General features: G+C 42.4%; 2 protein-coding genes and 2 pseudogenes across 2 annotated transcripts; 3 read left to right on the top strand and 1 right to left on the bottom strand.

Moving 5' to 3' along the window:
* Positions 1-40,633: 40,633 nt before the first annotated feature.
* Positions 40,634-41,687, bottom strand: LOC147454166 (uncharacterized; annotated as a pseudogene).
* Positions 41,688-44,092: 2,405 nt separating this feature from the next.
* Positions 44,093-48,345, top strand: LOC147454165 (uncharacterized; the record flags this gene model as incomplete). The annotated part of the gene is given in 16 exon segments (XM_086517014.1): positions 44,093-44,125; positions 44,218-44,367; positions 44,458-44,576; positions 44,629-44,706; positions 45,269-45,519; positions 45,658-46,000; positions 46,050-46,193; positions 46,393-46,477; positions 46,560-46,587; positions 46,723-46,783; positions 46,871-47,023; positions 47,100-47,149; positions 47,232-47,305; positions 47,449-47,530; positions 47,630-47,698; positions 48,290-48,345. Coding segments are annotated over 16 exon segments (1,776 nt in total), but the record flags the coding sequence as incomplete, so codon positions are not given.
* A 12-nt stretch (positions 48,346-48,357) lies between these two features.
* LOC147454164 (uncharacterized) lies at positions 48,358-49,487 on the top strand (annotated as a pseudogene).
* Positions 49,488-67,200: 17,713 nt separating this feature from the next.
* Positions 67,201-69,474, top strand: LOC147454163 (uncharacterized). The gene is made up of 2 exons (XM_086516192.1): positions 67,201-67,867; positions 68,899-69,474. The coding sequence occupies exons 1-2, from the start codon at positions 67,340-67,342 to the stop codon at positions 69,253-69,255; spliced, it is 885 nt and encodes a 294-aa protein (XP_086372318.1). The 5' UTR covers positions 67,201-67,339; the 3' UTR covers positions 69,256-69,474.
* The last annotated feature ends 2,615 nt before the right edge of the window (positions 69,475-72,089 follow it).

Below are 72,089 nucleotides of genomic sequence, written 5' to 3'. Positions count from 1 at the left end.
CACAATGCTCCCTAAATCGGATTAAGAACCTAAGTAACCATTGATAATTAGGAAGGCATTCCCCATGGTATTAAAAGGAAGATCTCTAACACCTAGCTTGGTCAAACTAGCTTAGTCGGACTGCTTGATTTTTAAACCTAGACAAGTGATTATGACAAAAATTACATTGAATTTAATGTTTGATACTAAACAAAGGCACTGAATATTATGCTACCAATCACAATCAAAGCAGACAAACATGGATGAAAAAAAGATAAGGGGCAATGCTAATGGACAAGAAACACCTGTTTGTCTTGATGGTCGCACTTGATTTGAAGTGTGAACGAGAGAAAGATTCCACCAAATCCTAATAACAGCAACACGTTCCTGTACACACTAGGAAACACAAAGAATACCTCTAGTGGGAAAAGGTACCAACACTTATTGAACACAATTAAAAAACATAAGGAACCCTAACCTAATTATTTGCACTCCCCCTAGAGAGTCAAGGGAATAGGATATTGTAGAGATTGGGGGGAAACCCTAAGGCTAAACCCCTATCCTCGTCGTCGAGATAAACAAAGTCATCATCCATGAGACCATATGTGCCATCCGTGTATTCATGTAAATCTTGTTTTTCATCATAGGTACCCATGTTTACTAAGAAGGTCACTAGATGCCTATAGTCATCTTGGTCAAAAGGGTAGGCTTGTGCAATGGGAGAAATGCTCTCTACTAAGTATGGATCAGTCGTGGTCAAGAGACGTATCAGCCATTCTAACTCCTCGAAATTCCTCTCACATGCTAGCGTACCTACCAAATCCCATTCACATGCAAGCACCGGAAAGACCATGTGAAACATTTGTGAAAAGTAACGAGGGTACCTCTCACCCAAGGCAGGAGTGGATGACTCTAGCGTACTAGCCATATCTGTACACGCAAATAGATGATGGTTAGAGTGCAAACATTACAAGGGTCGTGTTCTTGTGCATAATGTGTTTTTATGATTTTGTGTTATGGCTCTTGCTCTTTTACTTTTTTATCTTGTTTTTGTGAGTATAATGCTTTATATATACATTCCCTAAGATTGGAGATTAAGAGGTCAGGGAGGAAGGTTGAGAGGGAAGCAAGTGAATGATGGATGTCAACAAACACTCCCCCCTTCCTTGGGTAGATCATACCTTTTGGAGTGATGTCGTCACCTTTTGAAACCAATTGTTCCAAGTTGTTATGGGTGAATGGTTTAACCAATAGTTTTCGACCGCCCTATGCATTTCATCTAGTTGCAAGGGTGGTAAGGTACTCTCCCATGATTTTATTTGGTACATTGTTGTAGGTGGTGAACTTACAACGGGAGATGCAAACTTTTTCTTGCTTGTATGGATATGCACAATGGTAGGTGGAGGTTGTATTGAAGCTTCTATTTCCGTATAGGAACTACACGAAAAGCAAGAAGCTTCATTTGATTTCGATGTTCCTAAGCTAGGTGGAACAATCGTTCTTTCTTTGGTACCCAAACTAGCTTTGGAGCAGGTGTGTAGGATTCCGTGATTTTTTCCTTTCCACGATCTTCAATTTGTTTTGGAGCCACAGGATTGAGCTCACATGGGCCCGGTGACAAGTAAGAGCACAATTTACATTTTGGCATCCAGATTTGATCATTTCCTTTATAGTAGCATTGGGCTTCCAATCCAACGCAACATTTCTTGGGGCGAATGGACGTCTCTTATCAGGCTCCTGTCTTTTAGCACTGGCTATGGTCGCTAAAGAAGCTTTAGGGACCCACCTGTATGTTTTCTTTGTTATATTGGGATGGGCCTTGTGTGTCTCAAGCTTTATTTCAACTACATCAGTTGAAGCTCTAGAGAGTTGGGCTATGGGGACATATGGTTCAACCTCTTGGACATGCAATGTTTTGGGTTTTATTTCCTTAAAAGGCAATATCTCAGGGACTATGGCTTGAGTGGCAGGGTTAAGAGTTGGTTTCTGTGTTGTGACACCCCCTGTCCCCCAATCAATAGTGCATTTGGTGGCTATCTTCCACATGCGTCCTAGGTTTATATTACCCTCCATAGTTCCAGCAGGCATGACCAAAAAGTTTTGAGCTACAACCCCATTGTCATAACTGACAGAAGTGTGCCAGATTCCAAAAACCGAAGTTTTTTTCTTGTTGACACCCTTGACTTGGATAATACTCTTAGATAGAGGTGGCTTCCCTAACTGACACCACACCCCATATGATAGCATATTATATTTAGCACCCGTGTCCAATAAGGCGTTATATAGAACTTTTCCGTAGGTGTTGTTTAGCTCAATAGGGTATAGTAGAGGTGTGTAAGAGTCCAACCAATCCTCGTCGGTTTCAACGTGGAATGCATGTGTGACTCCAAGGTTAGCCTCTCGTTTCCGTCTTATGCATTTTTGTCGCTCCTTAGCCTCAGCTTGAGCTTGTATCTTCTTCAATTCTGTTTGTGCCTTGGCTACCTTTTTTGTATGGATGGCACGTAACTTCTCTTGGCTTAAAGGATCATAGTATCTTTTAAATTTTCTCCCATTGAGGAATCCAATGGTTTCAACTCCATCAAGAGTCTCCACATGAATGGTGTCATAATAATCAATATCTAATTCTCCTAAATGATTTTCTCATGTTAAACTGATCATTTAATATGGGGAAGTGCCAGGGGAGAAAAAGCTAGAATATTGGTTAAGCTAGCAGACTAGCCACAGTAGGGATCCAAAGGAGGGAAAATAGCGGGATCCAAAGGGGGGGTCATCTGCAAAAGATCCATGTGCAACAATGGGCTAAAAAGACCCTAAGGTTCAGCCCATTAAGACTTCCAAAATGCTAAGGTTCCAAAACTCAAAGGTTGTGTCCAAAGGTCAACCTTAAGGGAATTGGATGCTTTGTGTGTGTACAAAAAAGTCTTTGCAATCCCTACATAGGAGGGGGCGAGCCTAGCATGTAGGGGATGAGAGAGAAAGACACACACACACACACACACAAGCTATCTTTACACAAAGGGAATGAGGGACACATGTCAGCTCCCTAGGCCAGATGCCCACAAGGTGTACCCAATTCCTATTGGATGGCCTTGGAGGTGGACAAATGAGAATTAGGCTAGAGTAAATCTAGTTTAATTAATTTAAAAACACTTAATAAAAGAACCAATGAGAATTTAGTCCTCTAGAAGACTATTGGACAGTCTCCCAAGGGGTCCAATGAGCATTCAACAGCCTAATGGCTTGCCTGATTCCTATTGGCCAGGAGGCAAAGGGGTCCAATGAGAGTTTAGTTGAATTATTAAATTACCTAAAGCTCTCACAAAAGGAAAGGGGGGCACATGTCAGAAGACTATCACTTATGCTGCTTAATAGTCATTGGCTGGCCCTGGGGAGGTCCAATGGGAGGATAGCAAGAGCAATTAGCAAGAGGGCTCGCCCAAGAGAGAGAGGGGGCTGATTTTTGCAAGGCATTATCACACACACACTCTCACATAGTCTATGTGAGAAGCAAGAAAAAGACTATCTCTTCCCAAGCTTTAATGGAGAGCTCATCACCTACTCCAAGCTTGTGAGATAGAAGCCTTACATCGACACACTCTTGGCATGTGGATGCAAATCCAACCAGAATAGGGATTTTTCAACCTTGCAGTGCGCCTGCCTTCGTGCAGCTAACGGGGCATCACCGTTGAGAGCTATGGTCTTAATAGTGGAGTCCTATGGGGCTTGCTTACGGCTTAACCACTATTGAGCTATTAGAAGCTTGACAGGAGCCGGTGCTGTTTTGGTGTTGAAAGATCCTCTCTTCTATTTCTTGCAATTAATGGTATTCAAGCCACGGGTACAGTAGCTTGAGTGCTTTTTCTAAATGGGTAAAGAGGAGTAGCAACTAGGGCTTGAAGTGCCAAAGTACACCTAAAAAGTTTACACCTAAAAGTTGTTAGAATGGCTGACAATAGTAAAGAGAGTGAAATTAATGTTGATAACTTTGATTTTGCTAATGAGCAAGCTACTAATGATGCTCCGATGCTTGTTAACTATCTTGTTTCTAGGCTTCAACAAGCCATGGACAATCCATCTCTCCAAAGTGAAGTGCAACGGCAGCTCCGTGCTCACGGGATTCTCCAAGCTCATCACCATGACGAGAGAACACCTAGGAAGCCTCCTTGTGAGACTCCCAAAAGAGGTCTCTCTCCGATTAGGGAAGAAGAAGAGAATCCATACGAAGGGCTCAAGAATTTACTTCTTGATGATGCAATTCCTTCCCAAAGGAGAACTCAAGAGTCTCCACCAAAGGAACGAGAAAGAAGTGAGTCTCCCGCCACCTCGGCGGAGATGGCTCCATGAAGACGGCGGACTAAACGCTCTCCATCACCACCAAAGCGGAGAAGACCATCACACTCTTCTCCACACCATAATTCAAAGAGGGATGATAAAAAGCAACAGAAGAAAAAGTGTTGGAATTAGGGTTGCAGAGAAACACACACAGCTTGGAGAAGACGAAGGAAGCTCAAGGCACACAATAGAGAGTGTGTTACTTAGTGTGCAATGGAAAGATAGATAGCCCTAGAGTGATGGGCGTATATACAATGCACGGGGGAAAAAACCTCCTAAAGAGGGAAAAAATGCCCCGGCGGTCCTAGTGTGTTCACACACATCACTACCACATGTATATGGTAACAAATCCCCCCTGGAGTGATGCGGTGAACGAGAGCTGGCACATGAGTAAAGGGAAGTGCCATGCCCTGAGGACAGGATCAGTCCACAAAGGGGAGTAAGCCCAAAGCTTTGCGGAAAGCTTCAAGCTTCTCACGAGACAATGCCTTTGTGAAAAGATCTGCAAGGTTGTCCTGTGTTGGCACATAAGCCAAGCTGATCTCTCCTGCTGAGAGCCTCTCCCTGACATAGTGGTAATGCACCTCAATGTGCTTTGTGCGAGCATGAAAAACTGGGTTCCTCGCAACTGCCAATGCGCTCTGACTGTCAGTGTAGATAGTGTTGGCAGTGTCCTGTCCAACACCCAAGTCAGCCATAAGGCGTCTGAGCCATACACACTCAACCGTAGCTGTGAAGACTGCCCTGTACTCAGCCTCACAACTCGAAGTGGCCACAGTAGGTTGCTTCTTGCTCAACCATGATATACATGAACTGCCAAGCATGAAACAAAAACCACTTGTGGACACTCGCGTGTCAAAACAACCAGCCCAATCTGAGTCCGAAAAAGCATGTAAGTCTGGTGGCAATGATCCCCCCTTGGGATAAAACAAGCCAAGATGTAAAGTGCCACTAAGGTAGCGGAAAATCCTCTTGACAGCCTGCCAATGCTTAGACCCTGGGCTATGCATAAATCTGCTGACCTGCGAGACTGCAAACTGAATATCTGGCCTCGTGTTGCATACATAAATGAGGCAGCCAACAGCAGTTTGGTAAAGAGTGACATCAGCAGGATCGCCAGTATCATGTAGACTCAACTTCAAACCTGTTTCCATGGGAGTGGCAATAGGTTTGCAATCCTCAAGTCCAAACTTACATAGCAATGTCTCTATGTAACTTTTCTGACACAAGGCAATACCACCATCACACTGCTTAAACTGTATACCCAAGTAATGATGCAACAGCCCCAAATCTTTCATCTTGAAAGTAGCATTCAAATCAGCCTTAAATTCAGCAATATGTCTCTCATTTGGTCCAGTGATCAGCAAATCATCAACATAAAGAACCACAATGAGAAATACATCATCCTCACGCTTTACATACAATGTGCTTTCTGTTGGACTGTTACGAAAGCCTCGTTTAACCAAATGAGTGTCAGCTTTCTCATACCAAGCACGAGGAGATTGCTTCAACCCATACAAAGCCTTCTTACATTTGCACACTTTGTCCTCTTGTCCTTTTATGACAAAACCGCGAGGCTGCGTTACATAAACTTCCTCAAATATGTCACCATTCAAGAAAGCAGTAACAATGTCTGATTGATGTACATCCCAACCAAAATGAGCTGCCAATGCACATAGAAAACGCACAGTAGTCATACGACAAGTGGGAGCAAAAGTCTCTTCATAATCTATGCCTTTTTGTTGTGCATAACCCTTTGCAACAAGTCGAGCCTTATGGCGATCGATCTCACCATCCGGCTTGCGTTTCAACTTGTAAACCCACTTCGTACCAATGGCCTTTTTGCCAGGAGGCAAATCACATAAAGTCCATGTGTCATTCTCTATAAGTGCATCATATTCTGATTTCATGGCAGCAATCCAATTTTCTGAATTCTGTGCTTCATCAAAAGACAGAGGCTCCTCAACATCATGTAAACTAGACACAGCCAAAGCATAACAATCTGATGCATAAGATGCATGGCGAGAGCCTGAACGAGTACGACTAGATAAAGGTGCATCCAATTTACTGTCACGCAAAGTGTGCACCAGCCATTTTGGCATACCTCTAGCCTGCTCATTTTCAGCCCTTTCCTCATCAAGTACATCATGTACATCTGCATCAGTAATAGGCTGTTCTAAAACATTTTCAGAAACCCCCATAGGCTGTACATTTGCCTCATTGGAACTTACATTCGTATTTCCACCACTGAAAAGAGGCAACAAAGTGTCATAAATGTCCTGTGAGCTTACATTACTGTCTCTAGTACATGACAGCAAGGGTTGAACAGAATCTTCCACAAACACTACATCCCGTGAAACCAAAATACGTTTTGTTTGCGGATGATACAACCTGTAACCTTTGCTTTCAGTACTATAACCAACAAAAATACATTTGACAGCCTTATCATCCAATTTTCTGCGCTGCACTTGTGGCACCAAAGCATATGCCAAACAGCCAAAAACACGCATGTGCTCAATAGAAGGTTTTCTATCATGCCATGCTTCATATGGAGTAATAGACTGCAAAGCTTTCGTAGGACACCTGTTAAGTACATAAGTGGCACACATGATGGCCTCAAGCCAAAAAGAATGCGGCAAAGCTTGACTTTTGACCATACATCGTGCCATTTCTGTTAGTGACCTGTTTTTCCTCTCAGCAACACCATTTTGCTGAGGTGTATAAGGCACTGTACATTGGTGTTTTATCCCACGACTAGCCAGAAATGCATTAAATTCATGAGACATATACTCCCCCCCTCGATCGGAACGGAGGGTGCCCATAGTACATTTTGAGACATTTTCAGCCATAGCCAAAAATTGTTTGAAGCACATAAAAACTTCGGACTTCGCTTTAAGCGGAAATACCCACGCATGCCTGGAGTAATCATCAATGAAAGTCACGAAGTACAGGTAATTGCCCAAGGACGGAGTTTGCATGGGCCCACAAACGTCACTATGCACAAGCTGCAACCTGCATGTGGCCCTAACTGAACCATCCTTTGGAAACTTAGAACGCTGCATTTTACCCAGAATACAGCCTTCACAAACATGTTTGATAGGTGCTTCAAGAGGTGGCAAAGAAGCAACCATATCAGATTTCTGCAAACGTAGCAAACTGGCAAAATTCAGATGACCAAAACGTGCATGCCAAAGTTTTGCATCTGAAATAGCCCTTGAATCTACAACAGCATTTGCAAAATTTTGTCCACACTTGTCATACAAAGTGAGCTTATACAGCCCACGGCACAAAAGCCCAGATGCAACAATTTCATCACCAAAACTGAGATCATGAACTGTACATCTGTCATCCACAAATTTGACTACAAGTCCAAGTCTAGCAAGTGCGGATACAGACAATAGATTCTTCTTGATCCCAGGTACATAAAGTGCATCAACAAGTGTGAAGGAACTGCCATTAGCAGCAGTGAGCACAATCTTTCCAACTCCCTGAACTGGATAAGAGGCGTTGTTGGCACAAGTGACTGAATTCCCATGAGGGACAGACTCGAGAGAGGTAAACAATTCACGATGTGAGGTAATGTGCTTTGTAGCACCACTGTCGAAATACCACACATGTGAATGTGCAGCAACTGACAAGCATGCATCATGGACAGCAGGATTGTAAGTGCACTCTGCGCTAAAAGCCCATTCTGCATCAACATCAGCATCACAATCTCCTTTCACAGAAGACTCAACAATGGCTGCATTTGTAGTGGAACCAGCATTTGCAGTGGAACCACCCTCTTTCTTCTTAGCCTCTTTGGCCTTCAACTTAGGACACGACTTGATCAAGTGATCATTGGCTTTACAATAATGGCAACGCATCTTCTTTTTGCCCTTATCACCAGAATTGCCAGACGAAGTGCTGCCAGCAGAAGCATTAGGAACAGAATTTTTGCCACTCGCAGCAGAACCATAAGAAGTGGCTGCATTACTGTTACCACCCTTTCTTTGAGAAGCAATAAAAGCCTGTTCAACTGCACACTGCCTAGTCCTGTTTTTTCTAGAAAGTGACTCTTGCAACAGCAATGTGCATAATGCATCAAACTTGACAACTTCAGGATTTCCTTGGGTCATCAGTCTCCAAGTACTAGCAAAAGTCTGGTAGGAATCTGGTAAGGCATCAAGAACAGTCTGCACAAGGGAACTGTCAGAAATGACTTCACCTGCAGAAATGAGTTGCTCATTGATATCCTTGACACTAGCAAGGAAAGTGTCCATATCATCTTCCTCATGCATAATCTTCGACTCTAGCTCTTTACGCAGCAAAGCAATTTTAGCCTCATTGCGGCTTGCATAAAGACCTGCTAGAATATCCCAAGCCTGTTTTGCAGATTTTGCTGAACGGATGTGAGGAATAATGGTGCGCTTCACAGACAACGCAATCAATGCATGAGCCTGCGCATCCTTAACATCCCAACGAGCTTGTTCTGCTGTAGGCAAAACAACTCTAACAGCTGCAATCCTTGCAGCAAGACCTGCAACATCCTCAATATCGCCTACATCTTCAGAACCAGGACGTACATCAATGCCCTGCACAATGTTCCAGACACCTTTTGACACAAGAACGTGTTGCATCATATAAGCCCACATAGGGTAGTTGTCCCCATCCAACCTGTCCTCAGCAGCAAACATCTTGAACACATCTGTGTTGTTGTTGTCAGCCATGGTAAATGCTGCACCTGATGTGAAAACTGCCCGAAAATAGGAGAAATGCAGCGGGAACAACTTGTGCTATATAGCACAAACCGTAGAAGACTATAAGGCACCTGTTATGCAGAAAACGGCACTGACAGAAAATCTGCACAAAATGACGAAATAACCTGTGCAGTACTGCCCGTAGTGGAAACGGAGGCCGAAATGAGCCCAAATCAAAATTCTGAGCAGACCGAGCTCTTCGAGCTCACCCGAAATATTTGTCGACCTGCGAACGCTCGCCAAAGCTCACTGAAATCGGAGAAAGTGAGCAGGCGTGTGCTGGAGCAGCTGGCGACTAAGCCCGGGAGGACGTGACCTGCTCTGATACCAATTGTTGGAATTAGGGTTGCAGAGAAACACACACAGCTTGGAGAAGACGAAGGAAGCTCAAGGCACACAATAGAGAGTGTGTTACTTAGTGTGCAATGGAAAGATAGATAGCCCTAGAGTGATGGGCGTATATACAATGCACGGGGGAAAAAACCTCCTAAAGAGGGAAAAAATGCCCCGGCGGTCCTAGTGTGTTCACACACATCACTACCACATGTATATGGTAACAAAAAGGTGAGAAAGAGGACACCCTCTTCTCCATCTCTTCATCCTCTTCCTCTTATGAAAGTGATGGTAAAGACGACGAAGATCAAGACAAGAAAAAGGCAAGAAGAGGTCACCCTCTTCTCCACCTATGCCGCATGGAAGAGGTCATCCAAGGTGAAGAAGTTCAAAGAGGGAGGGAAGAGCATCTCTTTCCTTACCTATGATGGTACCTTTGGTGCTACGGACAAAGTCTTGGCCTTTATCCAACAGTTTGATGTGGAGTTTGGAGATGAGGGCTTCACGGTCCTCTAAGCTACGCCATGTATCTATGCACTTTCAAAAGTCCGCCAGGAAATGGTGGTCTAGCCTACAAGCCAACGGTGAAGCTCCACGAACATGGAAAGATTTAAGAACTCCCAAAGGCCACGTACCATATCGGTGGTAATACACCATACTATGGTGGCCTCTCGAATCAATTTCCAAACGGGGGCTAAAAGAAATAATAAGCCCACGGAAAACAAGGGTTCCAACGAGCCTAAGGGGAAGGACAATGTCCAAAAGTCTCCTAAGGGCAACTCCAACAAAGCTAAAGAGAAGGGAGTTTACAAAGGTAAAAACAAACTCTCTCCTGAAGAGCTTGAGCGTTATCGCAAGGATAACCGGTGTTCAAGTGCGGAGAACAAGGTCATGCGTACCGCGCTTGTCCCCAAAAGAACAACCGCCAAGATCCTCCTAGAGCTTCCTTGGTTGAAATCCAAGAGGAGGAGACTCACCAAACTCACCACAAAGGATCTCCTCTATGCCATGCTTGGGGAAAGGTAAGAGAACATGATGATTTTATTCTCTTTGACCCTGGTTCTACTCACAATTTTATATCTATAGAGTTGGCCACCAAGCTAGGCATACAAGCTTACGAGATGGGAGATGTCCTACCCGCAGACAGTGCTTTCAAGGGGCAAGAAGCTTCAGTCACTCCCTTAATCGGGAAATTGAGGCTTCATGTCCAAAGCTATGTGGACAAAGAGGACTTCTTTATCTCTCCTCGCAAGCATGAGGATGTAATCCTAGGGGCACCATGGTTTGACTGTCTGGCTGCCAATGTTAAATTTCCTGAAAGGAGAATCTCCTTTAAGTTCAGGGAAAAAGACATGTATATAGATGCTAAGGAAATGGGTAACACTATCCCCATTGTACATACACCAGCTTTCAACAAGTCCATAAAGAGCTCTATTTTTGTGTACATGATTTTTGTTAAAGATTCTCAAAATGAACCTAATGCTTTAGCAAAAGAAAATAAAAGCAACCAAAAGGAATTAGAGAGTTATCCAATTTTCTCAAGGGGTTTCAAGATGTTTTTATTGACAACATCCCTTGTGAGCTACCTCCTAAACGAGGTAATGATGACCATGCAATTGAACTTCTTCCCTGAAGTTCACCGCCTAACAAACCTCCTTATAGAGTTTCTCAAGCTCAACAAGAGGAGATTATGCGGCAAGTGCATGAGTTAGTTGATAAGGGCATGGTTAGGCCTAGCTCATCTCCATTTGGCTCACGTGTGCTATTAGTGCAAAAGAAAGACGGCACATATCGTATGTGTGTCGACTATAGAGCACTAAATAGGATCACTATCAAGAATAGGTTTCCCGTTCCACGGGTAGAAGACCTATTTGATAAGCTACAAGGATCGACCTACTTCAGTAGGATTGACCTAAAAAGTGGCTATCATCAAATAAGGATAGTTGATCAAGATATTGTAAAGACCGCATTTCGCACCACATTTGGTCTTTATGAATACATTGTCATGCCTTTTGGCTTGACCAATGCACCAGCCACATTCAATCGCTTGATGGAGAAGTTGTTCAGGCCTCATCGAACCTTCACTGGAGTGTTCTTTGATGATATTATCAAGGATATATAATCGCTCAACTAAGGGGTTACCATCCCAACCTTCTTGAGAAGCTACTCGAAGACTAGGAATGACAAACTCCCATGGCATAACCGCTTCTTGGCCATACACCATCTTAAACGGTGTGCAGTTAATGGAAACTTTGTACACAGTATGATAAGCCCATAGAGCTGATGTAAGCTTTAAATACCAATCTGTGCGATGAGCTTCCACCATTTTGGTCAAGATAGAGATTAAGGTCTTGTTGGTGCTCTCAGCTTGGCCATTTTCTTGTGGATAATAAGGTGTGGACTTATGGTGAGCTATCATAAAGTTGGTAGTGAGTTCTTTTATTACTCCATTTATAAAATGAGTACCATTGTCACTCACAATCTCAAAGGGACAACCAAATCTTGTAATAATGTTCTCAAAGAGAAACTTGGCAATTGACCTCGCATCGGCCTTACATGTTGCCCTGGCTTCTGCCCACTTTGTCACATAGTCAGTGGCAACGATAATATATCGAGATTGAGTGCTACAAGCTGCCGGACTAATTGGGGCTACAAAGTCCAAACCCCATTTTTTGAATGGTTGGGTCACTTTAACAGGATGTAAGGGCATCCTATCCTTTCGTTGTGTGATCTTGTAACGTCGGCATTCATCACATCCTTTTGCAAAAAGTGATGCATCCTTGAATAAGGTAGGCCACCAATAGCCTGATTGCAACACCTTTCTAGCTGTTAGTTCCCCTGAGAAATGTCCTCCGACTATACCCATGTGGGCTTCTTGCAGTATGTATAAATACTCATCCTCACGGGTACAACGTCTAAGAATATCATCCTTTCCAAGCCTGTAGAGAGTTCCTGCAATGAGAGAGTAAGGTTCACATTCTTTTAACAGTTTTTGAGCTATGTCTTTACGAAGTTCTTTGGGTGGAAAACCATTAACTAGAAAGTTCACAATCTTTTCACTCCATTCAGGTATGGTTTTGACTAGGAATAGAGAAGTATCGGGCAACTCATCATCAACTCCAGTAGCGGCTTCACCATTGGGTATGCGAGACAAATGATCCGCCATGACATGTCTTTTACCAGGTCTCACCACAACGGTAAAATCAAACTCAAGGAGAATTAACAACCATCGTGTAATTCTTCCCGTGGAACAAGGTTTATTTACTAGATACAACAAGACTTGATGATCAACATAGAACAAAAGCTTGTTGGCTAGAAATTTCTTCACTGCATAAATCATACCTAAACCTTCTCGCTCTGTAGTGGTGTAGTTTCTCTCGGCATCATTCAACTGACGACTTGCAAAGCTAATGGGGTAGTCCAGTTTATGTTCTCCTGGTTGAGCTAGAACACACCCAATAGCAAGTTTGATGCATCAATATGCACATGGAAAATTACATTCCAATCGGGCACTCGTAGAATAGGAGCACTAGTCAAGGTCTTTTTCAATGACTCATAAGCATGGTCACACTCTGCAATCCATTGGAACTCAATAAGAAGCTTGTACAAAGGACGAGCTATCTCGGCAAAGTTTAAAATAAACCGTCAGTAATAACCAACATGGCCCATGAACCTTTGAACTCCTTTATAGTTTGTATGTGGTGGCAATTCACGTGGTGGCAATTCAGCAATGGCTTTAATTTTTCTATCATCTGTGGAAATCCCATTTTTGGACACTATATGCCCTAAAATGACTCCATGTTTAACCCAAAATTGTCATTTGAAAGGGTTTAAGGAGATGCGATACAATCTACACTTCTCAAACACTTTTCGTAAGCATGATAGATGTTAAGTTTCCAAGAGGAATAAACACAAAGGTCATCTAAGAAAGCTTCACAAAACTCCCTCAAATATTCTCTAAAAGCAGTGTTTATTCATCTTTGAAAGGTAGCAGGGGCATTGGTTAAGCCAAAAGCTATAACACAAAATGTGAACACTCCAGATTCGGTTATAAAGGTTGTTTTAGCTTGGTCCTCCAGCGCAATTGTGATTTGATTGTAGCCAGAGTACCCATCTAAAAAGCTATAAGCTTCCTTCCCTACAACTCTTTCAAGCACATGTTCTGAATATGGCAAGGGGTAATGGTCCCTCCTAGTGGCGGCATTGACCTTCTTGAGATCCACGCACACTCTGAGTTTCCCATTCTTTTTTGGCACAATCACTATTGGAGACACCCATACGGAGTGCTCAATAGGGTATATGACTCCGCATTCCACAAGCTTTTCAATCTCTTCTTGAACAATTTTTGCATATTTAAGATTCATTGGGTAGGGTCGTTGCTGAACTGGTTTAGCCATGCTATTCATGGGGATTGTATGTTGCACCACGGAAGGTGGAACACCTTTCATATCATGATATGTCCAGGAAAATATATCCTTGAATTCCTTGAGAAGTTCTTTTAAGTACACACTCCTCAGTCTCTATCAGGTCTTGGGCAATGAAAACAAGTTTGAACTCTTCTCCTGGGTCTGCTAACTCTATTTCCTTAACTATTGCTGGACCGTCATAGACTCCATTGCTCCCATTGATAGGTTTTCTTTGAGCCTTTGTATACACAACCTTACGTTCCTCTATGGTGTAGGATTTGAAATGTTCAGGTGTGCAAGGTGTAAGTCTGTGGGGTCCTGTTGTTTTGTGGACTGTGATTTCACTTCCGATTCCTTTTGTTGTTGAGCTAACTCTCGATTTTGTTGTCTCCTTACGGTACGGCTCAACTTTGGCTTCTCTGTAGCCTCTAATTGTGCGATGTCAATGGGTTGTGGACTACACCACATAACGCTTTGAAGGTATTCACCCCAGTTATCTACCAACTTTCAATGAGCATCACATGCCCCTATATAACTAAGCCATTCTGCGGTAGATTTCTTTTCATTTATTCTAGCACGCACATTTGCTTGATATTGTCGCCTATTATATTTCTTACTCTTCTTGTCTAATTTTTGATTACAACAGATCTCTAGTGAAGAGTCACTAAATGAATCTCTTTTTGTGTCCCTTGGATAGATTGTCATCTAGGGTACCACTGGGCCCTGAATGGTTTGTCCCCACATTTGTACTAAGATTTAACTCAGATTCTTCATCCTCAGAGTCAATTTCAATTGATGATTCTGACCCCAAATTGTGTGGGCTATAGTCTTGTGAGGCGCTAATGGTTCTAATGCCAGTCAAACTTTCATCTTGTAGGTCATCAAAAGCTATATACATTGCTTCTAGCATATTTAACGGTACGAGTGGTGGCATTTCATTCCCCTCAGGTGTTACCCAGGTCGTCCCCCTTTTTCCCCAAGTGTCTATGGTTGCTGCTAGGTGGATCCAATCCACATTGTCCGACTCAGTCATCCCAGGTAGTCCATCCATATAACGAGAATCTTCCCCAACATCAGTGTCCTCTTTACACATGTAACAATACTGCAATGGGGCTGAGTGAACTGTGGTGTCAAATCTATGATCAATTATAAAACTGTTTCCTAGAGGATGTGCTCAACCAGTCACAAGATCCACTCGAATGACAGAATGTTGGAACTGCAAGTAGACATGGTTTTTAGACTAGTCATGCACCACTTTTGCTTCCCTCATGAAAGGACATCCTAAGATCATCTCCGATGCCATAGTGTGTTTGGAGAAATCCATAACAATGAAGGTAATCCTTATTTTATGTCCAAAGACCTTGATCTTGAGATCTTCTAGCATCCCAATAGGTTTAACGATAGACCCATTGGCCATCTTCACTACAATGGTTGTGGTCGCAAGGTGAGGTCTTCCCATAGTTTCCCAGCAATTTTTAGTCACAATGCTAACCCCAGCGCCACCATCAAGGATTCCCTTCACATTTAATCCCTTAGTAGTGATTGGTATTGTCTCATTGGATTCATCACCCTCAAAGTATTGTCCCAACTTGTTAACAGGTATTTATATAACAAGGTTCTCATCTAGGTTGGGTTGTGGATCTAAGTGTTCCTCCTCTATTGGCATCTCCCCAGCTCCATCCATCTGTGTAAATTGTGGTAGCCCAAACTTTAGTTTTCCATTGAGGAAGGCTCGAAGAGCTGAGACTAGCTCAGGGACTTTATATAGTTTGGACATGATGGTGGTTCTAACTTCTGAAGACATGAAATCCATCAATTTGGAAATGTTTAACGGCACCTTTTGGGCTTCAGTCCCTTGACGTGGGGAAGATGGGATCTCCATTTCTTTGATAGGATCAGGTAGTCCCTCTGTAAACATTCTTTCCATCAAGAAGTGAGTATGCCCACTTTCCCATGAATTTAAGTCACTTTCTTCTTGGATGACACTAGGTATGGCTAAGGGTCTATGGACTTGGTGAGGTTGTTGTTGCGTAGGGAGCACGGTGTCTGTAATCTGGATCTGCCTAGGTGCTGGTTCTAGATCCCTTTGGGTATCTTCTACCAAACTCCTTAATTGCTTGACTCACTCAATCTCCTCTGTACGATTTGGATAAGTTCCTATCTTCTTCTTGGATCTGGCCATTCTGGCTCATGAAGATCTTCCTTGTTGGTTTCTATCTTAGTGGTTGCTTTGGTCTCCATGGTTTCACCTGAATCTGAATCCTCTTCAGCGTCGTTCCTATATACGGGGTCGTCACCAGTCCCTATGTTGGTCTTTGAACTGGGGTCTGACTTCGCTGCTTTTTGCGATCTCTCCCTTCGTTTTTTCTTCTTTCTTTGAGATTGGGCAATTGATGCTGCATCTCTTTCCTCAAGAATATAATTTTGTTTTTGGAGCATCAATCATGTGAGTACGTTTACTAGTACCACAGGTGTACTTTGTGATGGCTCCTTGGTAACCTCAATCAAGTTTAATGGTGTGATCTTTGGTGCATTTGGATTATTTGGACATTGGGCAATCAAATGATCTATGCCACATCCATTACACATGAGTATCGGCATTGTAGACGCGCTCGCTTGATTGGTTTGCATTAGTGTAGCGTCCTTTTGTAGCCTAATAGGACACTCGGCTACACGATGTGGACCTCCACACTCATAGCATTGAAGAGGTGGTCTCTTAGCAATGTAATTTATATTTTGGCCTTTTGCCGCGAGAGCAGCTACTTGATAGACAGGTTTGACTTGTCCCCTATAGTCCTCCATGTAGTATTGTGGACTTTCTTCAAGCACATCTATCCCATAGGCAATATTAGGGTCTATATCTTCCTCACAGCCTTCCAAACAAGCAATAGATGACTCACAACCCACTTGATTCACAGAAGTGATTCTTGGATGTGGTGGTTGCGGTCCTAGCACTGGAGGTGATAAGGGTGTTGTTTGAACAAATTTCTGGGCCCTAGGGACCATGTGTTGTGTTGTTTGTTCAAGAGGTAGGGCCGGCATCAATGCAAGCACTCAAGGTGTGTCTGTCCATGCTAAGGTTGGTGGTCTATTGGCTATCGCGCGCTTAAATACTATGCAATACTTAGCTTGATGACCATACCTTCCATAGGCATTGCAATTCCCATTAAATTTTACTCTAAACATAGGGCATTCACTGGTACTATGAGGTCCATAGCATACTGAGCACCATTGTTGCTCCCTTCTTGGATACATATGATTGTTTTGCAGAGCACGCTTGTCTCTAAGACTCTCTTGAATAGCCTTGGTGAGATCTGCTAAATTCATCTCAGATATCTTTGGCTCCTTAGCAATAGACTTTAAGGTCATTGGTTGATGCCTCGATGCTTGCAAGCTAATAGATTTAGGCTCAACAGACACTCTTTCTCCTTGAATCATTAAATTTTCCTCCAATTGGATCGCATTGGTGGTGACTGCTTCCCAAGTGGTGATACCTCTAATGACTAGGCCATTGTAGATATCCTCATGTCGTAATCCCCTAATGAATCTATCAAGAAATTGTTATTATTGAAGCGCTCATTTGGATTACAACGAGAATTCAAATGCTTCAAGCGACTAATAAAGTCTCGCACCGAGTCTCCTTCCTCTTGTTGGGCTTTCTGGAGCTGAGAGGATACACTTCAAAGCACTCCCTCTCGTATGTATTCTTTCAAGAACAGTCTCCGGGTAAATCGTTTTTTCTTCCACCCTTAGGGTTCTATACCAATTCCCTGCCTTCCCACTTAAGGTTATGCTTAAAGCATTACTCTTATGCATGTCATTGTGTTCTCCTAGAGAATCACATATTTGTTCAAACACTTCGATATGCTTTCTCACATCCCCGTCTCCACTAAATTTTTGTGTGAGCTTGGCTATTTGTACTGCCTTACTTCTAAGCTCTCTATCAGGCGTGTTATGCATATTCTCAGTAATAGATCGACCAATAGCTTGAGAAAATGTTGCCAAGTCACCTAAGTGAGCAGGCACCGTGGGTGAAGGCACTCCAGAGACTATATGTGGAGTGGGTATTGGCATTGGGCTTGGCGCGTAGGAAGCCCTTGGGTTCCACGTTGGGTACGATGTTGTGCCATGTGGCAGCCCAAAGTGCATATGTGTGGCCCCAGGCATAGCAGACATCGGATGTGACATGCTAATGCTAGCCGGTATAGTCCCATGGAAATAAGAACTTGGGTGTTGTGGTTGTGGAGCATAGGTAGTTGAAACAATCGGAGGGGTAGGAACTACATGAGTACGAGGACCCATGCATATATACGATTGGTACACGCTTGTAGGTACTGCTGCAGGCATTGAGCTACCATGTAGTGGTGCTTTACTAACAAATGAGGTCCATGGCGTGTTTCTCGGCATGCCCATCATTGGGGTAGGCATGGTAGCCGTGGTGTAATCAAGGAAAAGATGAGCTAGACTTGGAAAGGTAAAGCTATCACTTGTGGGCTCAGATTGCACTGAGACCCCTGGCAAAACAACATATGGGGGATCCATTGGACTTACTGAGGGAGTCTCCATTTGCGATAAGTTCGGTTGTTTCGCCTTTCCTGTATCCAAGAATCTCATGAGACCCGTTGAAGGCATGTTTATCCCCTTGTTCTATCTCTCCAACTCAATAACCCTATGGATGACCTCACAAACTCTTTGTTGTTGATCCTCCACACTAGTAGCACCAATTGTGGATTGTAGGACATCTAACCAACCCACGTGATAGGTGTGACCTGTGTATAGTGTTGGGATCGTAGAGCACACACACAGAGAGCCAACACGAAGAAGGAGATAGACACAGTGTATGGCGGGGCGGTACTCACACTACAATGTGTAGTTATGAGTATAGTTATTATGAATGAGTAAATGAATGGCTGTACATGGGCGGCTGAACAACGGGCAGCCGGGCACACGGGCCTTTAACCCAACAATCTCCCACTTAAAGGCAGTGTGCCTTTAAAGTGGCCAAAGTACAGCAAAAGAAGTCAAGCCATACCCATCAGCGATCTATAGTGTGCAAACCGCTGTGAGGCTAACGACTTCATGAGTAGATCAACAGGGTTATCGTCAGTGTGTACCTTGACAAGCTCTATGCGCTTGTCCTCTAGCACCTCTCGTATGAAGTGATACCTCACCTCAATGTGCTTTGTCTTCGCATGGAAGACAGGATTCCGTGCCAATGCTATGGCACTCTGGCTATCACAATGTAGAATCGGAGCATCACCAGCCATACCAAGATCTCCCACTAGTCGTGAGAGCCATACGGCCTCCTTAGCAGCCTCAGTGGCAGCCATATATTCAGCCTCTGTAGTGCTCAAAGCAACGCATGGTTGTAAACGTGATGCCCACGAAACCGGTCCACCTGCAACTGTGTACACATAGCCGCTAGTAGACTTCCTCGAGTCCACTGACCCTGCATAGTCTGAATCTGTATATCCGCAAACAGACATATCCTTCTCACCATAACATAGGGACAACTCTGAAGTCCCTCTCAAGTATCTGAGAATACCTCTCACTGCATCCCAATGACGCTTGCCCGGGTTAGACATGTACCTGCTAACCACACCAACTGCATGAGCAAGATCTGGACGCGTAGCCACCATGGCATACATCAAGGAACCAACAGCTGACGCATAGGGAATTTGAGACATCTCTGTAGTCTCCAAATCTGTCTGAGGGCAGTCATCATGGCTGAGTTTTACATATGGAGGCAACGGGGTACTAATGGCCTTCCCCCCTTCCATATGAAAACGCTCAAGCACCCTGTCAATGTACTCTTTCTGACTAAGAAAGAGCATCTTGCGAGAACGATCACGAGTGATCCGCATACCCAAAATATGACTGGCATCCCCAAGATCCTGAAGTCGCGGAGCGGAGCGTGGGTCGACTCTCTCTCTCACACACACACACAGTGAGCTTACACAGTACAGTACGCAGAGATCTGTTAGAAGGGTTATCTCCCAAATCCTTAGTATTCACAAAGAATATGTTAGTATATACAAAGAGTTAGAGGTAAGTGAGTTAGGCGGGCGGCCGGCCATATCCGCATAAGAGGCCACTTGGGCTTTAATCCCAACAACCTCCCACTTAAAGTCCAATGTGGCACTTTAAGTAACTGTAAATCTATGAACATAAATGTACAAAGATTTACATGGCTGCCATCTATCCAATGCCCAATAACTCACGACAATGCACAAAGCCCTCTCCTGGAAGTCCCTTTGTGAGTAGATCAGCAGGATTGTCCTTGGTGTGGATCTTCAGCAGTTGTATCTGCTTGTCTTCAAGTACTTCCCTAATGAAGTGATACTTCACATCAATATGCTTAGTCTTCGAATGGAACACTGGATTCTTTGCCAATTGTATAGCACTTTGACTATCACAATATAACTCTGGCATATCTGCATTGATTCCCAAGTCTGCAACCAATCTACCAAGCCAAATAGCTTCTTTGCATGCCTCATTTGCTGCAACATACTCAGCTTCTGTAGTAGACTGCGTAACACAATCTTGTAATCGAGATCGCCATGATATGGCACCTCCAGCCAATGTAAAGACATAGCCTGATGTAGATCTCCTCTTATCCAAGTCTCCTGCATAATCTGAGTCAGTGTATCCTCTGACACTCAAATCCTGACTACCATAGCATATGCGCATACTCTTTGTATGTTTTAAGTATCTCATGATACCTTTCACTGCCTCCCAATGTTTCTTGCCGGGATTTGACATATATCTGCTAACCACTCCCACTGCAAATGCAATATCCGGACGTGTAGCAATCATTGCATACATCAAACTACCCACTGCAGACGCATATGGAATCTTATCCATTTCAGCCTTTTCTTCCTCAGACACAGGACAATCTTGTTTGCTAAGTTTCACATATGGTGGCAATGGAACACTCAATGCCTTTCCCTTCTCCATATTGAAACGTTGCAAAACCTTGTCAATATACTCTGTTTGAGATAACCAAATCAACTTCTTTGATCTGTCTCTCTCAATGCGCATACCAAGTATATGACTTGCCTCACCCATGTCTTTCATGTCAAACGATTTTGCCATCTTTGACTTCAAAGCTGAAATTTCTTCCAAGTGTTTGCCAGCAATCAACATGTCATCCACATACAAAATAAGGATCAGCCAACTTCCATCCTTAGCCTTCTTTGTATATAGACAGTGATCGAACTCACTACGTTTGTAGCCTTGAGAAAGCATAAACTGGTGGAACTTATGGTACCATGCCCTCGGTGATTGTTTTAAGCCATAAAGACTCTTTAACAACTGGCATACCAAATGTTCCATGCCTTTCTCAACAAACCCTTCTGGCTGCTGCATGTAAATTTCCACATCTAAATCACCATGCAAGAACGCTGTCTTGACATCCATTTGGTGCAACACCAAATCCAATATAGCAACCAATGCAAGAAAGCATCTCAATGTAGTCATCTTGACCACTGGAGAGAAGACTTCATCAAAGTCAATGCCTTGTTCTTGCTTAAAGCCCTTGGCAACAAGCCTTGCTTTGTACTTTGGCTGACTATCATGAGCGGTGATCTTATACCTGTAAACCCATTTACAAGGTAGAGCCTTTTTGCCCTGTGGTAATTTAACCAACTTCCATGTCTGGTTTTTATGCAGAGCTGTCATCTCTGACTGCATGGCCAACTGCCATTTTTTCGAGTCAACCACTTGTAATGCTTCCTTGTAACAAGATGGTTCTCCGCAATCTGTGAGCATGACATAATTTAGAGATGGCACATAACGATCAGGTGGTTTGGAGACACGCTCAGAACGTCTCACCACAACTGATTCTGCCTCTCTAGCCACTATAGGCTGTTCCTGAGCCTGACCATGCTGTCTTGATGTGCTAGCACTAGGTCCATCTTCCCTGAAGACAACTCTTCTGATCTCCTCTGTCTTCTCTGGCTTAGCATGAAACTTGGCTTCATTGAAATGCACATCATTGCTACGAATAAGCTTTCTGGACTCAGGATCCCAAAGCCGGTAACCCATCTCGCCCGATTCTCCGTAGCCAAGAAATATACACTTCTTGCTCTTTGGTTCTAACTTATTTCTGAACTCCTTAGGAATATGGCTATAAGCTTCACAACCAAAGACTCTGAGATGCTTATACGAAGGTGCCTTGCCTGTCCATAGCATCTCGGCCACTGCACTCTTATCCAGAACCCTACTAGGAGACCTGTTGATCAAATGGACTGCTGTAGCCACTGCTTCCGCCCAAAATCCATCAGGCAACTCAGCATTTGACAACATGCTTCTGACCTTCTCTTGTATGGTCCTATTCATACGTTCTGCAACCCCATTTTGTGAAGGATTATATGGTGCAGTAAGTTCCCGCTTAATCCCTTTTTCTTGACAAAAGTCTTGAAAAGCTTTGGAAACGTACTCTCCACCATTGTCAGTTCTCAAGCACTTCAGCTTCTGACCACTCTGATTCTCCACCAGCTGCAAGAATGTCTTAAAGACCTTGAGCACCTCATCCTTGTGCTTCAAGAAGTAAACCCATACTTTGCGAGAATAGTCATCTATGAATGTACAAAAGTACGCTGCTCCCCCTAGTGACAAACTAGGCATTGGTCCGCATAGGTCACTGTGTACAAGAGCTAACCGTTCGTCCCTACGATTCCTCTTTGATCTGTGCGGTTCCTGTGTTTGCTTACCATAAACACAATGCTCACAAAACTCGAAATCTTGAAATGAAAAGCCAGGCAAATAACCATAATGAGAAAGTATTTCCATTCCTCTTTTTGACATATGTCCCAACCTACGATGCCACAGTGACACACTTGGCTGCTCAATCACATTAATTACATGGTTTTTAACCTCTGAAACATGTAAAGTGTACAGAGTTCCTGACTTGCTGCCATGTGCTACAGTCATCGAACCTTTGGAGATCTTCCAAGCGCTGTTCCCAAAAACTGTCACATAACCCGCATCATCCAACTTCCCTGTACTAATCAAGCTCTTTCGGATTGCTGGAACATGTCTGACATTCTTGAGCCATAAAGAAGAGCCATTCTGAAACTTCAACTGCACATCTCCCACTCCAAGTATGTCACAAACCTGCTCATTGCCAAGTCTGACATAGTCTTTAGTAGCCACATATGATGTAAACCACTCTTTGTGCGGAGAAACATGTAAAGATGCCCCTGAGTCGATAATCCAATCACTCATAGCATGTCCATCCTCTGCAGTCAAGAAAACAGAATCAAGATTGCTTGTAAGGAAGATGTCACCAGCTGCTATACCAGAATCACTGTCTGAACCAGATCCTGTGACATTCACCTCTTCAATCTTCACTGAACTCTTCTTTTCATCTTGCTCAAAACTCTTTGTTTTGCCTTTTTCTTGTTTCCACTTCGTACAGTCTCGCTTCATGTGACCCTTCTTGCCACAATGGTAGCATTCTATGTCATCCTTTGACTTCGAATCACGAGACTTACTTCGGTTTTGTGCCTTCTTACCCTTCTTCTCTTTAAACTGTTGTCTCCCTCGAACGACCAAAGCACTATTGCCTTTGCCTTTGTCAATATTCTTCCTGTTCACTTCCTCTGTGAGCAAGCTGCCTTCTACATTGGCACTTGTAAGACCTTCTGGCGCGACAGAATTACTTAACGCTGTACGAAAAGTATCCCAACTGTCTGGCAAAGTGATTAAGAGAAACATAGCCTTCACTGAATCTGGAAAGACTATCTCCTGTGCTGTTAACTGGCTGAAAATTGAGTGAAATTCATTCAGATGATTTGACATGGCTGTCCCTTCCTTCATCTTCAAATCCACCAATTTCTTGAGCCAGTAAATCTGAGAAGCAGCACTTTGTTTCTCGTACATATCACATAGCTTTTGCCATACGCCATACGCTGTAGTCTCTTCTGCTACGTTGAAGTAAACATTTTCTGCCAGTGTCAGCATGATTGTGGAACAAGCTAACTCGTCAAGCTCTTCCCACTCATCTTGAGCCATACCTTCTGGTCTCTCCCCTTTGAGCTTCAGTGGCTTCACTTGTTTTTTCTGCACCAAAACCTGCCAAATCTGCTTTTTCCAGAATGGAAAGTTTGTGCCATCCAGCTTCTTTATGTTGTAAAGAGTCTCACTTTGAGAAGATGCCATATCTGCCAAACTGTTTACTCCTGAGAAAAATCCGGCAGAGTTTCCCCTGTAAACTGGCCTCTGTACACAGTAAACAAGCTATAATCAACAAGCTGAACACCTCTCCTCAGGAACTGTCAGTATTTTTGAAAATTTTTGACAGAGTCTCCCCTGTAAACTGAGCTCTGGGAACCAAAAGATAGCTCAAGAAACAATCATAAATAGCTGACCAATGACAAATCTAAAAAATCCCTGTAATATGCTGTCCTGTAAGCATACACTGTCTCCTCTCTGGGCGATGACAGAACCTGTATCTGTCTCAAGACTGAACCCTGAACAATGCCTCAACGGCCTGACGCATAAGATGCAATCCAGTGTCTACACAAAGTCATACATCCTAAGGGATAAAAGTCGCCGAAGAGGATGCGTGTAGAGGGGAACTCCAGCAACCTAATCCACCTCACACTGGGTAACCCAGCCCCCAGTGCTTGGCTTCAAAAAACCTCACACACGACCCTCTCAGATGGCTCAGCAAACTGCCCAGAACTAGCATACATCCTATAATAGACCAATCACTGTCCTATGACCGCTGCGGCGGTCTGTCTGCTAGCGTGACTCACAACTAGCAGACCCACAATCACAGTACATCAATCTGCAATACATGCCAGTGGTGTCAAGCCGTCGTATGGCCACACCTCCCCTGGAACCTGGCAAGCACAAGAAGTAGCAATGCAGACTGCAATATATATATCTGATGATATATATGTGTACCTGGTCTATAGATGATGCTCTGAAGACGAATAAGTGATGTATGTCGATGTCGATATTGATGTCGACCACCTCCTGCTTGCCAATCTACACAAGACGGATTTCTTTGCGGCTGAAATCTATCTTCTGCTGTAGTGCTTAGAACGAAATTCTGAGGGCATAAACGGCTTCGAAAGGGGGGTAAAACCCCAGGTCGCCTGGTGGAAACGCTCCCGGAACGCCGAGTGTGAATTTTCGAACTCCAGATCCAGAATCTGCCAGAAAAGTGCGCGCGCGCGCGATTGCGCAAATCCGCACTGAACCAAGGCTCTGATACCAATTGAAGTCGCGGAGCGGAGCGTGGGTCGACTCTCTCTCTCACACACACACACAGTGAGCTTACACAGTACAGTACGCAGAGATCTGTTAGAAGGGTTATCTCCCAAATCCTTAGTATTCACAAAGAATATGTTAGTATATACAAAGAGTTAGAGGTAAGTGAGTTAGGCGGGCGGCCGGCCATATCCGCATAAGAGGCCACTTGGGCTTTAATCCCAACAGATCCTTCATGGAAAAGGTCTCATGTAGCCTATGTTTCAAGGCATCCACATCAGAAATACACTTCCCTGCGATCAGCATGTCATCCACATACAAAACCAAAACAATAAGACTACCATCTACAGCCTTGCGAGTATAGAGGCATGGGTCCTCATAACTGCGTACATAGCCCAATGAACTCATGAATGCATCAAACTTACGATACCATTCACGAGATGATTGCTTCAGCCCATACAAGGTCTTAAGAAGCCGGCATACCATCTTCTTTGAACCATGAATAACAAACCCACTTGGTTGCTCCATGTACAAATCCTCGTGCAAGTCCGGATGTAAGAAAGCTGTCTTTACATCCATTTGCTTCAACTCCATGTCTTCTGTAGCTACCAAGGCAAACAACATACGCAAAGTAGACATCTTCACCACTGGGGAGAAGATCTTGTCAAAATCAATGCCCTTCTGTTGCTTGAATCCTTTAGCCACAAGCTTTGCTTTGTACCTAGGCTTTGCATCCATTGAACACAATTTTATCTTGTAAACCCACTTGCATGGTATTGCCTTCTTACCCTTTGGCAAAGGAGTAAGCTCCCACGTTTCATTTTGGATCAACGAATCCATCTCTGACTGCATAGCCTGCTCCCACTTGAGCTTGTCAACACTAGACATGGCCTCATCATAACATGATGGCTCCCCGCAATCAGTCAACAATACATAATCCATAGAAGGCACAAAACGCTGAGGCTGTCTTGCACGCCGCTCTGAACGCCTCAAAGACTGTGCAGGAGGTGCATCTGGCTGTCCCACATCTACATGATCTCCCAACAAGGGCTGATCTGGCTGTCCCACATCTACATGATCTCCCAAAAAGGGCTGATCTCCCACTTGAGGGTCAATGGGCTGCCCATGAGCAGCCATGGGACCATCATACCGATGACCATCCTCCTCAAATATCACATGCCGAACCTCAACCGTTCGCGGTGATGCTCTATACATAGAGTCCTCATGAAAAACAACATCATGGCTGCGCACAATCTTCCTGTCAATAGGATCCCACAATCGATAACCCATCTCAGCAGAGCTACCATAACCCAAGAAGATACATCTCTTGCTCTTCGGATCCAATTTGTTGCGTTTTGCCTTAGGTACATGTACATAAGCTTCACAGCCAAAAACACGAAGGTGACCATACGAAGGTGTCAAACCTGTCCATACCTCTTCAGGCACTTTGAAGCCCAAAGGAACACTAGGTGAACGATTTATCAAATGCACAGAAGTGGCAACAGCTTCAGCCCAAAATCCATTTGACAAACCAGCCATAGAAAGCATACTACGGACTTTTTCCTGTATAGTCCTGTTCATGCACTCTGCCACACCATTTTGAGGAGGTGTATAGGGAGCACTAAGCTCGCGCCGTATACCCTTCTCAACACATAATGTTGTGAAAGCATGAGACATAAATTCACCCCCATTGTCCGTACGTAAGCACTTCAACTTACAACCTGATTGGTTCTCGACAAGAGCCAACCATTGCTTAAATATATCAAACACCATATCCTTCTTACGAATGGGGTATGCCCATACCTTCTTGCTAGCATCATCAATGAACGTAACAAAGTACATAGCACCTCCAAGAGAAGCATTGGGCATCGGCCCACATACATCACTATGCACCAAAGCTAGCTTTTCCAAAGATCTGTGTGGAACACTTTTCTTATGAGAAGACCGAGCATGTCGACCATAAAGGCAATGCTCACAAAACTCAAAACCACCAAAATCTGAAACGGGAATGTAATCCGCACGTGCCAACAACTTCAAACCTTTTAGTGACATATGCCCCAAACGCTGATGCCATAAAGAAGCAGGAGGTTGCTCAGTGATCCCCACAATGTGATCAGCCACACTAGCTACACAAAGGGAATACAACGTATTCCTCTTAGCACCTTTAACCAAAACAAGGCTGCCCTTAGTGAGCTTCCAACCTCCATCACCAAAAGATACATTGAAACCAAGTGAATCCAACTGATCCACACTAATCAAGCTTTTTGCAAGAGCCGGCACATGACGCACACGCTGCAAGACAAACGTAGTAGAGTTTGGCATAGCCAAATGAATATCCCCAATGCCATGAATCTGCATAGAACGCCCATCGGCAATCCTGACAGTACCTGTGCTCGAAGCATCATAGTCATGAAACCACGACCTATGAGGCGTAACGTGAAAAGAAGCACCACTGTCAATGACCCAATCCATAGGCATACTACGCTCATGAGTGAGAAGAAAAGCGTCATCAAAATAGGATGCAAGCAACACATCTCCAAGCTCTTCACTAGTAGCACTAGTCGGAGCACATACATGGTCATCTTGAGAGCTACACTCTCCCTGTGTTGCATTTAACTCCTCAATCTTGACATTGGACTTAGGCTTGTCCTTAGCATCATAGTCTTTCTTCTTACCATTTCCATTTTCCCTTTTCCACTTGTAGCAATCCTTTTTGAAATGGCCTTTTTTACCACAATGAAAACATTCCACATCCTTTTTACTTGTGCCTGCACGGGACTTGCTTCTAGATTTACCCCTGTTGGACTTATACTTGTCCATAGTCCTGCCTCTGACAACCATTGCACTAGAAGACTTACTACCTGCATTATTCTTTCGATTAATCTCTTCCGTGAGAAGACTAGACTCCACATTAGTACTTGTCAACTCATTCGCAGGAACCGAGTTACTTATGGCTGTCCTAAATGTGTCCCATGACTCAGGCAACGTGACAAGTAAAAACATAGCTTTTACATTTTCCTCAAACGTAATTTCCTGCGTAGCAAGTTGGCTGAAAATTGTATTGAACTCATTCAAATGCGCATTCATGGAAGCACCTTCCTCCATTCGCAAATCAATAAGCTTTTTAATCCAATACACCATAGAAGCAGCTGAATGCTTATCATACATATCGCAAATCCGCTGCCATAGCTCATAAGCTCCACCCTGTGCATCTTTCACATTGTAATAAACAGACTTTGAAAGGGAAAGCCTAATGGTAGACCTGCACATCTCATCCAACTCCTCCCAATCATCCCTCTCCATGTTCTCTGGCTTAACTCCCTGCAACTTTAGAGGTCGAATCTGTTTCTTCTGCACCAAGACATCCCAAATCTGATCTTTCCAATATGAGAAGTTAGCACCATCCAACTTCTCAATATTGAAAACTGTGTCCTCTTTAGTGCCCATTACAACAAGAATGCAACAATGAGAAACCTGTAACCAACCAACAAACTGCCACAACAAAGTAGTGTTGCAAATCTGACAACACCTGCTGCTCAATCAAAGAGCAAACGCATAGAGTATAAATCAGCCCATAATATGGTCAAAAAACGTACGTAGAAATCCACAAACAAATGCATAAACCCGTGACACCTGTAACTCAACCGGCCTAGGCAAACCATGCCACAAAATGCATCAACAATGAGCTGTCATAGAGGCATAAACATACTCCATGTCTGAATAACCACAATAGAGACATAAGCTGACCAAGCTTACACAAATCCGTGAGCATAAATGGATCCAAGTGAGCATATAACCAATGCACAAGCTCAACGAAGTCCAATCTCTACTGTCAACCAAGTACCTGTCCGTACTCAAACCGCAACACTGCAAGCAAGAGCAAACCCGCTCTATGTATAAGTGAACCAAATCTCCACAATATCATGCATAAAGAGTGTCTGTCAAACTGCCATATCCACATCCATCAACATACATAGATGATGTCAACCTGTAGCTCAAGAACACGCATAAACAGACTGCCCAGAAGAGTAGAAGCTCCCACTCAAACCACAACCATATGCATGGCTGTCCCACAGTCAAAATACATGTTTTGTAACCACAGAAGAAACCTGTATCCAAAGCTCCCTGTAACCTGTAACCTGTACCCGTACCTGTACCTGTACGTGTAGTCGAAGAAGACAATGTCGCCAAACTCCCACTCTATCTGTGTGTATGAGGCCACTCCAAGAAGAGGCTACACACTCTCAAATGAGCTGTGGGCTCACGTAAGTGGAAGACACTACAACAATGGCACCTGTAATGGCTATGGAAGCTCTGGCAGCAGAAAACTACCAAAGAGAGATGAAAAACGTAGCTCCTAGTCTGTAGCTCGGATGGGATTTCTAATGGCACGAATGGCTCCGAAAGGGGGGTTAAACTACAGGTTGCCTGCTGAAAATACTCGCAGAGTGCTGAACCTTCCAATGCCAAGCTCAGAAAAACCTTCTGCTCTTTGGAAATGCGCGCGTGCGCGAAATCGAAAAACGGCAATGAAACAGCAGCAAGTTTCAACACACTCAACAATGATGATGAAGCTCTCAATGCTCTCACTACCAAGCTCTGATACCACTTGTTGGGATCGTAGAGCACACACACACAGAGCCAACACGAAGAAGGAGATAGACACAGTGTATGGCGGGGCGGTACTCACACTACAATGTGTAGTTATGAGTATAGTTATTATGAATGAGTAAATGAATGGCTGTACATGGGCGGCTGAACAACGGGCAGCCGGGCACACGGGCCTTTAACCCAACATATAGGTCGGGCAGAGTTTCCGTTTGTAGTTCGTACTCCCAGTTCTCATTTAAGAATGCTCCATCTAGGGTTGAGGTGCTAGGGGTGTCATTTGAGCTAGATGCAATGTTGCTTTCTAGGGGTTGGCCCTTAGCGGTTGCTAAGTTAGGAGCACTCGATTGCTCTCTTAGCAAGGATATTGACATAGGGGCTTTCGCTTTTAACTCTCTTCATTGCTCCACCTTGCATAAGCACTCGACTTCCTTTTCCCTAACCGCAATGATACATTAGGGGAAATATGAACCTTGCATGGGCCTTGTAAGAAATCCTAATTTTTAGGGATTAAGGCTAATGTTGCGTGGGGTTTAGGGGGCAAGGGCATTAAAGAAGGTAGTTTTGAGTAGGCTTTTCTAGACTTTTTTTTAGACAAATGTAGGATGTGGACCTAAAGGGTTACTTTCTCTCTCTAGCTTTTTTAAAAGTGAAGGAAGCATAGGGGTGTGTCCACATCAGCAAAAACGTGGGTCACAAAGAGTCAAAATTTGACGTTTTTAAAAAAAATTAATTTTTACTTGTTTTTTACTTAAAACTCCCTCCCAACATGTATACATATCCAAAAATCATTTTTTGACCCATTTTTAAACCCACAAGCTTAGAAAGTCCATTTTTTCAAAAATCTTTTTCCCCAAAAAGTAATAAACATTTTGTTCTCTCCTCCTCCTCCCTCCTCCCTCCTCTCTCCCTCTCCCTCTCCTCTCCCTCCCTGCCCCTACCTTCCTCCTCCTCCCCAATCTCTCCCTCCCCCCCCTCCCTCCTTCTCTCCTCCCATCTTCCTCAACCTCTCTACCCTTCTCCCTGTATCTTTTCATCATTTGCTTCCTCACGCAACAGCTTCCATGGTGCTCACGGACATCACAAATGGTTTGCTTCCACCACCATGTACTCCGCACACCAAAAGCATACATATTCGCTTACCCACGGCATTTGCACCGAAGACCACTAGTGAAGGTGATCAAAGGTCATCACAGGAACGTCGCACCGCTTGTGAGACCAATGTTGACATTTGGGTGGATGGCCATTTGTACCCTTACGATCCTATAAGCCGCTTCCATCCACCGTTTAATAGCCTTTTCACATTTCTTCAATTTCTTGGGAGGGGAGAAGCAGGCTTGTTAGGCTATTGCAAGCGGTTGTGTATGGGTGCAAGTGCTTCTTTGCATATGTGGATGCACGAATGTCAAGCTCTTCACCTCAAGATAACGGCATTACAAGAGAGTGTTGCCTCTTTGGAGAGGGTAGTTAAAACTCTTGAACAACAAATGCAAGAAAAGGAGTCCCACATCCAGAAGCTTACCAACACCATCACATACTTGAAAGAAACACCCCTTGGTGCAAGGGAACGCAAACGCACGTATTCATCCATTGAAACTCTTGCACATTCGGGAGGAGCACACAAACGACGAGTTACAACCACAAGGTGATTTGGTCTTTACTTGCATGATGCATTCTTACTTCACACTATTTTCTAACATTTATGTTTATTTGTTGCTAGAAACTTCATCCAGGAGGCATGCGGTGGAACAAGCCAAGATGATCGAGTCAACCTTCTCATTAGTTGTCTCAATACCCAAGACGTGATTTCTATCTTACAATCACTTGGAGGTAAGCACATTAAGGATGCAGTCACCAAGGACCTTAGGCGTAAATTAAGAAATGTGGTTAGTGATGATGACGTTCAACAAGCTTGTGATGAGGCTGGAATCAGCACCAAAGCATATCAGGCTATTTTTCAACTCCTAAAGGATGCCCTCAAAGAACATGGCATTGTGGAAAACCTATTTCCCGTTCCTCACAAGGTCAAGCTCACAAAAAAGGCCACAAACGAAGATGTGTTCTCCCGCATTGGGACATACCTACACATTGAGGACACAATGCCAACTTCCCTTTATGCTTCGTGCGCAACAAAGACAAGGGGAAAAGGTAAGAAACAATCCATAAGACCTTCGGAGAAGGGCTTTCCTTACACAATGTGGAACAATATTTTCCTGGATCTTAGAAGGCTTCAAGAAGCCATGCTTAGATTTTATGAGTTACCTGAAGAAGGTGACACACTTTACTTTTTTCTTTGGTATTATTCTTATCATAGACTCTGAAGTTTAAGGTCTTAGCACTATTTATTTTGTAGTGCTTGGCACAAAAGTCGCTTTTGTGCTGAAACTTGATGAGTGTCAAATAGTGAAAGGCCGAAGGTTAGAGAGGCTAAGTGTCACTCTAATGAACGAGGCCCTTCTGCAAACCAAGCGAAGGGATTCAGTCGAGCCATCTCCCACCCCATCTTTTAGCGTGCAGTTAGAGAAAGACATTTGGTGGTTGGGTGCTATTGAGGTGCCCAAAGAGACCAATGGAGTACTTTCATGGATTTTTGAGAGAACTCCATGGATCACAGAAGTAATACACTCCCAAATTACAGGTCAGAAGTTGGAGATTGAGGGTTTTGGTAGTTATGATGTGGAGTGGCACTTAGGTGGGGATTTGAAGACCATAAAGTGTTTGCTAGGCTGCAAACAAGGGGCTTCTTCTCTCATGCCTTGTCCATTTTGCACGCAAGGGTACAAACCTAATGGACAAAAATCACATAAGAGCACTGCAAAGGCCGGTTCCATGCTTCCATGGCAAGGGCATGGAGAACAAGGGTTAGATTTTCATGATGTCAGAGATGAAGGTAGAGAATGGGAAGCGTCTATTCTGAGATATCCCATGCTCAATGCCCCAGACCGTGATCAAAAGGACCACGCTTGGAATCCAATCTTTCGATTTCCTCTATCGAATGTACATTTTTTTACATTACACGCATTCATGTGCATTTTTGATAGGCTATTGAAGCTCTACATTGACTATGCTTTCACAATGAAACCGTTGGAAAAGTCCCAGGAAGTGATCGAAAGAGTGGAGGTACTCTTGAATTCCATTGGTTGTCACGGTGGAAATGTGTCTATCGTTGTTGCAAAGAACATAGGGGAGGCCCATGAAATTGCTCAACAAGTGTCAATGAGTGGACAAAAAGCTAGAAACTTTTTGAAGAAAGTTTCCCAAGGAAAGCCAAGTCGATATGATGCTCAAAACAGCTCCAACCAACAGGCAGGTAACCTTTGGGAGCTTTGGAAGGAGTTATGCAAAGCTACTACCGACAATGATTCAAATGGCGAGCTTGCAAACAAGCGCAAGCAAGTTTGGGCACATTTTGATAAAATGGTCAAGCTTATGGGCCTTAACAGCACAACAGAAAAACAACGCCAATCATTTCAAGAAGCCTGAGCTGATTTTACCAAGGTCTTCATCCTTTCTTGGGGTGAAAATAACATCACACATTACATGGTAAGTCATTTTACATGGTGTATTCATTACAAGGGATTGTTTTTATTTAATAATGTGGATCGTTTACTCATGCGAACAGCATATCTTGTTTGCGCATGGTGCATTTTTTATGCACAAGTATGGACCGCTTGAAATTTTTAGCACTCAAGGCATGGAGAAGTCCCATTATCAAGCAAGGGGAGTGTACTTCAAAAATACTCGACATGGTGGTGGAATGGTGCAATCCAATTATTTGGAGGAGATGTTCAATTGGTTTTTTCGCACAACATTTGCTCGTAAGCTCACAATGGAGCGTGCGCGACAATCCAAGATTGCTATTGAAGTGCGGAAATGGAGTCATCAATAGCATAGCAACAAGTGGCAAATGTCGCAAGGTCCCACCAAGCATGCTACATGGCGGTGATGCAGAGTGCGACAAGGATCAAAGTGGATACTGCGCGAATCACTAAACGTGAACGCAGGGTCCAACTCTTAGCGACATGTTTATTTAAAAAATAATACTTTTTAAAAAAAATTAGTGTGAACAGGGCTCTTTTTAAATGGGCCCTTATAAATATTGCATGCTCTCATAAACCACTCATTTCTTAAGAACAGGTGAGCTCTTACCAACGAAATGGCATGCACCAAACAAACCGCGAAAGAGCATCTGCCTGCCAACAAAAAAACCCTCCAAGGATGTGAGAAGCCATCATGGCTTAAAGGCACAAGAAAACGGCCACGAACGCCTGGCCGTTCCAGGAACTCATCTGGTAGTGGGCATGGTGGTAGGGCACGAGAGTCATCAAGGACTGTTGAATCTCCACCTCCTCAAGATATAACACCTAGAAGGAGAATGAAGCAACGTGCCCAACGCTGGAGAGAAGAAGAGGGCCAGCAAACAACAGAGTCCGATAGGGAGCAGTCGTCGCGCCACCAATCACAAGCAGGACCATCCAGGACTCGGGTGGTCCATACAGACACTGAATCAGAGAGTGAGCCACCATGGCTGCGAGATAAAATACCACGCACACACCGGGTGGCCGTTGGGGGGAAGACATTGCCTCGAGGCCAGGGAGCTCTCCCCACATGACAGATCGGCAGCCAAGGGAAGAGGAAGAATCAGAAGAGGCTGCAGAACCAGCCCCTAAGCATGTAAATAGGCGCAAGTCTAAGTTTTTCAAGAAGCCTAAACGCCGCCCGCCAGCAAATGTGCAAGTGCTCCCAAGACAACCGCAGCGGCGCCGAAAAATAGCAAGGGCATTTGCAAATCTGCCACTACCAGAAGACGACGGAGCTTTTGATTCGACGCGCCTCCTTTGCTCGCACTGTGAAGGAGGTGCTTCAAAGCTATGGAAATCAGTATAGAATGCAAGCAATAGCGCTAGAGGCTATTCAAGAAGCTGCAGAGGCCCACATCATTTTGGTGTTGGAAGATACCAACCTATGCGCCATTTATTCAAAGCGAGTGACAATACAGCCAAAAGATATGCAGCTTGCACGTCGATTGTGACGAGACTTCGAGCATTAGCCGAAGCTACCCCTCTTTTTGTATTGCACACCCTTATCTTTGTAATGATTTGACTTTCCAATGACAATATGATCAACAGTTGTGTCTACTGTGTCTATTATCTTTGTAATGAAATGATTTTGTGATTTCAAGTTCTGTATGTAATTTCAGTCAATTTCAGTAAATTTGTGCTTTTTAAGTACCCTTGGGGGTAGATAAGCCTATAAGGGGCAAAAAAAAGCCTAGCCACAAGGGCGTGCAAATGGCTCATCCATCAGTTTTGGATGGGCCATTTGCGCGCCCTTGTGGCCAGGCTTTTTTTTGCCCCTTGTAGGCTTATCTACCCCCAAGGGTACTTAAGAAGCACAAATTTACTGAAACCTATTGGTTTTGCAACATTATTTTACAGGGATCCTTGTGGACACCCTTTTTTGGCCATTTCAAGCTTTGAATTCCCTATAGGATATCAAAAAAAATAACATATTGTGAAACCAAGTGTCTATGCAACATTAATTTGGAATTTTCAAATGTCCAATGTAATTGGACTTTTTGGTGCAGGGGTGTACTAGGTAGAGCTAAAGCAGGTGATAGTGTGAAACTTCATTTCATAATTGATTTCACCTTTTCTAGTGTCCTTGAGTGTGAACATATGCTGGAATTGCCATAAAAAGGGTGCATCTAAATTAATGATGCAAAACCAATTCATTTCAATAAATTTGTGCTTTGTAAGTATCCTAGGGGGTAGATAAGCCTACCAGGGGCAAAATAAAGCCTGGTCACAAGGGCGCACAAATGGCCCATCCAAAACTGATGGATGGGCCATTTGTGCGCCCTTGTGGCCATGCTTTTTTTGGCCCTTGGTAGGATTATCTACCCCCTAGGGAACATAAAATACCTAAATTTACTGAAATTGACTGAAATTACATACAGAACTTGAAATTACAAAGTCACCAATCAAAACAATTTTCATATCACCAATTGAAACAATTTCAAGATTGACAAATCACATTCAAAAGAATTTTCAAGATAGAGAGACAATTTCAAATATTTCTTATTACTTCCAAAATGGTGATTTTACATCATGTATCTGAGGAGTTCATAATTTGTTTTACCATTTCCTAGCGCCTATTTTGCACGTAAGGCAACTCCCCAATCAAGAGGGACTGCGCTATGGCCTTTGGGTCAGTTGAGCCAATGGAAGCATGTATCCCTATTTGGGCAAGCACTTTACCACGAAAGCCAGTGCCAAACGCTGTGCATACAAGGGATCTACGCACTAGGAACACTTGATGCGCAGTTTGAGCAATGGTGCTCAAACACAAAAACTTGCTCAAAGCTTTTAACGACCAAGTCATAAAATGGGCTTGGGGAGTAAATTCATTATGGATAATGGCCACATCGCAAGGGGGGAGTTATCCTAGGTAATGCGTAAGGGAAGCTTGAGGTCCGCTTGCCACCCGTCCTTGCAGCAAAATCATCAACCTCCACGACATCTTGTCATAAACCGATGAAGGTTGAGAAAAAAGACAATGAAGGATAAAATAGTAACATGAGAACTAGGATACAGTTTACCTCCTGCTCCTTGTCGTCCTCCTCCCTGTTTCCCTTTGCATCCAAGTCAATGCTCCCATGCACCACAGATACGACCTTTGGATCATCAGATGGGAGGTTGCATAATGGCATAGGCATCCTAGCAGCCTCAACCTTGGCTTGCGTGGCTTGGAATTCTTCATCAGCCACATGCAACTGCTTTGCTGCCAAGACCTCCGCACATACAACTGCAATAGTGTCAGCAACAACAGAGTCCCCATCTGGCAAGAGCTTTCTTTCTAGGGCATCTGGCGTATTGTCTAAGGGACATTTGGTGTTGTTGCATAGCACGCTCAAGCATTCATCCATGCGCAGGCCAAATGCTTTCTCCAAATCATGCAGGAACACATACTCCTCCCCATCCACTAACACTGAGGAGAAGCGGCTGATTTCTACCTCTGGGATAGCCACATCCGTCAGTGGTAGTGGCACTGGAATGTCAGTAGGGCCAGCCGCAACTATGGATTTCTCAACCACTTCCTCAAGACCCCTAGGGTACTCGAGCCGGTGTGCCTTTCCTTCCGCTACAGGGTTCATGGGGATAACCTGCTGCTCCTTGGTGTCCTTGATAAAGGACCCAACCTGAAGGTGTGGTAAGCGGAGCTCCTCCAAATCAGGTTTCTCGCTCACCAAGAAGATAAATGTTGCGAGCCGAGAAAGATACTCCACCCCCAACTTGCGCTTCTTGAGCACTAACACCCCTGGGGCTTGCTCGTCCAAGTAATGGCCTGCATCGGTTGCAATTTCTTGGAATCGTTGCAACCGCTAGGAGAATGGGCGATCACCTTTGTGTATATAGCGCAAATGATCGCAAGGCACCCAGATCCCTACATGTGGGGGCATAGATACAGAATATTTTATGATGTGCTCCTCCATGAACGCAAAAATCTCAGCAAATGCATCCATGTGAAGGGAAACTGTGGCGTCAAGGTCAAGGAGATGAGTAAAAAAGGTGTGGAGGTCCAACTTCCCTTTGTATTTGGTGTCCTCGAGGAAGAGGATGAAGCGTGACAAAGGGGTGGATGTGGCTGCAGATGCAGAGGCTGTGGAAGCATCCATGTCTAGCCTGGGGTGTAGATAGAGAGTGGAGGGGCTCAAGAGTTGCAAAAGTGAAAATATTGAATGAGTTAGGTGGTCCCCCTTTTATAATGGACCCTTTTTTTAAGACATTAAAAAAAGGCACTTTCACCAAAAAATGATTTCTCATCCCAATGCAAAAAATTATATTCAAAGGCATGATTTTCCGAAGCAAATCATGTTGATTACAACGGGGATCAATTTGAAAATTGCAAGAGTTACAAAGTTATAAGATCGATAGCATAGTTCCATCCATCCCCCAGTCCTCCTCGACCTTCAATTTGTCTTCCATTCTCTTCCCAATCTGCGGACATTCATTACAATAAGCATCCAATGATCAACAAACCATGATGTATTGAAAATGTGGTGGAAGGATTCTCACCTTGTGACCTTGTAAACGAAATTGTGCTTGTTAAAGGACCTCAAAACCCATAATAACCAAATGTTCTAGAACATTACTGAGAGTCCAATGCTTGTTCACTTGGACTGCCTCCAAAGCATCGTTGGGCATCTTCACTGCAATGTCAAAGCTTGCAATAGCGCCGTCTACACTCTGTAAGGGAGTCCACACTCCAAGCTTGCACATCCAACGATCATAATGAAATCGTATGTACAAGGAGGTGTGGATTTCAAATAGCGCATTCCAATACCTGAAGCTCCAACCTTACAATGGTTATGGTCCCATTGTGCATGCCCTCCACAAAACCCCATTCCTCTTCTAAAAGCCTTCCTAATTCCTCATAATGCGCATATTTACATACAAGCATTGTGGTAGTCTCCACAAATCCAAACTCTTTAAAAATGTGCACAAAACAATGAATAGGCAAACACCAACTCAAGCCCACAGACCTAGAAGCTTTAGAGTATTTCAAAGAGTTTTGGACGTCCATTATCATCTTTTTCTTGAAAGATGCTACCAACCACAAATCTGGCACCGACCACTCCATACTTAATAAGGAAGTTACTTTGATGGGTTCAAGCATTCCAAACGCTTGTGTAGAAGTAGGGACAATATAGGAGTGAGAATAGAAGAAAATCCTTCTTTGAACCAGTTTGGTTGGGCAAAGATGTGGGAACATTATTGCTCCAATATCCGCATGTATAGCATTGAATGTGCCGGAGAGACTTAGTGGCTGCTCCACCAACGTGGATGGAAATATGACTATAAATGCATGATAAATCTTAAGTATGAATCCATAATAACATTACACTGTGATTTCACACCTAGCTTTGTATTCTCAAAACATGTACTTACAATGTGTTGGAAATCGAGGTGGTTGTTGCAAATGCATGGTTGACATTGAGAAAACATGTTGCACAATGGCTACGGTCCCCTTGTCTTTGCGGTTCTTGAAGCCAAGGAGCTTTCCTTTCCAATGAAGATCCAAGTTTGCACAATTCCGCACACGATGAGGGCCAATAGCATATGGTTGCATGTATACCCAAGCACCTTTGGTGAACTCTTGTGGCACCCACTCATCATCTACACCTCTAGTGTTGTGGCATGTAAGTGTTGTGACCTCATCCTTTGGCCGCCTTTGCGAAGTAGAGTTGGCCATGGTTGAGCAAAGAAAACTAGGAGGAGAAGGACCTTGCTTGTTGCTACAATGTAGGTGGAATAAAGTGATATGAGAAGGTGGTTAACCCTTGTGGCAATGGGAGGAGAAGGTGGATAACCCTTGCTTGGTGTGGCAATGGAAGGTGGTAGGGGAGGAGAGAGGAGCTTCCTTGCTGCAGCAATGGAGATGGTGTAGAGAGAGAGTGTGTTGGAGTAGAGGATGAGTGTGATGGTTGCAACCAAGGGGTGCTACCATTTAACGAGCCTTGAAAAGCGAGCGAGGGATACAAAGCAAGCAAGACGAATGAGTTGGAGATATCTTGTAGCTGAAATCCTAGTAATACTCGACTACGCTTAACTTTATTTTTATTCCATGTTTGTATACAAACTGTGTACGCTCCATTTTCTTTTTTTGCTTATTCCTCAACACCATGCAGGAAATTTACTAAGCATTTTCAGTTCTAGGTTATATTTATCCCCACTCTCTCCTTAAGTTAGTACTTACCACACACTTTTTATTGATTAGCTCCAAGAGCGTGTTACTGAAGTGAGAAGAAACCAAAGAGTCCCATAAAATTTATCATTAGTAAAATGGCCATAGTCATCCGAAGGCCAACCCATAAACTACCTATATACCTGCACAACAATCATGACATTCTTGCCATATATTTAAGGCATAAACATCCATTACTTCTTTGTCATTGAAACCATAAACATAAAGCTTTTCAAAATAAGAAAGATTATAATTACAATCTTCTACAGAGACACACATATAATCCACTCACACTTCTCATACATAGATCATGACTAGAGAGAGAGTGTGTTCAAACATGAAAAATGACACTCTAAAATAACTAATGCACAAAAGCAAACTTTTCCAGTTCTCATTAAGGAAACAACCAAAAAGAATACTCTTCAAATTTCTTAGTAACTCAACACCTAAAGTTTGCCGACTAAAAGTGAGAGAATCTGGTTTGATTTGACTCATTGCAAAGAGCTTTTGACTGCAAAAACGTACACATAAATAACTTGGTTTTTAATTAAACATCATGATCTCCATACACCACCTAGGTTAAGTGGAAATAGAGAAAGAGGGAATAGAGGAAAGGGAGGGGGGGAGAGTAGGTTGTTGTGGATAGCTAGTACAAAAAAAGTAAGTTGCCAAAATAGGATATAGATGATAGATAAAAAGAAAAACATGCTTAAATCGCTAGCATATGTTTTCCATACAAGGCCTAAAACATCTAGTTCTATATAGGATGAAGTTGATAGCTAAAAGGTGAAACTAGCTTAAGCAGCCACTAGCACACATCTTCCATGCAAGGCTTGGAATAACTCTATATTTGAGAGAGCAGCTTGATGCATAAATGCATGAACATTTGCATCCAATCCAAGAGTCCTTAAAAATACAAAGTATATATGCTTGCATGGAATATAAGTACTTGCCTTTGCATCCCGTCTCACAAAGTCCTCACATGTACACCGTGGAAATTGACTTATTGTGATGGAATATGAAATCCCACGTGCTTTTGATCCCTCTGATTCCAAGAAGAAAACGTGCACTTTGTTTGGGACTATTATACTCTCTCTAAGAACAGTTGCATGAATTTTAGTTGCCAAGCCAATCTTATCCTTGAAATCTTCGGTGAGTTTTCTTCTCCACTTGAACATTCTACCATCCCTCTTTTGTGGCCATGCTGCACTTGCAGGAGGTTGAGATCTAAAGCTTTCTACAACTGCACCTTCTTGAGAGCCATCATCCAAAACAAAGCCTGACTTTCGCAATAAACTTGTCTCTTCTAAAGATAGAAACGTTCCCTTTGAGATGGGCCACACCCCAGGTGCAGGACCTGGTGGAAAAATAACAGATCCATGCACATTCCAAGCATGTTGTACATTGCTATTGCAAAACCAAATGACCTGCTCATGTGTGCCACCTGGGTATCTTCTTCTTCCCTTGAAGCAAGGGGCAGGAACACCATGCAATGTTGTTCCCCCATTTATGTTGATCTCAACCCCACACCTCTCACCTACATCAACAAGAAAAATTTAAGACCATAGAGTAAAGGTTAGCGACCAAAAATGATAGATTCAATGTTGTATTTCTAACCTGTCTCCTTGATTAACCCAAAACAACTCACTTTAGCCTTAGGAGGTGCTCTCCTAATGGCCCAAGTGGTCTCTACAACTTCAGACTCCTTTACCTGTTGTACTTTGAAGCTTGGACATTGTGGAATAGCTCTAGAGGTTGTGATGGTATTATATTCAGGTCTATGACTGTCAGTCTCATGAATCGGAGTTGAGTGATCCAACTTTCTTTTTCGACGCAAACTTACTTGCTCCATGGGCTGTCTCATATACTCCAAAGAGGCAAGGCCTACTGCATCCATTGTAGAAGCAGTCAAATCAATAACCTTCTTCTCAATAGCTCGAGTTGTGTGTCCTTCCATTAGCCTTTCAGCTAGTTGTTTCAAGTCCGGACCAGTACCATGATATTTTCCATCCATAAAAGACTTATATTTTTCACTTTTCTGCACTGCTAAGCATAGGTCAATAGCGGTAGCCTCATACAATGAGACATACTTTGTTGCTCCATGTGCAGCACGAATACTTGCATGTTTAGATTCAGATAGGTTAGTTGATGGTACAAATCCCAAATCCTTGTGTTGTGTAAGAAACTGATCAATCCAATGTGATGCTCGTGCATCCCACCATGCAAGCCATAGCTGTAAGCTTTGTAGTTGTCCCTCAATAATGTGGTTGTCAGTCCAATAGTTTTGTATAGCTTGCTTACATCGTTCCTTCTCCATCTCAGTAGGTGCACTTCTCCACTGCCTGCACATATACTTTGTGCTCTTCTTGAAAGGCTGGCTTAATGCACTTCTTAGTGTGATCCACCATATTTGTCTCCCAATGAAACTTGCAAGACCTCTCTTTCTCCTCCACCTTATTATTTGGACCACCAAAGTAGACTGTGCGCACTACAATCCAATTTTGTTGAGCCTCATCTGACATGAAACCTCTAAATTGAGGAAGTGGAAAACCATTTTGCACCATTTGGTTGTTTAACATTTTCCAAAATTGAACCTGAGCATGGTGATCTTGCACCTTAAACTCACAAGTTGCGATTGTGAGCAACTCACGTACATGTGGATCATATACATGGGCTCCCATTGTGCACCACCCCTTCACCCGATGCACATGATCAAAATGCACCCATTGGCCCTCCAATGAGCCACTTGCTTGCATTCGATTAACAAGGTCCACTCCTGAACCTGGACACTTAGATGACATCTTAAACACATGTGGCTGGCTATCATCACCAAGTTGATCAGGAAAAAGAACACTTTGGATAAATGGATATATGCATCTTTGTTTCAGTCTCAAAATAGCATCCAGCCCACTGTCCCCTTGAAGAAAATATTTTCTAGCAGCCTGGATGGACCTTCTGATTCGAGCTTTTTGAGGGATGGGAGTAATTCGATCTAGCACTTTGTGCAAGTAACCCTCTAAAGAAGTCTTGTGAGAAGCACCATCCTCATGAATCAACAGCTCCATGATCAAGTCCCTTGTGACTGAGACTTCAATTTGCTTGCATGTGCTAGAAGGCTCAATGGTTTCCCGTGTGAACACCTTATTGTGAACAACCTCCTCCACCCGTTTTGATAACCCCTTTGCCACTGGATGATTATGAAAGCCCATGTGTATGGCACATCTTGTTGTGCCATCTCTATCTCGAGGGATACAGTAGTATATGAATGCTTGACAAGTTTTGATACATTTTGGTGATTCACCACAGTGCTTACAAAGAAGAACTCCATTTTCTTTGTTCAATGGTCCAACAGGTGGCGCAAATTGAAGCTTGCCTTTCCACTGAGTCTCATTCACTGCTCCAAACATATCTACACAAGCACAATCAATGTTATAACACCTTAAGTGTCCACAACACCTACTTATTCTCACTATTCCTTTAAAGGCATCAACAGAGCTGGTCTTGTATGTTCTCCAAACATGTCCATCAAGCCTTTTCTCCATGCCTTTCATGTTAGAACCATCTTTGCAAGGTGGAAGCTCAAACAAACAGTAGCCATCATATTCAAGCGGAAGCTCATCAAGTTTTTGACTAACTTGTGCTGAATAAAGAGCAACATGAAGAGAGATAAACAGTGGAAGCTTCTGAAGACTTGAAAGAATTCTAATCTCTTTTTCTACTAATTTTTGTACTTGTCGCTTTTCTAGCTTGTAAACACCTCCATTGTTATCATGAAGCTTATACCCATGACTTCCATCCTCTAATGAAACTATAGAAAGAGATACAACTACATCATCTATAGAAGTTGCTTCAGATAGAATAATGTCTTGGTCTGCAAGTTGAAAATACTCCTTTAGAGCAGTGAGACTAATATCACACATCTCTGTGTCATATCTAATTGAGAGAACTCTTTCTTCATATGTAATAAGAACTGAGTGAGGCATTGTAAGAGTGAAGCATCCAGAGACAAATGCAGAGCTCAGGACAAGATAGGTTCGCTTTTAATATCCAAAGCCAGATCCATAGAAATCATTTTCTTGAGCCTTGAGAAAATATCGAGAAAAAGGTTGGCATTAGTAATAAATGGGATGGCATTTAAAAAGTTCATGCAATCATCTATTTGATAGGGACGGAGCAGGATCTGTTCGTGCAATCATCTATTTGATAAAAGAACACAATCCACAAGGAAAGTAAAAGCTTTTGTCACAATTTACGAGGAAAGTAGCTTTTGATTTATGTTCACTTAAATTTTAAAACATTTCCTTTTGGTCTATGCTCATTAAAGTTTTAAAGCATTTTTTGTGAATATCAATTTTAATTTTTAACTAATTTTGATTTTTAAATAATATTGTGTAGAAGTCACGCTCTTGGCAAAAGCTCACCATTTTTGGTTGTAGCTAAATAAAGAACTGAACTTTGTTTTTGCACTCTCCAAGAACTGCTCACAGGGGCTCTCCAAGAACTGCTCACACAGGGGTCTGTGTTATTGCATTTGGAGATGCTATTCTAACAAGGCCGGTGAGGAGAAATGAATCATTTTGTTTTCATCTGCTCACCAAGGGTTTCATTGTTGCATTTGGAAAAGCAAATCTCAGAGCATCGGTGAGAGAGGGGACTTTATTTTGCTCACCAAGGGTTTTGTGCTTACATTTGGAAACGCTTTCATGGCAGTGCTAGTGAGACATGAGTGTGGAGTTAAAGGCTTTGAAATTTGAGGTTTTGAGGTTTTGAGTCCTCACCACAGCTTTGAGGTTTGCGTTTGGAAACGCAACTTGGAGAAGCTAATTGAGGAGAGAAGATGTGGACAGATTTTCGCTCAAGGGTTTGACGTTTCACTCAACAAGGCTTTAACGTTTCACTCATCAAGCTGTGAAAATTTCACTCACCAAGGCTTTGACGTTTGCGTTTGGAAACGCAACTTGGAGAAGCCAGGTGAGGAGAAGCTTTGGAAACGCCAGGTGAGGAGAAGGTGTGAAAAAATCTCTGGCAGTTCGCAAACTTCCGCCTATTCGCAGTTCAAGATTTTCGCATTTCGCTGATTTTCGCAGTCAAGCAGTTCGCAGATTTCGCAGTTTAGCAATTTGCAGATTTTCACAGTCCATCAGATTTGTGCAGTCCAGCAGTTTTTCGCAGATTTCTGCAGTTCGCAGAATTTTACAGTCCAGCAGTTTGCAGATTTTCACAGCTTGTAGATTTTTGTAGTTCGCTGATTTTTACAGCTCGCAGATTTTTGCAGTTTGCAGATTTTTCAACAGTTTAGCAAATCTTCGCAGTCCCAAGCAGTTCCAAGTCCGCAGGTAAAATCTATTTAATGGTTAGGCTAAATGAGAGAGAAGAGAGAGAGAAAGAGAGAGAGAGGAGAGGATGGGATCATTAAAAATGAAATGACTTGGGCAATGACTTGGTGGGAGTCGGCGCTTGGGATACATGGTCCCTCTAACTGCCCTCCATTGCATTGCTTATTATGAGAATGGCTTATTATGACAATGGCTGTCGAGTCCCTTTTGCCCTTTTGCTTATCGACCCGCAACAATAATTGAGAGAGAGGGAGGAGATTACTTTGTTTTGTCGGTTGTCCTCTCAGTGACCAAAGGCAAGGGAGCATGGCTCTAAGTTAATCTTTTGTATTTTGTACATGCAACTTTACTGCACTTTATCCTTTTCTAAGCTATGGTGTCCAAAGTAGCCAAAAGTTTCTCGCAACAAATTGTGTGCTCACCATGGGGTTGCATCTTGCGTTTCCAAACGCAAGTTTGAAGCCTCTGGTGAAGCAATGAATTCATTTATTTTGCTCAAAAAATGACATCAGTGAGAAAGATCTCAAGCAATGTGGTTTCAACTCAAAGCTTATGATTGCAGGTTCGCAATGGGAAAATCTGCAAAGAGGAAGACAACAAAGTCAACATCCGCCGAGCAAAGTCCCAAAAAAAGTTTAAAGAAGAAACTGGATTTTGTATCAATTGAAGCTGAAGAGATTGATGTTGACACAAACCCTTTACCTCAACCAACAAATGTCATGCAGGACAAAGATATAAACTCTGAAGTTATAGAGGATGATGATGAAGATGGAAACAATGCTCTTATAGCAAGTAATATCCAGCTGGCTGCAGGTGGTGATGTTATTGGTCGTTGCAGGGTATTGCCAGCTGATAGGTGTCCTCGCATACCTCTATGCAGGTTACTGCCACATGCCAAAGTAAGAGGTCTCCGAAAAGATGTAAGTTCACTTAAAATTGCATTTGCTACAGAGAACTATATGCCAGAGAAGGGAACATTTTTTGTCTCCACTTGTCTTTGCAATGGGGAAGAAACCTTGGTAACAGATATCATTAAGGCTTCTTGGGATCCTATGTGGCTGGAAGCAGATATGGAGTTTGAAAAAGAGGTATCCTTAAAAAGAGAGCTAAAATTTATGTCAAAGAAAATGTTTTATGTGTGGGAGGGGAATCACAGGACAAAGGCTTGGATGGAAGTTATAACCGAACTTTTTAAAGAGGATAAATCAAGACATGTGAGAGTTATCTGTACTCTCATAGATCCAAGGAAGGTTCCAGAGATATCCCTTCTTGCTTCTTTGCAACGCATGAACGTGTAAGTTACTTTTTTTTTGTAATTTTGATTGTGCATTGTTCTCTCAAAGGTTTAATTAATAACTTATCATATCCTTCTTAAATGAGCATGCAGTGATTAAACCATTGCTTCGAGATGTGCTAATTAACACCAACAACATATGTGGGAGTGATACAAAAGAGTATATTGAGTCTCTAAAAGAGGAGGAGAATAAGTTAGTCAAAGGTTGCAGAAGCAAAGAGTCATGGTTTCCATTTTCGAGAGGTTACTTGGCAAGGCTTGTGTTTCAGGTACTTAATTAAACTTTTTTTGTATAGATAGATTTGGTATATGAAATTATAACTTTTATTTGTAAGCTATGTAAAGGTTGAATATAACAAGGAAGTTGCATCGGCAACGGAAACAATTGAAAGAACTATGCTAGAAGAACAAAGGGAGGATATGTTACGAAAGGAGAAGTCAAAGATTCAGAAACGAATTTCGGATAGAATTGGCAAGGTGTGTTTATTTTCACAAAACAAGTAATTGAGTTTATATTTCATTTTGAGAATTTAGGTATATATAATTAAACTTCTGTCAGGTTTTACTTTGCATACATCCCAAACTGGGTGAGCAATGGAAAAAGACATTGTTTGATTTGCAATTTGAGGGTAAAGATTCATATGTGACATCGTAGAAACTTAGAATGCTTGCAACTTCTGATTTACAATCTGAAAAAAGAGTTAGAATTTTGAAACTATTAGAAGCTCCAAGATTTACAAGGGAGCAATACTTGATACCTACAAGAGAAGCTGATTTTAAAGGGTAAGTCAATTTATCATTTAGAAGTATTGGAAGACATTGGTATGTCTAAATACTAAATTCATGTTTTTGCATGTTAATTTGTGACAGTTGGTTGGTGAGAGAAATCTTTTTGGATAGGGTTGAAAGCGTGGCCATGTCCTTACTTGAATCTTCACTTGAAAGCATGGAGGAGCCACCGACAATGCCACTAGACCCTACTTTAAGAAAGTACTTTGATGGAGTGAAGTTGGAAACCCATAAGTATATGTTTCAAATGTTGAGAAGTAGAGATGCAAGAGGGGATCTCAAATCAAGAAAAAGTGGTAATGAGACGAAGGAGAATAAGTCCATGGAACTTGAAAAAGCGGCACAACGTGTTGTTTTTAGGTAAATTGAATTCTCTTTGCTTTGATTGTTTTTTATGTCCATTGATGTGAATGTTTTTTTTTAATATATGTGTCTATTTTAGGTTTTTTAAACACCTTGTTGTCAAGAAGTTGCTTGGTGAAATACCAAGTGTTTGCAAGGCATGGTGTAAAGTGGGTGACTCTCCTCTATGCATGTTTCCTTCTACCATGCAAGGATTGAGTAAATGGGAGATAGAAAACTGTCCATGGTGGATAGAATTTCCTTCGGGGAATCGTTTGGAGGAGGAGATTGATATGTATGAATTGCATGATGGTAAGAGATCCACAGCTTCTACGGCTCCTTTGGACAAAGAGGCTACAAAGAAAGCATCAAAGAAAGACATCACTAGCAAATCAAGAGGTTAGTCTTTTCTCCTAAATACAACCATTTGATACAAGTGTTACAAGCTTTTGGGTTCTCTTTGAATGTGTGTCATTTTATGGGTTTTCTCTATATTAGGTTATGGTGAGAAAGACATTCATACTCAAGAGATTGCAGAAATTCTTGTAGAAAGTGATAATGTATTAGGTGAGTTTTTTTATATAAAAAGCATGATATCTTTGTGTGCTCTTTTGATTTCCTAAAGAGTATTTATGTGTGTGTGTGTGTGTAACTTGCAGAAGACTCAACTCTTGCAAAGGAATTTGTGACATATATTCACAATGGGCCATCAAAGATAGAATCTTATAGAGACACATGTTTTGAATCTATTTTTGGATGTTGTGTTGGTGACTATATTGAAATGGGTAGAGATTTTGAGAAAGGAAGAAAGAATGAGGCATATGGGAAGATGCATGAGTTTTTTAGCTTCCATGCTTATAAAGACCATCATTATCATCATGGAGGGAAAAAAGTGAAATGGACAGCAGGACTTGTTTTGATAGACTTTCCCACAAGTATGGTAGGAATAGATGTTGGTGAGGAGGTTCCTTTGTGGGATATGTTGACAGAGGCTCATGTACGCTATGGTATCTCCATAGGGGCTGCTAGTCTTGCTGATGATGGTTGGTTGGTCATGATTAGCCCATTGGATGGTAATCCTACTTACATTGAATTTTTCTTAAAAGATTTTATTTTTGTTCTTTTCTTTTTTGAAAATTTTGTGGTTGAAACTTGTAGGTCCTTGCCTCACTTGGATTGAAAAGTATGCATATTGTCAAGGTCTAGTCGTGGCAAGAAGAGTGGTGATGGGAAGAAAAATACCATATGGAGGTTGCAAACAAGGAGAAAACACTCGCAGTGTGAGTAATTGCATAACAATTGATAATACCAAGCTCTAAAAGTAATGGTTTGATGATTTAGTACTAATACTTTTCTATTGTGATGTGCATGATAGGTACGATGCAGCATACTCATATTTGCTCATCGAATGGGTTACTATCCAACTTTGTATTTTGAGGATAGTAAAGCTCTTTTCAAAGGTAAGGCATTGCAAAGTGATGATGATTTTTGGGCTCATTACATGCCTGAAAGTAAGAAGACACAACATCCACAATCCTCTAGATTGATTCGTGGAGCAGTTCAAAAGAGTATGAGCTTCATGGCTTGTGTCCTACGCACTTGTTGTTCTCCAGGGGTTTAGTGATTGACATGGGTTGTGGTACGGCACCACTATCACATGCAGCCATGATATTGGGATATACATGCTTTGCTTTTGACAATGATGCATCAATCATCAAGGATTTGGTGGAACCTATTAAGCTATCAAGTGAGAAGAGGCCAATTGCATCAAAGGAAAAAGAACGTACAAGAGGAGTGGAGGAGTTTGTGGTCAAACCGCTTGGAAATCCTTTTTTGATGGATGACTAGTAAGTTTTACATTGGGTGTCTCTTAGACCTATGCTACTTACTTTGGATGCTTACTTGCATGGATATTTGACTTATAAGTAACCTCTTGGTACTTTTTTTATTTAGTTTTTAGTCTTGAGATGGTGGATTGTGTGCCATAGACATGATGATGTTCTTTGTGGCCTTCTTTTGAAGTTAGCTAGTCCTTTTATAATGTAGTTAGTAGCTATAGTATAAATGATTGATTTTTAGTCAATGCTCTTTCTTTATGTATGTTTGTTTATCAATGTGTATGTCATGAAAAGTTACTTTTTTCTTTGTGCCTTTGTTAAACTTCAAGATAGGTATCATTGTGGATATTGATTGTTATTGGTGGGAACACTTTCCCAGTACGCTTCCTTTTTATGTAGAGCTAGAGGCACAAAGAATGGCGGAAAATGACTCATTTGATGATGATTTTGTTGCTACTCCAAGGAGGGAAAGAAGAAAGTGTGATTTTGTTGATGATGAGTGTGAGGAGGATAAATAATTGTACAACTTGAAAACATTTATCTGGATGTTTACTTTGATAGCATCTTATTGTAGTGCTCGCTAATTATGCTTTGATTTCAAAGGGTATGTAAGGTGTTATTATCGATTTTGAAAAACCAATTGTTGTCTCTTATGAATGGTAACCATGTGTTTGTGGATGAAGCAATTTATGTAAAGTGTGGTTGTTAATATGGAGAGTGTGGTTGTTAATATGTCCTTCTCAAGCAATACGTCTACTTTGGTGTCTTTTCCATAGTATGGTCTCTTTGGTCTTAAATCTTTGTGTTTTTTTTTACATTAGAATCATGCTTTCTATTCTAATCTCTTTGGTTTTTCATCAGTTTCTCTTTGTTGTTTAGTTTGTTTGTTACACACACTCTCTCTAGTCATGATCTACATATGAGAACTATGAGCGGATTATTTGTGTGTCTCTATAGAAGATTGTAATTATAATCCTTCTGATGTCAGAAATATTTTTGTTTATGGTTTAATGACAAAAAAGTCATGGATATTTATTCCTTAAACATATGGCAAGCATGGTAAGTAGTAAACATATGGTAAGTACTAACTTAAGGAGAAAATAGAGATAAATTTATTCTAGAATTAAAAATGCTCAGTAAATTCCCTACATAATGTTGAGGAATGATAAAAATAAAGTTAAGCGTAGTCGAGTATTACTAGGATTTCAGCTACAAGATATCTCCAACTCATTTGTCTCGCTCGCTTTGTATCCCTCGCTCGCTTTTCAAGGCTCGTTAAATGGTAGCACCCCAACCAAGGAGGGGTTGGAAAAGGGGTTCTATAGAGAGAAAATCACTTTTTGCCTAAGAACTACTTTTGGGGGAGCTCTGGATAGCAAAAAAAGATTTTTCGAAATTTTTTTTAAAATTTTGAATTTTAGGGTTTTTGGGTGCACGTGTTGACTTTTTGAGGTCAAAAAATGCTTTTTTGACCATAAAACAGTTTTAGTGGGGTTTTAAGAGATGAAATTTGAGTTTTGAAAATTTTGAAAATTTTCAAATTTTTGGGATTTTTTCATAACCGGATCAAAAAGGAGGGAAGTTGGAGGTTCCATATGCCCCCCCCCCCCGCTCCCCCCCCACCCACCCACCCCACCTTCTCACTAGGTAAGAGCCCATTTAAGAAGTGTAAGACTACTTTGTCCCCCTACATTTTTTAGGGCATAGAGTGTGTCCACCACCCTCTTGTCATTGGCTGGCCTCTAATTAACCTTAATCCCAAAGGGCCACTAGAGGGTTCATATTTTTCCTAATGATATCGCTCAACCTCTTGCACTTCGGCAAGGCTTCTACCATCGGGTAATATGACCTCGGAGAGAAATAACTCTGAAGAGTCAGGAGATGCAGTGAATGAAGTATTCACGTGCACATTCTCTAAGGGCATAGGGTCTATGTTGGTCATGAATGGAGACTTTACTTCCCCACCCCCCTCATTTACATCATTAGCTCCATGTTCGGAGCGAGTGGCTCTACTAAAGGTTTCCTTCAAGCGGCTAAGTACGCTCAGTCCGGATCGTGGGCCAATGGCATGCATGTCTTGGCTCGAGCTATCGGGATTAGGCATTGGGAAACCCTCCATGACATCGTAGTCAGAGGAAGAGTCACTAGCCGCTATGTTCGGGTCTTGGTTTGTACTACCTTGGGTCCCCGCCGAGGGCCTGGAACCTAAGGTAGGTGGATATTGAGAATTTGCGTAAGTCGAAATTCTCTCTAGTTGCTCCATCTCTGGCACATGGCCAAAGCACAGATGCATGTTCCTTTGACACCCTACAAGCGTCGGCAAATAGCCTCGAAGGTTAACCGCTTACTTTTTTAGGCGTCCGTTTTTACTCGTTTTCTTTTTTTTAATATTTTTTAATGATCGGTTTTTTTAATTAAAGTGTGTGATAGCTCAAAACGAGCGTATCAATCAAAGGGTCATGGTGTGCTTTACAGCACAACGTTCGGTCACGTGAATCTTCGTTGGTCCTCAAAAAAGTCAATTTTTAGCTACGTGTGAAGGTAAAATACGTAATTTTAAAGGGCGATTGAGGCCTAAGCCTAAGCGTGAGCTTGGGCTTGGGTATGGGAGATATTCCCGATCCCAGTCCTATCTTTAATTTTTTTATTTTTTTATTTTGGGATAAGGTCGCCTCGGCGTGTGCGCGAGCATACACACACACACTCTACCTACCTACTTACAACTAATACACCTACTGTTACACACTAACACACTTCATTAGCTCTCACGGATCTACTTTCTACTTACTGTACATTACATTACACAGAACTAACAACCTTAATACTAAGATCTTATCACAGAGAAAACACAGTAACCTTCCAAAACTTCATTAACAAAGAAATACACAGTAGCAACACAAAATCCTTCTTCTCAACACACACACCTTCCTTCCCTACCTTTCCTACAATTGAAATTGCACCACAAAAGAAGCACAGAGTGCCATTCAAGCTTAGTGTATGGCATTCCCCAGAAGCGGCGCCAAAAATGTGCACGTATGTCGCACGTGTCAATGCAAGGAACTTGCCAATACACTGTGTGCGAGCCACAAATGGCTCCAAGCACACAACAAGCCTAAACTAGTAAGCTCAAAGATGGCGATGGTGTGTCACTCACCGCTCTACGCTTGCTATCGTGGAGGATTTCTCGCCACGAAGAAGAGGAAGACGCCGCTACGCCGCACTCAACCGCCTCGCCGCCGTCGTGCCGCCGCAATGCTCGATCACACACTCTCTCTCTCTCTCTCTCTCTCTCACGCATACACACACATAAGGAGATGAAGAAGAAGAAGATGGAGATAGAGCAAGAGCACTCCTCAATTGCACAAATGAGAGAATGAGTGAATTTTAGGTTTAGTTGACTTTTACATGAGCTCGCCCCATTCACACTTGGGCACCCATGCTTAGTCAACTAATCCCTTGAATGTTCTAGTTAGAGTGCACCTCTCATCGGCAATCACTCTTACCCTTTTCCTATTGGATTGACAAGCCCGGTACCTGACTCTACCAAATAAATAATACAACGTCCGTCGAAGGTGATAGGAATGTGCATGAGGGTTAACAAAGGACGACCTCTTCCACGCGACATAGGATTTCCTATGGCCTCTTCTTTTTGGTGGTTCAAAAGCTGCACCATCACTTTCTTCAGAAGAGGAAGAATTTGAGGAGGATGGAGAAAAGAGTGACTTATTTCTCACCTTTTTCTTCCCTTGTTCCTCCTTGTCTGCACCATCACTTTCTTCATAAGAGGAAGAGGAGGGAAGAAGATGACCTCCTTCTCGCCTTTTTCTTCTCTTGTTTTTTGTCACCCCTCTTTGAATTATGGTGTAGAGAAGTGTGCGATGGTCTTCTCCATTTAGGGGGTGTTGGAGGTGGGGGCTCTACTATTGAAACTTGAGTTCTCCTTTGGGATGGAGATGCGTCGTCAAGTAGTATATTTTTAAGCCCTTCGTACGGATCCTCTTATCGGAGGGAGGACTCTTTTGGAAGTCTCACAAGGAGGCTTCCTAGGTACTCTCTCTTCTTGGTGAGGAGTTTGGAGAATCCCATGAGCACGTAGCTGCCGTTGCACTTCACTTTGGAGGGATGGATTGCCCATGGCTTGTTGAAGCCTAGTAACAAGGTTATTAACAAGCATAGGGACATCATTAGTAGCCTATTCATTAGCAAAATCAAAGCTATCAACATTAATTTCACTCTCTTTACTATTGTCAGCCATTCTAACAACTTTTAGGTGTCAAATTTTTAAGTGTACTTTGGCACTTCAAGCCCTAGTTGCTACTCCTCTTAACCCCTTTAGAAAAGCACTCAAGCTCTTGTACCCGTGGATCAAATATCATTAATGCAAGGTATAGAAGAGAGGGTCTTTTAACACCAAAACAGTACCGGCTCCTGTCAAGCTTCTAATAGCTCAATAGTGGTTAAGTCGTAGTCAAGCCCCGTAGGACTCCACTATTAAGACCATAGCTCTCAACAGTGATGCCCCGTTATCTGCACGAAGCAAGCGCACTGCAAGGCTGAAAAATCCCTATTCTACTTACTCAATTGCAATTAATAATACCAACCATTTATAGTCAGCTTGAGGACCTCTCTTCTTGAGCAAAAAAACAAAAACATTGTGCTCTGATACCAATGTAACATTTAATGTTCTAGTAACTTGTGTATAGCGGAAAATAATGTAGACATAGTGAGCATTTCATTAAGAATAGACTCCTAATGAGCATAGCAAGAGTGCTTGGATGGAGAGAGAAACAAAAGCATAACAGCTAGTTAGATAGGCATGATCAATACTTCAAAAAGAGAGAGAAATTAAGCTATTGACAACAGCTGAGGACCGGATTTACATGGAGCCGGGCGGGCCCCCCTCCAAAAGGCTTTGTATTATAGGTTTCCCCCATCAAGGGAGACATTTTACAATACAATACTTTGTGTTCCTTCAATAGCTTGTGTTGGAGTATAAAGCCCAATGTGGTCGCCCAGGTAAGTGGGCGGGCCGCTAGGTATGTACACATATTCTTTTGTAAAAACCTAATAAGAACTCACTATGCTCTACACATTACAGTACAGCGAGTTCACCATATCGTCGTGCTCTTCTTCTCGCGCTCTCTCTCGCGTCGCACTTCCGCTCGCACTCCTTCAACTGGTATCAGAGCTGGCTACGTCACCACTTTTGGACAGAACATGTGGAAGATATCCAAGGGTTCTATGAAATTAGCACATGGAGTAAATTCTGGAGGACTTTACATGATTTATGTATCAAATGTCTCTAAAAATGTAATCAATGTAACCGAGCAGCCGAACGTTTCTTTGTGGCATAGCCGGTTAGGACATATGTCCAAGAAGGGAATGGAAATCTTGTCTCGTTCTGGTTATTTGCTTGGCTTTTCATTTAATGATTTTGAATTCTGTGAACATTGTTTGTATGGTAAGCAAACACAGCAGCCACATAAGCATAGAAGCAGTAGAAGAGATACACAGTTGGCACTTGTTCATAGTGATTTGTGTGGACCTATGCCTAACCTATGTCTAGGGGGAGCTTCTTACTTTATGACATTTATAGATGATTACTCGAGGAAAGTATGGGTTTACTTTCTCAAGCACAAGGATGAAGCGTTTAGTGTTTTCAAAACGTTTGTGACACTTGTGGAGAATCAGAGTGGCAAGAAGCTTAAATGCTTACGCACTGACAATGGTGGAGAGTATGTTTCAAAGGCCTTTCAGGACTTTTGTGAGTCAAAAGGTATAAAACGTGAACTTACTGCTCCTTACAATCCTCCTCAAAATGGTGTTGCTGAGAGGATGAATAGGACCATACAAGAGAAGGTCAGAAGTATGTTGTCTAATGCACAGCTGCCAAATGGGTTTTGGGCTGAAGTTGTATCAACAGCTGTTCATCTTGTAAATAGATCTCCTAGCAAGGTTTTGCAGAAGGATTCAGTGCTAGAGATGGTATGGTCGGGCAAAATGCCCTCATACAAGCATCTCAGAGTCTTTGGCTGTGAGGCATATACTCACGTTCCAAAGGAATTTAGGAACAAACTTGAGCCAAAGAGTAGAAAGTGCATCTTTCTAGGCTATGGTAATTCTGGTGAGATGGGGTATAGACTTTGGGATCCCGAATCCAGAAAGGTTGTCCGCAGCAATGATGTTCACTTTAATGAATCCAAATATCATTCTAAACCAGAGAGGGTTGAGGAGATTAGAAGAGTTGTCTTCCAAGAAGATGGACCTGCACGTGCAAGACAAAATGTCAGGGCTCAAGAGGAGCAAGGACAGGATAGAGTGGAACCACAGGTTGTGGCTGAGCCTGAGCCACCTATTGTGCGTAGATCTGGACGTGTCACGCGACCTCCTGATAGGTTTGTTCCATATATGAACTATGTCATGTTGACTGATTGCAATGAGCCTTCATGTTACAAGGAAGCAGTGCAAATGAAGGACTCCGGGAATTGGCAATTGGCCATGCAGTCAGAGATGACAGCTCTGCATGAAAACAAGACATGGAAGCTAGTTAAATTACCACAAGGCAAAAAGGCTCTACCTTGTAAATGGGTTTACAGGTATAAGATAACCGCTCATGATAGTCAGCCAAAGTACAAAGCAAGGCTTGTTGCCAAGGGCTTTAAGCAAGAACAAGGCATTGACTTTGATGAAGTCTTCTCTCCGGTGGTCAAGATGACTACATTGAGATGCTTTCTTGCATTGGTTGCCATATTAGATTTGGTGTTGCACCAAATGGATGTCAAGACAGCGTTCTTGCATGGTGATTTAGATGTGGAAATTTACATGCAGCAGCCAGAAGGGTTTGTTGAGAAAGGCAAGGAAGATTGGGTATGCCAGTTGTTAAAGAGTCTTTATGGCTTAAAACAATCACCGAGGGCATGGTACCATAAATTCCACAAGTTTATGCTTTCTCAAGGCTACAAACGTAGTGAGTTCGATCACTGTCTATATACAAAGAAGGCTAAGGATGGTAGTTGGCTGATCCTTATTTTGTATGTGGATGACATGTTGATTGCTGGCAAGCACTTGGAAGAAATTTCAGCTTTGAAGTCAAAGATGGCAAAATCGTTTGACATGAAAGACATGGGTGAGGCAAGTCATATACTTGGTATGCGCATTGAGAGAGACGGCTCAAAGAAGTTGATTTGGTTATCTCAAACAGAGTATATTGACAAGGTTTTGCAACGTTTCAATATGGAGAAGGGAAAGGCACTGAGTGTTCCATTGCCACCATATGTGAAACTTAGCAAACAAGATTGTCTTGTGTCTGAAGAAGAACAGGTTGAAATGGATAAGATTCCATATGCGTCTGCAGTGGGTAGTTTGATGTATGCAATGATTGCTACTCGTCCAGACATTGCATTTGCAGTGGGAGTAGTAAGTCGATACATGTCAAACCCAGGCAAGAAACATTGGGAGGCAGTGAAAGGAATATTGAGATACCTGAAAGCTACAAAGAGTATGCGTATATGCTATGGGAGTCAGGAGCTAAGTGTAAAGGGTTTTACAGACTCAGATTATGCAGGTGACTTAGACAACCGAAGGTCTACTTCAGGGTATGTCTTTACATTGGCTGGTGGAGCAGTATCATGGCGTTCTAGATTACAAGATTGTGTTACTCAATCTACTACAGAGGCTGAATATGTTGCAGCATCAGAGGCATGCAAAGAATCAATTTGGCTTAATCGACTAGTAACAGATTTGGGAATCAAAGAAGTGATGCCTGTGTTATATTGTGATAGTCAAAGTGCTATACAATTGGCTCGCAATCCAGTTTATCACTCAAAGACAAAGCATGTGGATGTGAAGTATCATTTCATCAGGGAAATGCTCGAGGATAAGCAACTTCAGCTTGTCAAAGTTCACACCACAGAAAATCCTGCTGATCTACTTACAAAAGGACTTCCCTCAGAGAGCTTTGCGCATTTTCGCAAGAAGTTAGGTGTAGGGTAGTACATCACTTCTCTACATCTCTTGTATATTAGCTTGTATAGTAGCTTCTCTCACACTTAAAGTACCACATTGGACTTTAAGTGGGAGGTTGTTGGGGTATAAAGCCCAATGTGGTCGCCCAGGTAAGTGGGCGGGCCGCCAGGTATGTACACATATTCTTTTGTAAAAACCTCATAAGAACTCACTATGCTCTACACACTACAGTAGAGCGAGTTCACCATATCGTCGTGCTCTTCTTCTCGCACTCTCTCTCGCGTCGCACTTCCGCTCGTACTCCTTCAGCTTGTTGGTGCAGTGAATATGGAAGCTTCAAGCACCAAGCTTACACTTGAAAACAAAATTCCCTCACGGTCTCAGACCCAAGACCTCACACACCTTCGAAGATGGTGAGAGCTAGTGGGATATGAGAGTAGATCGAGAAAGAAGTATGTCTCCTCACATAACCACTCTTAATAGCTTAGCATAGCTTAGTAATTAGCATGGTAGAGGAGATAAGCATGCATTGGAGCTTGGCTCTTGGTTGGATCTGCATCACAAATCCAAGTGTTGTTGGTGTAGGCCTCCCTTCTCACAAGCTTGGAGTAGATGATGAGCTTTCCATTAAAGCTTGAGAAGGAGATAGTCTTATTTACTTCACACATGAGATTGTGTGAGTGTGTGTGTGATAATGCCTTGCAAAAATCAGCCCCCCCTCTCTCTTAGTCGACCCCTCTTTCTATTTGGTCATGCTGGCATCCTATTGGCCCCTGCAAAGCTTAGCCAATGACAATTAAGAAGCATAAGTGATAGCCTTGTGACATGTGTCCCCCTTTTGTGAGAGATTTAGGTATTTAAATAATTCAATTAAACTCTCATTGGACCTCTTAGTCTTCTGGCCAATAGGAATCAGGCAAGCCATTAGACTATTGAATGCTCATTGGACCTTTTGGGAGACTGTCCAATAGTCTTCTAGAGAGCTTAATTTCTATTGGTTGTTTTATCAAGTGTTTTTAAATGAATTAAACTAAATTTACTCTAGCCTGATTCTCGTTGGTCCACCTCTATGGCCATCCAATAGGATTTAAGTGCACCTTGGGGGCAACTGGGATAGGAAGCTGACATGTGTCCACTATGCCCTTTGTGTAAAGGGAGCTTGGAAGAGTGTGTGTGTGTGTGTGTGTGTGTGTGTTAATCTCTCATCCCCTACTAATATGGCTCGCCCCCTCCTTCCTAGGGATGTGGGAAGACTTTTTAGTCTTCCGCATAACCATCCAATTCCCCCACACTTTGGCCATTGGACATTACCTTTGAATTTTGGAACCTTAGCATTTTGGAACCTTAGCATTTTGGAAGTCTTAATGGGCTGAATCTTAGGGTCTTTGAAGCCCATTGATGCACATTGCTCTTTTGCAGATGACCCCCCTTCGGATCCCTATTTTACCTAACCAATATTCTAGCTTTTTCTCCCGTGGTACTTCCCCATATTAAATGATTAGTTTAACATGAGAAAACCATTTGGGAGAATTAGATATTAGCTATCATGACACGGTCAACCCATAGTCCTTCTCCTTGTTACTCCAAAAGGGAAGAGAGGAAACAATGGAAGAGAAAGGCAAGAAAGAGGTCACCCTCTTCTCCTTCTTCTTCACCTTTCTCCTCTTCCAATGAAAGCAATAGTTATTCTCCTAGAGAATACAAGCGGAGAGGACATCGCAAATCATACCCTACATGGCGAAGATCACAGAAGCTCAAGAAGTTCAAAGAGGGAGGAAAGAGTATCTCTTTTCTCACCTATGACGGCACCTTTGGTGCCACAAACAAAGTGTTGGCCTTCATCCAACAATTTGATGCAGCCTTTGGAATCGAGGGCTTCACGGAGTCCTCCAAGCTACACCATGTAGCTATACAATTCCAGAAATCTACTCGTCAGTGGTGGGTTAGCGTTTGTGGCAATGGAGAGGCCCCAAAGACATGAAAACTCTACGAGTTTCCATCATGAAGCAATTCCTTGCAAGCGATGCAAAGGACAAAGTGCTTACCAAATGGCGAAGCTTGAAGCTGCTCTTCAATGAGTCTATCCACAAATATGTAGACAAGTTTTGGGATTTACATCTCAAAGCTAAAGTATTTCAAAGGATAGAATTCACCGAACAAAAGCAACATTTTTGTGCGGGATTACCTAAAGAAATGGCCGAGTATGTCAACTCACAACGGCATAGGACTATCACCAGACAAAGTCATCCACCGCACTATGATTGCTTCAAGGATCAATTTCCAACAAGGGGCGAGAAGAATTTTCAAGCCCATGGAAAACAAGGATTGAAATGAAGCTAAAGGGAAGAGAAATGCTTAAAACTCTCATCAAGGCAACACCAACACCAACAACAACAAGGCCAAGGACAAAGGAGCTTACAAAGGTAAAAATAAGCTCTCTCCCAAAGAATTAGAGGCCTTTCGTAAAGACCATAAATGCTTTAAGTGTGGGGAGCAAGGACATGGTTATCGTTCTTGCCCCAAAATAAATGTACGCAATGACACTCCTAGAGCTTCTATGGTTGAAGCTCCAAAAGAGGATACTGATTGCAAAGGCTCACCCCTCTCCTATGCTTGGGGAAAAGTAAGGGAGCATGATGCCTTCATCTTGTTTGACCCTGGCTCTACTCACAACTTCATATCGACGGAGTTGGCCACCAAGTTGGGTATTCAAGCATTTGAGATGGGAGATACTGTAATTGATGACATAGCTTTCAAGGGATAGAAAGCCTCCGTTACTCCCTTGATTGGGAAGTTGAGGCTTCATGTCCAAAGCTACGTCGACAAACAAGGACTTTTTTTATCTCTCCTCTCCAACATGAGGATGTTATCCTAGGGGCACCATGGTTCAACCGCATGGCTATCAACATGAAGTTCCCTGAAAGGAGAATCTATTTCACCTACAGGGAAAAGAGCATATACATAAATGCTAATGATTCAGGGAACACCATACCCTTGGTAAATACTCTTACTTTTGATAATTCAATGAAAAGCTCTATTTTTGCATATATGATTTTTGTTAGAGAATATGTAAATGATTCTAATGTTTTCACAAGTAGCAATAAAGGGAATCAAGAGGAGTTAGAGTTGTCTAATTTCCTAAATGGATTCCAAGATGTTTTCATTGATGACATCCCTAGTGAGCTACCTCCAAAACGAGGGGATGATGACCATGCAATAGAGCTTCTACTAGGAAGCTCATCGCCTATTAAACCTCCATATTGAGTTTCACGAGCTCAACAAAAGGAGATCATGAGGCAAGTGCATGAATTGGTGGAAAAAGGGATGGTGAGGCCTAGCTCCTCTCCATTCTGTTCATCAGTGCTTTTAGTGCAAAAGAAAGATGGCGCATATCACAGGTGTGTCGACTATAGAGCACTAAATAGAATCACTATTAAAAGAAAAAGATTTCTCGTGCAGCGAGTAGAAGATCTATTTGTTGATAAGTTACAAGTTTTGGCCCGACAAATGCTCCAACTGCATTCAAACTCACGATGAACAAAAATCTTCAGGCCACTCAAATTTTCTTGAGGAGTACAAGTGACACCTCGAGGTAATCTTTCAAGTTGTCAGAGAGAATAAGCTTTTCATTAATCAAAAGAAAAGCGATTTTTTTTCTACAAGAGATTCAATATTCAGGTCACATTATCTCTCAAGATGGTATCCGTATGGATCTATCAAAGTTGGAGGTAATAAAAGCATGGCCTAATCCAAGGAATCTACATGAGCTACGAAGTTTTATTGGTATGTGTGCATACTATAGACTCTTTATAGCAAAATTTTCTCAAATAGCATGACCATTGCATGACTTAACAAAGAAGAATGTTAAGTACAAATGGACTGCTAAAGAACAAAATGCTTTTCACAAGCTCAAAGAGAAGCTTACCTCTCAACCAGTCCTCATGCTTCCGGATCTCTCAAAGCCATTTTGAGGTCCAATGTGATGCTTGTGGTCATTGCCTTGGAGCAGTTTTACTTCAAGAAGGGCATGCCATAGCATATGAGAGCCGAAGGCTCAATGCCGACGAATGGGTCTTGTGCGTATACGAAAAAGAGATTTTAGCTATTCTACATACCCTAGACACATGGAAACACTATCTCTTGGGGAGTCCATTCATCCTACGAATGGATCACAAAGCCTCAAGAAATTCATGACGCAAACCAATCTCTCCGACAAACAAATGTGGTTGGAAAATTTTCTTTCGCAATTTAAATTTCATATTACTCACGTTGCTGGCAAGCACAATCAAGTGGTTGATGCACTTTCACAACGACCAAGGGTAAATGTGGTGTCTATAGCAACTCATAATGATCTACCTTTTATGATAGATGAGTATGCTACTGACCAAGACTTTAAATAGGTAATTACAACCTTTGAATTAGGGAAGGAAAAAATAACCATTCACCTTAAAGGATGGCTATCTTCCAAATGGCAATAGGCTATGTGTTACTTGCCAATACAATAAGAAAGTCATGTATGAATCCCATGCTTCTCCTTATGCGGGACAAATAGGGATTCCATAATCTACTCTTCGAGGAGTAAAAATGTGTTTCTGTTGGTCTACCATGAAAAGTAAACATACAAGAGTATGTTTCAAAATGCATGGTATACCAAAAATTGAAATTTGATCGAGGGAAGCAACTTGAATTGTTTCAATCGACAGGCTTAGCAAGAAAACACACTCTATGCCTATCAAAAAGACTATTAAGGCACATCAAACGGCAACCCTCTTTAGATATCAATTTTCAAGTATCATGGCTTGCCAACATCCATAGTGTTAGACAAAGATCCTAGAGCGACCAGTAATTTCTAGAAGGGTCTATTTGAGAATCTAAGAAGTAGATTAAATTTCTCTTTTAGCCTATCATCCACAAAAGGATGACCAAGTGAAATAACTAACGATTTTTGAATCTACTAAAAGCCTATGTCATGGAAGTGGATCAACGTTCTCAATGAGAGAAGTACCTACCTCTTATAGAGTATGCGTACAATGACATTGTACATACTTCTATGGGAAAATCACTTTTCGGGGTTAAAGAGGGAAGATCCAAAAGTCCCTTACTACTTAAAGTACATGGGAAGATCTTCGTTGCTGATGAATATAGCCGAGACTCACAAGAATCTTTTACAAAGATTAAAGAGGTTATATCCATCTCAAAGCAAAGGCAAAAAGGGCTTCTGCTAATTAGCGCAGAAAAGCCTTAGCGTTTAAAAAAAATGATTGGGTCTTGCTAAAGTTTCTCAAGGCTCATCTAAGGCATACTATGGGCAAGAATCCTACGAGTCACCAAGACTATTATGCTAAACTAGCAAAAAGATACTATGGTCCTTTCTTTTTAAATTCTTAAGCCAATCAACGAGATGGCTTATCAATTAAAATTGCCCAACCATTGGCTCATTCACAATGCTAACCATGTGAGCCTAGTCAAGCCTTACAAAGGAGAGCCACAAAAAGAACCAATAATTGAGGACCCGTCAGAGATCAAAGATCAAGAAGAGGTGTTGCAGCCCGAATCGATTCTTCGACACGAAGACAAGGTACTAAGAAACGATAAGATTATCCAATGATATCTTGTTAAGTTTAAGAATATCCTTTTAAAGATGCTAGATGGATGCAAGGAACCTAACTTAAGGATAATATGAACCTTGTCAATGCTTAAAATGCTACACTAGAGTAAGAAAATGAAAATGCATTTTAAATGAACAATGTTTTTGTCTTATAAGACTCATTCTCTTTCTTTTATTGTGCATAAAATTTAAGAAGTATGCATGCTTAGTATCATGTTTGTGGTGACGACGTCTCCCAAACACCAAGTAGAACTTGTCACTCTACTTTGGAAGTATGATATGGACTAAAGAGCAGACATGCTTGCGGCAGCTAAGTCTCCCGAGCACCAAATGGATTAGTCATCCATTCTGGAATGATGTCATAGTGTAAAAAGGGATCCTCTACCCGCTAAGAAACATGGACTAATGACTAGGCTTTATCTTCTCTACCTCATAGTCGAAGACGACTATCATTTCAAGAGAGATGTCATGTCATAAAATATAATATCTAACTTTACCAAAGGATTTTGACATATTAAACTGATCATTTAATATGGGAAGATAAAAGGGGAACAAGAGTTAGGATATAGATATGTGCTTCTATACCTATCTTAACAAGGGACCGAAATGGTTGCATCTCAATAGGGGTCCAAAAGGAGACGGTCTACCAAAGAGCAACGTGTAATAAGTGCTTCTAGGTTTACCTCAGCAAGGGACCAAGAGGAGAGATATTTACATCTCAATAGGGGTCCAAATAGAGGTAGTCTATCAAAGAGCAACGTGCATCTAATGGAGCTTAAAAGACCTTAGGGTTAGCTTAATTAAAGATCTCCAAAAGTTAGTGTTAAAAAGTCCTTTGACTTTAGACAAGCTAGGGCTGTGACCTTGAGGTGGGAACCCTACCCAAGCATGAGGTACTTGTCGGCTTGCTAACTAGAGTGCTTAGAATGTTTTTGGGAACCTTGCCCAAAGCTTGAGGTGATTTTTATGCTTGATTGACTAAGTGTTTGAAGTATTCAATTCAAACCAAATGACTTAAGAAGCATAAAAGACACATGTTCAAATGTTTATGTGGCCCTCATGATGTGCTTGAATCCTATTGGATAGGTTTTAAAGGTGTCCAATGAGAATTTAGATGCATAAAAATATATGATTAAGCTCTTTCTCTCAAAGAGGAAAAAGAGGACACATGTCCAAATGAAATAATTAAATAATAAGAGAGAGAGAGAGAGAGAGAGAGAGAGAGGTGTGGACCAAGCATACTCCCCCTCTCATGCTTGGTCCACACCTCTCTCTCTCTCTCTCTCTCACACACACACACACACACACACACAATCTCTCATTGTGTGGAGTGCAAAGTGCAAGAGCTCCATCTCCTTCTCCAAGCTTGTTGAGAAGTGGAGAGCCTACACCAACACTCTTGGCTATGGAATGCAAATCCAACCAAGAGCCATGCTTCAATGCTTAAGGTTGCCATCTTATTCATCTTCATTACTATGCTAAGCAAGAAGAGTGATGATAGGTGAGGAACTATTTCTTTCTCCTATGAATGATTCTTCTTCCTCTTCCCTACCCTCATTCCCGCTAGCTCTCTCCACCTTCGAAGGTGTTTGAAGCCTTGGGATTGAGGCTTCGGATAGTTAATGCTTTTTGCAAAGTTTATGTTATGCTCGTGATGCATGAAGCTTTCCATCTTCATAGCATCACCAAGGTCACAAGGAACACAAAGATTGTATTATACCAAGTCTCTCTTGATGGAAGAATCTATAATACAAACGCCTTGTGGAGGAGACACTGGCTCCAAGTAAATCGGGTCCTTAACTATTGTCATGTTCTCTAATACTCCCTCTCTCTCTCGCAAAAGTATTGTTCATGCCAAGTTAATTAAGTACTATGTTTATGTTGCTACCATCAATTAAGTTCTATGTTTATGTTGCTACCATCAATTAAGTTCACCCTCAATGTTCTCAAAGTAATCTCACAAAAATGCTCACTCAAATTCTCTTAATTCCTCTAGTCTCAAAGTTCATAGGCCACTCCCATTACAATACAAAGCCTTTATGGAGGGGGGACCGGCTCCATGTAAATCCGGTCCTCAACTGTTGTCAATTGTTCTATTTCTCTCTCTTTTCAAGAATTGTCAATGCCAAATTAGCTAGGTGTAAATTGCTATGTTGCTTTCTCAAAATAAGTACTCTTTCTATGCTCATTAGGACCTTGTTCTTAATAAAATGCTCACTATGTTATCAAATTTCCGGTACACACAACTTACTAGTGCATTAAATGTTATAGCAAATAACCCACACGTCACAATTGGGGTAATCAGATTCTAAAACTAACCCCTATCCTGTTGTGCAAGCAAGGCATAGAGTGGCACCAAATTGGTGTTCTGAAAATGACCCACACAACATGAGGGTTGGGGTAGTGAGATTCTAAAACTACCCCCTATCCCATTGTGCAAGCAAGGCGGTGTGGCACCAAATAGGCCTTTTCCTAATATCTTGTACATATGAGAAAAACCATAGGAATCCAAATAATAAGGTCACTTAAGATTCTTTTACATGGTGTGTGCATGGAGCCAAAATGACGCGATGAGGGGGGGAGTGACAAGCTCTATGATGCCCTCTTTGCGCAGGGTGGGCATGAGCTAAAATGACGCAGCCGGCGGAGTGTCATAGTCTCTGAGCGCTTTTGCACATGATTTAGAAAAACCTTAGGAATCCAATTAACAAGGTGATTCAAGGTTCTTATGTGGTGTGGTCGTAGAGCTAGAACAACGCGATAGGAGGGTGACAAGCTCACACATGACAAGCGCAGTGTGGGCAAGAGTTGGAACGTTGCGATAGGGGGAGGAGTGAAAAATTCATTGAGTCCTTTTGTGCACGATGTGGATACACTGCCGAAACGGGGCGACTGGGGGTAGAGTGACTAGATCAATCAAGCCACAATTGCACATTGTGGTCATTGATCCAAAACAATGTGAGAAAGGATGTCTTCAGGTGTGGTCCCATGTTGATGTAGATATTATGTACGCGCATAATGAGTGCAAGCTCTTGATGCGGTGCTTAGAAGTAGAGGGTAAGTGAAAAGTAGAGGGTAAGTGCTTAGAAGTAGAGGGTAAGTGAAAAGTAGACATTAAAAAAAATACGGATTAGTCATTAATAGGTGTCATCACCACTGTTTGAAAAGAAAGATTTCGTATCTTCTAGCTTAATATTGTACAATATTAAATAGAAAAGAACACTTGTACATCAAGCCCAGAATATGATGTTATCCGTAAAAAAACAACAGGAACGCCATCAAGTTTAGGCAATTTAGCCAAATGAAAGTAACATTTAGGCTGGAACCGGCAGAAGAAACAAGCCTTCCTAAATGTGCTGCCGCCTAGTGTGAACAGTGTGGAGGAGAAAAAATGAAAAAGTGAAGGGGGCTGAGAGAGGCCATCAACCCTTCGGGGGGGGGGGGGGTCGGAGAAAAATGGAGGGCCCGGCGGAAGAGTGCCTCACCTCCAACCAATGAAATTTCGCCATGAAGGATCGACGCCCCTTTGCTTTTTTCTTCCGCCACCTAGTCTGAACCCACCCTTAGACATTTTCTGCTAAAGTAGGAGCACAAAAGCTCAAGCTAGAGAGACACGAATGCCATACTTTGTATACGTGTCAAGTGAGTATTGGCCTATTTCTTAATTCGTGGATTACCAAATAGCCCATTTTTGGACGTTTTTTGGCCCTAATATGATGAGCATGCTTCAGTCCTTGGCAAGACAACGAATCAAATAGGCATACTTGTTCAGGGGCTCCTTAAGGTGATATGGTTGGGTGGAAAATTTAAAAACTCTGAGTGAGCACATGGATATTATAAATATTTATGGAAGTCACATTTAAGTTATTTTTCTATAATTTTAGTGCAAACAATGATAATGTTGTATTTGTGGCAGAAAATAGTGGCTAATCATCTAATTGCTCCTATTCTCTCCACTTTAATTTTATTCACGAGTGCCTGAGATGCTCTCTGAGATTCCTTCGCTCCTCCTCTCACGTGAAAGTTTCACTACCTTTACAACAGGGTTTTTTTGGTTTTGAACCCCCACCAATTCATTATACACCCTATTGCTACTCCCATAACCACTTCAGCTCCTCCTCTCACGTGAAAGTTTCACTACCTTTACAACAGGGTTTATTGGTTTTGAACCCCCACCAATTCATTATACACCCTATTGTTACTCCCGTAACCACTTCAGCTCCCAGCTGACCTGCTCGAGAAGGCCTGACATGTAATGTAAAAAGCACAAATCCTGCTTTCGCATCTGCTCGTCGGCTCCGCATGCTGCATTCGAATACATTCTCCTTCTCTCTCCTCCACATGCTGCAATCGGGATACCCTCCCTTCTGCGCCGCAGCCTGCAATCGAGACTTTTCACGGGGCCATTTGCTTCTCTGGGATTCGATCCGATTTTCTTTTTTGGAAAATCGTAGCGCCTATTCACGCCCAAAGTCATCGTTATCAACTTCGAGCGAGGGTGGCAAATTAGACAAAGACAATTGAAGGGGTTAGGATGGGGATGTGGAGATGCTACCGACCAGATGGCGCACTGTTCACAAAAGCTTGATTTGTGCGTGTCCTCTTCCCCCCCCTCTCTCTCTCTCTCTCTCCACAAACAAAAACACACACACACACACACACACACACACACACACCAGTAAGACACACACACACCGTACCTTTACTCCCTTGTGAAGTTGCTGCTGTAAGGAAGCCATCGTCCAGGGTCTTTAAGCTTCCTGCATAGCGTCAGATCTAGCTTCGCAGAGGCCAGCTATGTCGCGGTTCTGTTGCTGCTTCTCCGGGGGTGGGTCTGCGGAGAAGATGAGCAAGGTAAGCTCAGAAGCTTCAAATGGAAGCACGAAGACAGCGCCAACGACTGCAGGGCAGGAAAATCGCTCAAAGTCTTCTGCTAAAGGCCCCAGCCCTGTGTTGGTTGAACATTTCACATCTCAGGGTTGCAGCTCGTGCCCTTCTTCAGATCTTTTGCTATCTAAGTTAGGCCAGGAGAGCGTTAGGGGAAGCACTAGCGGAGAAGACGAGGCTACGACGACGGCGGGGACACCACCGCTCATCGTGCTTGCATACCATGTAGACTACTGGGATTACCTGGGGTGGAAGGACCCCTTTGCAAATCATCGCTGGAGCAGCCGACAGCGGGCTTATGGTGAGGCCCTCCAACAGGATAGCATCTACACGCCGGAGGTTGTAGTACAGGGGCGTTCTCATTGCATTGGCTCAAATGAGGATAATGTCTCAGCTCTCATCAAGGATGCCCCTCAATTCCCTGCGCTGGACCTCCGGGTAAGCAACTCTCCAATGTCTTTTTCTACGGCTTGTTGTCCTTCATTTCTTATATAAGGACTGCATAGAGCCTTCTGTGAGGCTTACAAAAGCAATTTCCAACATTGAGAGATTAGCTCACAGATGTAAGGGCTTCGCTCGTTCAGACATGGGTTTTTACATATGAGAGGCATTAAAGCACGTGTGTGATTAAGTTGGCTTGTATGTGAGTGGAGCGGAACATAGTTGCGGAGGAGTTTTCTTTAGCAGAAAAAGGCTCGAAGAGATTCAAAAGTTTGGTCTTGATTGGCTCACATTGTGAAATCTTTTGTAGTTTTTAGTTTGCTGACGTAGTGTCTGCCATTGGATGTTTTTAAAGAGGATTGTGTAGATGCGACTGCAAAAATGGTATGTATTTTAGCCAGTAGATATGATGCACTGCTCTGAAAAGGGCTGTCTTTGTTTTTCATCTTCTATTTTCCAGAGTATTCTTGCTCAACAACCAGGATTCACACAAAATCCAAAGCTATTTTCTAGGGTTTATTTGACCTTGAAAATGAAGGTCATTGGACTCCGATTGCAATGAAACTTTGCGGCACAGGGGGGTTGATCCATTCCCTATCCTTGCAAAGTTTTGTTGTATTTCAACTGGAATTTTGATTTTTAGCCAGGAAATTGCACTACAAACCTGATCATGTGACCACTGATTTGATGCTTGAGAAGCTTTTATGTTCCACAATTTCTCACCTACTCGCCTTTTGAACATGAAGGCTTGTAATTATGGGGGCATGTGCGCTTGCTTCCAGTACTTTGTGCAGGCTAGGTGTCGGGTGGCTCTATGAGGGTGTTTGTTTAACTCCATGAGTTTGTCTTTTCGACGAAGGCTATACAGTTTAACTTATCTAGGGCTAGCTTATTGGATAATCTATTGTGTCGATTGATGTGAGTGTGTGCGCTTTGGGCTGCACAGTGCTAAATTTCTCGAAGTTTTAATGGACAATGGATGGTAATCAAATGAGAAAACTGAAAAATAAGCATGTTTCCTGTCGCAGGTTTCTTTCAAGAGGCCATCGCCCTCGGATTTGGAAATGTCCTTGAGCTTATCTTGCAAGCTAAAGGTAGAAGGAAACCTGGATGTGATGGTCGCGGTGTTTGAGAATGGGCAGGTCACAGATTGTGGGAAAGGTGAGAACAGGGGACGAGTCCTTACCAATGATTTTATCGTTAGAAGTTTGGATAAGGCGTGCACGCTACAAAACGGACAAACTAAGAAGGCACAAGGGCAAGTTAGCATTAAACTATGGGATGGCTACTCTAAGACCAAGTGTGGGATGGCGGTTTTTTTGCAGAATCCATTGACTATGGAGGTCTATGGAGCCCAGCTTGTACATTTACCGGATGATATTTGAATGTTGTTAAAGTGCAACAGTCCGTCTCCTGCTTGTAGTTACCGCCGTACCGATTTGTTTGTATGCTAATTCTTTATAGTTGTTTGTGGCCCCTGCTAGAGAGGGTAATTGCTCCAATAATCGAAACAATGAGGTTGAGTTGTGCCCCCCTTTTACGGCACTTGCTAGAGCTGTGTCTTTATCATATAATGCTTTTCTATTGAATTGTCGTTCGAGCTGTGTCTCTTCTAATTGAGGGTGAGAGTCAATTTATGAACGTTGTTTGCTATCTAGGTTGTGCATGCTGAATTGCATGCACCATTGATTGTGCTGTAAAGTTCGTCTTTTTTTTGAAGGAGCAGATAAATAAGCTTGTTTTTGTTTGAAAAGCACTCTTGAAATTTGAAAGATGCCGTTGGGTGTTGAACTTGAGTCTTTACGGACATTGGTATTCACCTTAACCACTAGGGTATGGGTGCCATGGCAAAGTATGCTATCATATATCCAACCCAAGCCAAACAAGAAACTGTGGAGGTGTTTTTGGGATGCCAGCACATTGAACAATTTTTTACCTCTTCATGTATGCACGTCTGCATGCAAGCCTGTGTGCAGACACATGCTCTGAGTACCAGGAACAAAGCAAAGCCTCATTCACGGTAGACAGTAAGTAGAGTGTGAATGTAGCCTAACCAAGTAGGTATAATGAAAAGTGGAGCCTTTATGTCTACTATTGTGAAGCATCCTCAACAGTAGTTATTAGTGGGTATCAAACACTTTGTATTAGCAACTTTATAGCAGCCTTCACTCACACTGGTGACCAATTTATTCGACTTGAATTTGTGATGGTGACACTAAACAATGGCATGCACATGCATGCATGCATGCATGCGTGCACGCACACACACACACACACACACACGAGCACACATCACTTATCTACTAAGCATGGTGCTAGCAGTCCCTGCCCCAAAATCACTAAACAACATTGAAAAGTTGCACTATATGAATTTCAAGGTGAAAATGCCCTCATATAATATTTCTCTTCCTCCTCTTATATTCATTTGAGTAGTTCAGTTCAATATGAGAACTCAGCTCTCTAAGCTCGAGTATAATACCTACTTTAGGTCGATCTCAATTTTCTAACGAGCATTGCAAATCAATGTGGAGGACTTATCTCCAGGACCCTACTAAATAGTGGATGTAATTCTCGCCACTACTTGAAGGCCCTACCTTGTTCTTCACCACACCTTGTTAGGCCTTGCTCTGTGGCATGAGAAACTTGCACTTAGTACCTCCAAGTGAATGACACTAGAAAAAAGGACACTCAACACCATCATGAGTTGAACATACAAAATAGCAAAGATAGCATTCTTCTTCGAGCTTTGGAGGTTATGGATCCATCATCACGAGGCATACAATTTGAAGAACTTTGTGAGCCTCCAATCTTACTTGGATACACAAATTTCATGCCATTTTGTGCTCTTGCTTGTGAAGATGTTTTTGAGATTTCTACTCGGACTTGGAATGCCCATAATATCCAACAAGATTCGATGCAACATAAATATTTTTTAGTAAGATTGGAGGAATGATTGGGATGGAGAGAGTATTTGATTTATGAGATCTTTTGCATTGTACAAGTAATCTCAACAACCTTGCAACTATTGCATGTAGTGATAGTGGATTGGTGTTATCTCAACACATAAAAAGCAAGAAATGAGAGATGAAATATTTTTGTGGATAGTGTTGAAGTTTCAATTCCCAACAACGACATTAATGAGGAGAATTAGTCACGAGGTTGATGCCATCTTGGATGATAGAAGACCACAAAGTGTTTCACCGGTAGTTGAGGTGGATGAAAGACATGTGTTCAAATCCACCCCTATAAGTCAATTTAATGGGAGTCCTACTTTGTCAAAGGATAGGCTCATGAGGGTTTGACAAGGGGTTTACTTTGATGAAGAGGTCAAGGCAAAGATGATGAAAAATGCAAATCTATATGGCATAGGTTCAGACTAAGCAATTTATTTCCTTCAAGATGCAACAATGGATGCTCCTAAAACAAGGTCCAAATGCATCCTTGCTACTAGTCCAACGAAAAGTACAATTGGATGGTGTTATTTGGGAAGGTTTCAAAGGATGAAACAAAAACATGGAGGTAGGCTTGTGGAGTACAAAATGGGAATTTATCTTTTGGATATAGTGAAAGGTTTGGAGGTGGAGCTTGGTTGGTATGGAAAAACCGAAGGGATGACTCAACGAATCTTTAGATGCTTGAAATAGAAACTATTATTGTCTTGGAAAACCTAACATATTATTCTAATCAAGATAAGTACACATTGAATGAGAACGATTGCAAGAGGTTTAATGTCATAATAACTAATATCTAATTCTCCTAAATGATTTTCTCATGTTAAATTGATCATTTAATATGAGGAAGTGCCAGGGGAGAAAAAGCTAGAATATTGGTTAAGCTGGCAGACCGGCCACAGTGGGGATCCAAAGGAGGGAAGATAGGGATCCAAAGGGGGGGGGGGGCATCTGCAAAAGAGCAAGGTGCAACAATGGGCTTAAAAGACCCTAAGGTTCAGCCCATTAAGACTTCCAAAATGCTAAGGTTCCAAAATTCAAAGGTTGTGTCCAATGGTCAAAAGCTTAGGAAATTGGATGCTTTGTGTGTGCCCCAAAAAGTCTTCACAAGCTCCTACATAGGAGGGGGAGAGCCCAAGAAGTAGGGGATGAGAGAAAAAAAAACACACACACACACACACACACCCACACACACTCACAAGCTTCTTTGTAAACAAGTGGGAAAGAGGGACACATGTCAGCTCCCTAGGCCATATGTCCACAAGGTG

The sequence above is a fragment of the Adiantum capillus-veneris genome, chromosome 7 (genome assembly GCF_014529385.1).
Source record: "Adiantum capillus-veneris isolate H3 chromosome 7, ASM1452938v2, whole genome shotgun sequence".
Classification (NCBI taxonomy): Eukaryota; Viridiplantae; Streptophyta; class Polypodiopsida; order Polypodiales; family Pteridaceae; genus Adiantum; species Adiantum capillus-veneris.
The sequence above is the reverse complement of the archived record's forward strand: the minus strand, read 5'-3'. Positions and strand labels throughout refer to the sequence as shown.

Bases quoted from the DNA above. Each gene is read 5' to 3' on its own strand.
- LOC147454163 (XM_086516192.1), top strand. From the start codon at position 67,340: ATGTCGCGGTTCTGTTGCTGCTTCTCCGGGGGTGGGTCTGCGGAGAAG. The intron at 67,868-68,898 runs GTAAGCAACTCT...TTCCTGTCGCAG, and splicing joins TCCCTGCGCTGGACCTCCGG to GTTTCTTTCAAGAGGCCATC.